Below are 71093 nucleotides of genomic sequence, written 5' to 3' on the forward strand. Positions count from 1 at the left end.
ACTTGCCCAAGGTCACACAAAAAGTCTGTGGTACAACAGGGACTTGAACTCAGGTCTCCAAGTCCTAGACCACTAGGCCATCCTTCTCCTGCCATGAGCAACTTTTCTGGCTACTGTTTCATGCAACATCACACGTCCTAAGATATTTACAAGGATCTAGAAGGCGCCGGCTCTAGGATGGGATTATACAAGGTGATTAGGGATGATTTTATTCCTTCTACCTGGTTTTATGAACACTGACACCAAGCATCCAAAAACCATGAGTCAGGGCCCCTCCAAAAAATGAGATTGGCTTAAAAATCAGGAGTTTTTTAGAAATAATAATTGGGGTTCTTCTGATTTGCCTTCTGATGAATGAAAGGGATGAAGGCTGATGGGGAGACAGAATGGGGGGTCTGAGGGTGGGAGGGAATGAACGGGGGACTGAGGCTGGTGGAGACTCAGTGGAGGACACATAGGACAGGGTCTGAAAATGAACTGAGAAGGGGGTAACGGATGACAGGGGAGGAATATTGGGATGACCCAGTACTGAGCCAAAGCCTCAGCATGAGGCGTAGATGGCCTCTCCAGTAGCCCCCTTTCAGATGAGGGCTTGTCTGCTTGTCATTAACGATCCCATGACATTTTTCACAAGACAAAGGGGGATATCCCTGGTGCCATGGCCAAATTCCAGCTGGAGATACTGCCTTCTGCCAGTGTCCTGTCCTAACAACAAATTCTTGTATCAATATCAGCCCCCTCCAACCTGCCCCCCATCTACCAGCATCCATGCCTCACCCCATGCCCGACTAGACCTCAGCTCCCAGGACCCAAGGGTGCTGGAACTAGGGCTGCTACCACACCCCCTGGCTTGAAGTGGTTTGCATTATATGCAGGGTTTACAGTTTGGTTCAATGGCTCTCAGTCAGCACCCCCACTATAAAAATTGTTCCAACACCCCTGCCAGGACCCAGTCTCTTTAAGGTGGTCGAACCTCTACCAGTAGGTCATTTTCCTCCATTTTCCTTTTTCTGCCTGTAATCACGCCCGTTTTTGCTGGACCTGCAATTGCGCTTTTGTCCCACGAGAGGCCAGTGGAAGGCTGAGGAACAGGGTGCGGCTGGTTCTCATCCCAGCCCTGACACATGCAGCCGTGATGGAAAGAGGGGACCTTCTCTAGTTCTGTTCCAGTGTGTTCACCATGGAAGACCCTGGAACAGCAGAGGGAGGGGAAGGTGGGAGGTAGTTGTGCCAATTAGGAGGAGCAAATCCCCCTCTTTCCCCGCCTTCCCCCCCCCAGGTTTTTACACTTGCTCAAAGTTCCATTGGCCATGGAGCCGGGGGAGGCCCTGGTCCAACCACTTTTTAGCCATGGTGCTGTAGTATCTCAGTACAGCTGCTGCCAGAGTAATCCAGAGCACTGCATTCAGTGGTCCCAATGCCACTGAAACGTCACCATCCACCTCTCCATACAGGTGGAGGGGGTCCAGGCCACACAGCAATGAGTGATCTTGCGACCTGGTGCATGGGCTGACAATGCCACTCAGATTTAGCCCAGCCACCCTCCATCCAGACAGAGTTGCAGCCAGGCCAAATGGCGCTCCGACCTTGTGGACGAAGAGTCTGGTCCTGGATGGCAAAGCATGGGGAAGTCTGCCAAGAACTCGACCCCTGGTGGCACTGGCTCATGTGCTTTGTGGGTAAGAGAGAGTGGAGACTCCCCAGCCAAAGGAAATCAAGGGACCCTGCATGGGAGGAGGGGGGACAAACGGGGACTGGAATGGGGTCCCCGCCAGGAGGTAGAGACTGGAATTTGCTCCCTCCTCTCAAGAAAGATCTGAATTGGTGTGACTGGTTGTGGGGGAGAATGGAGATAGGATGCTTTCCCTACTGAACAGAAGCCCTCTCAGGGTTTGGATCATATCATAGGCTGCATTTCCTTTGCTCCCTGCAGATTCAGAGACTTGTGATCAGAGATCAGTTCCAGCTGGAACATTCAAACCTGGATTTGTTATGCCCCGCACGTTCAGACGGGTTGGTATCTGGTGATCTGGCTTTGGTCCATGCTCAGCTTCAAAAACCTGGACATGTTCAGACAAGGCCTCTCTCCGGGCTGGTCTTCGCTGCAGTGTTAGCGCGAGGTAGAACTTGAGTGCTGCCCTTAACCCCATTCCTGTCCACACCTAAAAATCTCTAGCTCGAGTCAGGTGGTATATTAGACCCAAGCTAACCAGCCTGTTGGGGGTTAAAGCTCAAGTGCTGCTGATACTCCAGCTAGTCATGCAGTGGGGACGCAGCTACTCTCTGCTGCTAACTAAATACTCCGCCCAATGTATTTGCTCAGTCACCTCAGCCCGGCAGCCCTCATCCCCCCTCGCCCCGCCGTCCTTAGGGCCGAGCCTTGACTTACAGAGCTGGCCAACTAACAGCACACTCCCCTTTCACAATCTACAACATCAGTGGGCGCGAGGCCCCTAGCAGCAGCTTCGGGGGTGGCCCACCAAGCCCAGATGGATCATGGCTATGCTTCCACACCCATTTCTGCTCCATTTCCCTCTCTCACGGTAACATACTGGTTTGGTGTGAATAAGTGAGCAAGTGAGGCTTCCCTCCAGTGGCCAGCTGACTATTCCTCGGTGCCACAGCAAGCCTGCTCTCTTGTGGTTTTCTCATTTGGAGACTATCAATTATTACCTGGAGGCCCGGCTCAGATCCCAGGACAATGGGGCGGGGTTCCTACAGACACAGAGCAAGAGGCAGCCTCTGTCCCAGGGAATTTGTGATCTAGCACAATGGGGTGCTGGCTGGTCCATGCCTGGGCTCCCAGGCTGTGCAATAAAATGCATAGTGACCAAGTCAACACAATGAGATACGTTTTGTAGCATCCTTTGCCCAAGGGTCACAAAATGCTTGGAGCGACCTCGTCCCTATGCGAAAGGCCTGTCCCATGTCCCCGTCCAGTGCCTGCCACGCTGGCCATTGCCAGCAGCCCCCTTTCAAATAAGCTGGTGACACCTGACACCAACCTCAGGCTGCTGGCTGATCCCATATGTATCTCAGAGACCACCCGCCCCCAGCCAGTCATAGGCTGGTGTAAGCCACACCCACTCGGTGTGGCGCTCTCTCCCCCTCTAGTGGTCAGGAGGCCAGAGACAGAGGTGGATGAGCCTGCTACAGCCTGGCTAACGAGATGGGTGCTGGAGCTCACGTTGTAGAAGCTCAACCTTTTAGAAGCAAAGGTCCTAGATTCAGTTAAATCCCTACATGGGGGGTGCATGGCTCCTGCCCTCCTCACTCCAGATGGTGTGGAGAAAGTGCCTAGGGAAGTGTTATTTACCCCTTCCCATAACACAAGAACCAGGGGACACCCAATGAAATTAACAGGTAGCAGCTTTAAACAAACATAAGGAAGTACCTTTTCACACAACACACAGTCAACCTATGGAATTCATCGCCAGAGGATGTTGTGAAGGCCAAAAGTTGTGAAGGACAACTAGGTTCAAAAAAGAATTAGAGAAGTTCATGGAGGATAGATCCCTTCATGGCTATTAGCCAAGATGGTCAGGGACACAAACCCCATCCTCTGGGTGTCCCTAAACTGCTAACAGTCAAAAGCTGGAACTGGACAACAGGAGATGGATCACTCCAATAATTGCCCTGCTCTCTTCATTCCCTCTCAAGCATCTAGCACTGGCCAGTGTCAGGAGACAGGATAGATGGACCATGGGTCTGACCCAGTATGGCCATTCTCAGGCTCCAGTGAACCCACTCTGTTTGAGTCCTAGAACCAGCCACCCCCTGCATAGAGAGTCAAATCGTCAAATCCCCAGAGGCCAGGGAAGGGGAGGGGTGAGGTTGCGGATAGGGAGGAGTGGGCACCCTTTTCTGACGCACACTCCCACACCCAGCTCCCTGATGCCCTCCCATGCTGCCCCTTTCTTCTTCTAGGAAGACTCCATGCAGGACTGGACAACTAATAGGCTTGTGACATCACAGGTACCCAGGATGTGAACCCTGATTAGCCGAGAGGGGGAAGGGCTTGCCTGGATGAAATCAGAGTGTTTTGCTCTGCATCCAGTTCACTTCAATGCCTGTCAAAGAGTTGGAAGGAACAGGCTTTTGTTAAAGAATAATCCCCATCCCTACAATTACAGGCAGCAAGAACCGCCAACACACATCTCTGACTCTTCCAACGAGTCCTTCAGCAGCACAGTGAGAAAGAGCAGCCTTGTTATTCCTCATATAACCAAGTATGAAAGCATCTTTTCCCATCACAACAGCACAAAGCCATATTTTTCCCAAATGGGAGGGAAGGTCTCAGGGTTAGACAACTAGCCAGGGACCTGGGTTCACTTCCTGGCTCTGCCGAAGACTATGCGTGACCTGAGACAAGTTGCTTATCTCTATATGTCACAGTTCCCAGTCTGTAAAATGAAGATAAAGATCCTTCCTTTATTGGTCTTGTCTCTTACTATGCATGTGTACAGCGCCTGGCACACTGGGACGCTGTTCTTCGTTGGGCCTGCTGTCATCATTTATTTTCCCTTATTGAGGTTCTGACCTCCCAACACCACCACCAGGAAGAGGTGAGAAGAGAAAAGGCAAATCTATCCTGGCTCAATAAACCCCTTCCAAATATTTCCCTGTCCACAATTATTTCCAGCCACTTCAGTTAGGAAAGATGGTCCTTTATCAAGTATATATTTGTTTAAAAAATACATTCCGTATCATGCCAGAATTCCACTAGGGGGCAGTAAATGAGAGCATATAGCGGCCCGAAGGCACTGCAGATGGTTTTTGTCTTGTGCTGTGGACCGAACTCACTGTACCCAATACAAGCCAGTTCTCCCTGCGGTGAGAGAACTGACTTCATTCGACACACACACAGATTTTTGCAGCACAATCTGTATCGGGTGAAGGAGTCACATTTACGCTGGTACAAATAACAGGGCTTTAGGGATCAGGGTCGTTCCCCTGCTAAAGTGTGACTGGTCAATAACAAAGAGACCATGACACATTTTAAGCCTTTGGATGGAGAAAGGCCATCAATGTCTTTTGATGCTGGGGTCATTTTCCCTTTAGTCTCACCCGGCCAGGAATTGCCTCTTGGATGCATAGTGATTGGAGGATGGCTCGGGAAATTAGCGACAAAGGTCTTTCCTTGCCCGATTGCTGAGTCAAAGCCAACCCAGGGAAAGATTTCACTCTTTGCTGATGGATTGGCAGCCTGCGTGAAATGAGTTTGGTGGATCTCAGTCAGGATCCCAGTAAACCTGACATCCACATTGTTAGCATCTATTTTGCTGGCCTGTTGGCAGTCCCGGCAGATGGACTGAATGGGTTTGGAGATAAAACTCCTTCCTCTCCCCTCTAGAGGGCAGGGCTGAGTCACACGAGCTCTGTGGGAAGCTAGTATTGCTCTTGTCTAACCTGAGCTGTGGAATCACAAAGGGTTTTCAAACCAGCTCCTTTCACCTACCCTAAAACTACTCAAACAACAAAGGAACCCCCCACCCTCAAGTCTTAACTCATCCTTATGGGCCTGATCCATGGAGGTCAATGGAACGATCCTTATTCACTCCCAAGTGCTTTGGATCAGGCTCTGGTAGACCTTGGGTTTGCCAAACCTAGCCAATATTCTTTCCTCTCACTGCTGTGCCCCCTGGCCTGGCTTGTGCCTCCCCTGGCTGCGGCAGCAACTCCCCCAGGAAGCCAGTCTCCCCACGGAGCAACACTTGCCCAGTTTCAGCCCAGGGTAAAGATGTTTCACAGACCATGTTTGATCCCCGCAAGCCAGGAAATGCCGACAGCCTGCTAGCTCCGGCAGTGCCCCTCCACTGCAGCTGGGACACCACCCAGGCATATAATTATATCTAATTCCTCTCCTGCCACGGCTGCGTTAACAAAACCTACAGCCGCATACTGAAGGGGCAATTAATTGTCTTGCCCACGTAACCGTGGATACAAGATTGATACAGGTGGTGGATATCGATGGCAGTAGATCTGTGGCAGCTAGAGGAGGACGGCACAAGGGGCAGTTCTGGCAGCGTCGTAACTTTGCATCCGGGAACCAGGGTTTTAATCAAAACAGCAACTATCGAGAGACTCGTGGTGAAAAAACTCACAAGAGCTGGCAACGCTGGGGATAGCACCTGACAGGATCAGGGCCCAGGGTGCTGGGAAGTTGAACAGACACGTGGCAGAAAGAGGGTCCCTGCCCCAAAAATCTTACGCTCTAGGTGGATACATCAAGCCAGTGAGAGGAATGCAGGACAGCGGGGAGAGCACCCATAGCAGAGCCTTTACCCCACTGGGGAGCCCTGCAGATATTCTCCACCTGCGTCAGCAGGGACCCGTGCACAGGGCAAGTGTCCCACGGGCAGCAGAGATGTGACCTGCAGACTCAGCAGCTTTCTACCCTTGATCCGTTTCAGAGCTGGGCCCAAAGAGAGACTCCACCTCCAAGCTCCTGGTACTTTGGATCTCAAAGCACTTTATGCACAGTAAGGAGTGGAGCGTGGCAGCCCCTCATGGCAGGCAGGGAAGTACCATCCTCCCTGCTTGAGGGGGGAAACCGAGGCACACGAAGGGGCAGGGATGTACCCAAGGCTGAGCAGCAATTTAGTGACAGCTTGTAAGTAAATCTGGATGGGTGGAGGCAGGGCTGGGGTTTGGTCCTTACTGGACAGAGTCAGAGAGGTTTTGCAGGGGGCAGAGCGGGTGGGCCCAGGGAGGCCAGCGTGAAGCAGGCACTCAGTGGTGGGTGAAGTCAGGGGAGCAGCAATGAGGCATAGAGTGGTGTCTCCTCACAGCAGAGCCACGAGACGGGATCAGTCCACCTGGGCGCAGCCAAGCTCTCCCCAGTCCTGCTCCCTCCCCACCAGGGCTGGTAGGATCCTCCCCAGCATGCCGGAGGTCAATGTCGAGCCCTGCAGAGGAGCCTACAGAGGGGCTGTGGCTGCCCCAGAAGTGCTGGCTCTATGGGGACAGTTCTCCCAACCTGGACTCAGGCGATGGGGAGAGGAAAGGGACAAGTTTCGCTGAGCGTGGATCAATCCGCACCGTGCTTTTGCCCATGGCTCCTGTCACTCCGCTCTGCCTGCTGGGGTGGCAGAGATGATTCGAGGGAGCCAAGAGCAGGCAAACGAATGATACCATCCGACAGCGATGCTAACAGTGAGTGGCAGGTGGGTGTATACTGTAGTCAAAGGGACAGGCTAGGGGACCAGAGTGGAGCATGGGGAACTCCCTGGGTTCTATGCACTTCTCTGCCCTGGTCCTGTTGTGTGAGACCTTGGGCAAGTTACTTTGCCTTTCTGCGCCTCAGTTTCCCCATTCTCACTCCCCTCCCCACCGCCACAAGGAACTTACACAGATGACAACCCCAATTTTCAAAGGTGCTGATCCCCCACATCTCCAGCTGACGTTCATGGGAGTGGCGGGCACCTGGCAATGCCCCCCAACTCGCCTGCTGGGTGCACTGTAATCTTCAGGTGGAAGATGCTGGTGCAAAGGATCTGTAATCCTACCGAACGAATAGAACAGATGGGTGGGCTGCCCTGAACGCTGTCTAGGGGGTCAGCTCTGACTAAGTGTCTGCACCAAGTGGATGGAAACCATCACCCCCCTCGCCCCAGCCCCGGTCAGAGTTGGTGGATGTGAACAGAAGGGAGAGTCGGCCGTCTCCCGGGATCCCCTCAAGGCCGCCGGCTGACAATGGCCCAAGCCCAGCTTGGCGTTTTCTGCATTGCTGAGCTAGGAAACTGGATCTGGGGGCGAGACGGGACCAGCTCACTAGCCCATAACCCTAGGCAGAGCGAGGACACTCCCTGCCCCACAGAAGGATTCAAGAGGGGCTCAGACTCGCTCTCATCTAGAGTTACAGAGGAAATATCCTGGAGGCCAGTGACTGCACACGTTGTCATCAGCTCTGGCCCAGCACCGCACGACCAGGGCCCAGCCGCATAAGGGCCGCACGTGATGGAAAGGGCGTTACGGGGTGGCCAGGGCCACATACCCCGTGCACTACAGCATGTAGGAGGACATCTGTAGCCTGCATGGCACATGGACGCAGGTGTAGCAAGGGGGCTTGACAGCTGGTGAGTCAGGGATGCTCCTCATTAAGGTGGGGTCTAGCAACTGTAGGGGGTCGGCCACAGTGACAGGATCAGAAGGGTGAATTACAGTAACCAACAGAGGGTCAGGGCCAGGAAAAGACCACCCTTTTCCTCCATAACTGGCCGTATCGAAAGCCAGTGTGGTCTAGTGGGTGGGGCACAGGCCTGTGAGTTGAGAGACCTGGGTTCCATTCCCACCTCTGCCACTTACCTTGGGCAAGTCGCTCTCGCCACCCCTACCTGCCTCAGTTTCCCCATCTACAAAAATCAGAATACTGTAAAGATACTCGCCTCCCTATGTAAATTGCTTTGAGCAAGGGGGCTGATCAGAGGTAATTATTACATGTCAGCCCTTGTGCCTGTTCTGGCCAGAATGCAGGACGGCAAAAGCCGCCACAAGGTGACAAAAATATCTTTCCAAGGCTTAAAATGTCAAAGCTTTGGGGTTTGGATCAAATAATAATAATGGAATAAAGGGTGAGTGGATGCAGTACATACCTGCCAACACTATATGGCCACTAGAAGGGAGGAGACAGACATTATGGCAGCATTTGAATTTGCCTGACTAAAGAATCCAGTTTAATTATCCTGAGTGGCTGACACGTCCACCTAGTAACAACCTATGATTCAAGGACAGTCCTGGGGAGGGACGTTCGTGTGCGAGCGCCACGCGTGTAGATCTGCAACCAAAAAGAATCAGGAGGGCAAAAAAGTCACCATAACACAACAGAGCGTGAGCGCACGTTATATTGTAAGCCCTCCGGGGCAGAGACTTGGAGTGCTGTTCTTATGTGGGTGCCCAGCCCAATGGGGACCTGATCCTGAGTGACACTTTTGGGAGCTCCTGTGAGCCGCTATCCAATAACTGTGTGGCTCTCTTGGGGCACCGACACGTTGGCGAAGCTCAGACTACGTCGCTGCGTTTTCGACATTGAGGACAGAAGGAAAGGGGCCTCTGATCGCACCGAAAACAACTGGGGCCTGTCCGCAGTAGCAGACCAACCACTTCGAACACCAGGTGAAGGGGGCGTGCTGACCACCGCTCAACAATGGGTAATTTCTCTAGCTCGTGCAAAAATCCATTCTAAATAAGCGTCTCCAGGCATGCCATGCCACTTCTGTGCCTCAGTTTCCCCATGTGTTAAATGTGGATAACGCCACCTATCGCAACATGGCGATTGGGATACTCATTAGTACTTGAAAAGTGCTTTGAGATCCCCTGTGAAAGGCATTAAAGGAGACAGAATTATTACTGAGCTTGGAAATCCAGGCTTGCTGAGACTGAGCTGCTTAGAATTGAGGAAAGCCATGTAGCCTTGGGCCCAGGTGTCTAATCAGAAGGACTGCACCAAGATAAATAACAGAGTGATTGTACGCTTTATAAACACCCCTAGCCACTCCTTGCGTATAAACTGGGGGGGGGTGGGAAAGGCTGTCTGTGACACTTCTTTCCTTTGTTATAAAATGAGGCATAATGACAGTTATTGGCTTCTGTACGGGTACCGCCCCCAGCTGTGATCTCGTCAGATCTCATAAGCGTAAGCAATATTGGTGGGCTGAGTCAGGCTCAGCACTGAAATAAAAACCGATCGAGCAGCAGACAGTGGCTGAGAAGAGGTTACTCTTCCCTCTGAAAAATGATCGGACCAAGGGCCCCAGCGCGGTCACAGGGGATACAGCGAGACATCAAACCAAGGGCCTGACCGCAGAGGGGCTTTCCAAAACCACAAGCCTCCTTTTGCAAGAGTTATGGTGATATCCCCAGAATGGGGTCACATTCCAGTTTGGTTAAGAACAATATTCCCTCCCACTGTTTTTTCAGATGGATACAGCATACCTGTTCACTTCCTGTCCTGAACTGTTGTGTCCTGCTGTTAAACAGCTACCACGCTCCACTCCAGACTTGGCTGCATTTCAGTGGTAGGTTAAAGGGCCTCTCCGCCATCTACAAGATCATCCCTTAGATGAATGCAAGATTGTTAGGGTGATGAAACTGAGACTATATGGCAAAAGCGACAGTTACCAATACAGCATTTGTGGCACCTTAGAGACTAACAAATTTATTTGAGCATAAGCTTTCATGAGCTACAGCTCACTTAGCTCACGAAAGCTTATGCTTCAAATAAATTTGTTAGTCTCTAAGGTGCCACAAGTCCACGAATACAGACTAACACGGCTGCTATGCTGAAACCTGTCAATACCGCATTCGCTCAGCAAGCAGGTCCGTGATACCACCCCACGGCTGGGGTAGATTGAACTCCAACCTGACTCAGGGACATCACCCCTTTTTGGCTCCTAGCTGATCCCAGCTGGGGGTGGTGGATCCCTACGGCTCAGTACTTCGGTCAGAAGAGCAAACCTTTGGAACGGAGCCTGCTGCATCCTGTGCAAAGTACTCTTAAGTGTCCCAGGGCAGAAGCCCATTTCTCTTCTTCCTCTGTGTCATCGGGACTCCAGAAAGTTTCCCGGAACAAATGGAAAAATCTTTCCAGCCATGTGCAGCTTTGATTTGTTTCTGCTGTCTCCTCCTCCTCAGACTGGGTGATGGGAAAACAAGTGGCTCCAGTCCCTCATGGCTCTTCTCCGCCACACATGTACCTCGGGGGACGGGGGCTTAGCCCACACCAGTGAACCCCTTGTTTAAAAACAAAAAAATATATCCTGGACCCTGGTACGTCAGAAATGCTGAGCCATGATTCTACGCTCCCTTACACTGGGCCTGACTTGACAACAATACAGCTACTCCGGATTTATGCCAGCATGGGAGCAGAATCAGGCCCTGGACTTTAACTGGCCTGGCATTTTTGCCTCCCCCTGCATTTTCCTAGGCGCTGGGGCTGAGCAAACCCCAAGCACCAGGCCAATCTGGGCTGGGCTTTTACTCTGAAGCGAGGCTTGGCTCTAGCCTCGCCCCACCTGTTTTTAACTCCCCTTTGTGTTGCAAAGGGGGGGGGGGGGAAAGTAACGCAAAGTTGCTTTAAATTAGCAAACTCCTGCCACAGAGAATAACCCCGGCCTGCTGCTGGTGGTGGGTCTTGGCAGGGCCTGGAAACTGATGCAATCAGCTGTGATTAACAGAGGGGAGCGGCTGGGGATGACAGCACTCCCCCACCTGTGTTTGCCATTGTGTTCCTGTTAGCTGTTTGCAGGTGTTTGCTGGCGCCGGGCTGTCTGAGCTCCCGGCCCTGCTCCTTCCCCTCCACCCCGCCCCCTCCTGCTCTCTGGCTCGCCTCCAATTCCAAGTCCAGTCAGCGCCTCCCTCTCCCATTCACACGTCTGCAAACAAGCCCAGGGACGGGGAGCAAAGGCGGCCCCAGTAACACTTTCCAGCCCTGCTCCAAGCCCCATCAATTACGCTTGAAATGCAATCCGGGGCAAATTCCTGTTTTTAAGGGGAGGGGGACAAAAGGATTTTTTTTTTTTTTTTTGGGTACGGGGATCATCTCTGTGTTGCTCTGTTCAAAAGAGCTTTCAAACATTCACGAGCTGGAGAATTCTCTTTGAGCCCCTCAGGCCACACACCCACTGCCCCGAAAGGAACAAGTTTGGGGGGGCGCCCTCTTTCCGGGGCTCTGACTTTTCCCCTGTGTGTGGGTCGAGAGACGGGGTGTGCGGAAAGTTTGCCTGGCCTTAAATGGAGAGTATGATTCCCACACCAGAGTCTTAATCCACTGCCCCAAGATGTGGGCTCCCCCAAATATTTGAATGCTGGATTTAGGGTGAGCTGATGTCCCGATTTTATAGGGACAGTTCCGATATTTGGGGCGTTTTCTTATATAGGCTCCTATTCCCCTCCATCCCGTCCCAATTTTTCACACTTGCTGCCTGGTCACCCTATCTGGATTCTGATTTTATGGCTCGGACCCAGAAGTGTCTCTTAGGGTTTATTTCTCAATTCGAAGGGGATTTTTGAAAGCTCACATATGTTCCCTTTTAGCTGGGCTATCCTTCCCATGTGAGTCCCAATTCCAGATTGGTTAATAACATCCCCACAGTATTTTCAACTGAATATCCTCTATCAAGTTTCCTATCTTCAGTTTCCTGTCCTAAATTGTTGTGTAGCGCTGTTAAGCAGCCGCCTTGTGCCACCCCAGAGGTGACTGCACTTAATCCCCATGCAATTTGCTCTGTGGTGGGGGAACACACACTTTAAGGATTCCTGAGGGGTGTGCACAAGAGGGCCAAGCAGGAGCACGGGCTCCCTCAGAAATCGGCAGGGGCACAGAACTCCTCCAGCCCCAGGGCCTGGGCAAGGAGAATGACCTCCTCCGGCCCCAGGACCGTGGGGCAAAAGTAAGCTCGTTCAGCCCTGGGGCCACGGCAGGGACACAGAACGTCCCCCTCCAAAAGCCATAGGTGCTAGAATTGGGGGTGCTGCTGCATCCCCTGGCTCCAAGTGGTTTCTAGCACATAAGTGTTTACAGTCTGGTTCATTGGCTCTCAGCACCCCCACTATACACATTGTTCCAAAAGCACTCCAATTTTTATTCTTGGGTGTCCTGAATATTTCAGATCCTGGCTGCCCTGCATGGCATAAACAAGGACTCGCCTTCCCCAACCCCCAGCTTTGTGTGGCATCCTGTGCACTGTTGGTGGGCTAATGTTCTCCACCCCAGAGATGGCTGCATTTCAGTGGTGCATGTATATCATTTACAAAGCACGCTGGGATCCTTCAGGGTGCTACAGACATGGAAAGTGCTGTAAACTGGCAGAAGCTCACATGTAAAATAATAACCCTACTTTGCACTTCTGCAGCCTGCTCTTGCATTGGGCCTTTCAAATGAGGCTCTCAAAGTGCATTACAAATCATAATTCTCACAATGCGCCTGTGAGGTACGTGACTATTTTTTATAGATGGGGAAACTGAGGCACAAACAAGGGGGATGGAGTGACTTGCCTAAGGTCACCCAGTAAGCCAGGCCTAGTCTACACTTAAAATTTAGGTTGACCTAGCTGCATCACCCAGGGGTGCGACAAATCACCTGATCCTGAGCAATGGAGCTACAGTGACCTAACCCCTTGCTTAGACACAACTTCTGTTACCCAAGCTACTGTCACTTGGGGAAACGGTGTTCCTACACCGATGGAAAAAAAACGAGAACAGAATCTCCAAGGGCACCAGAGGAGGGCTGGGTTCCCTCTGGGTGCAGGGGTGGGAGGTAATAAATGCTCTTTTGTGCTCAATCTATCTAATGTCTAGATACTTGGGCCTGGACAGCCTACACTACACTTAACAATAAGTTGACCTGTGGGGCAGTGAAAAATCCACACCCCTGAGCACTGTAGCTAAGCCAACCTAACCTGCAGTGTAGACGTGGTGCCGGGTCCATTAGGAATGCCTCACCTGCATTGACAAGCGGATCAATAATCCCTCGCCGTTCACACTGGGTATGGCATCATTCCTGTTCCAAACAGAGAACATGTTCCACCCCTGAGGCAGCTGCACACTGGTAGAAGAACGGATTCCTTCGCAGGTGTCAGCAATGTTCCTCAATGCCTGGAGGCCTAACGATAGGAAGCTAAATCCACATTTTGGCCACCTAAGCAGTAGCCTGATCTTCTGAGGCATTGAGCACCCCCAAGTGCCATCAAAGTCACTCAGGAGCAGCAGTTGCTCAGGTCCTCAAACTCAGGCCTAGGGTGACCAGATGTCCCGATTTTATAGGGACAATCCTGATTTTTGGGTCTTTTTCTTATATAGACTCCTATTACCCCCCACCCCTTGTCCCGATTTTTCACATTTGCTGTCTGGTCACCCTACTCAGGCTTCTCATTTGGGTGCCCACAGGCAGGCACCTCCGCTTGACAGCAACGTCCCTAGCTAGCCAAGTGCTTTGGGAATCAGCCAGGGAGCATGCCCGCATGGCACAATCGCCGATGCCCCTTTCCCAGACAGCCTCGTGTGGCCAGTTACGAGGCTCTGCCAGCCTGGGACGAGAGGTTATTACCTGGGAATGTTTGCCAGCAGCTAACAAGGGGCAGAGATTGCCCTGGTTTCTTGCTAGCCTGTAGCCCCACTGCCACTGGCTCAGCAGAAATCTGTGGGTGCCAAGGCAGGGGCAGAACTGAGGCTTAGGTATTCAGCCCCGAGAAGTGCCCTGTGGGGCTGGTAGTGATGGACTCTTCCCCGCTCGCTCTAGACCAGGGAGCCCTGTGGCCACATGAGCTCCCACAGACCTGGCACCACGTGCTCTGTGGGAGGCTGTGGTGGACCCACTAGCCCCGTCCCTCCCTTTTTCAGTGCACAGGGAGAGTCCCCGTGGAGCAGTGTCCCACGGGGCACAGGGGGAGCGGGCTCCAGCCCCACCAATCCTGCCTCCTGCGGCAGAAACACACAGAGTCTGCTACCTACGTCCACGGCCCGCTACAGCCTTCGCCCCTCAGCAGTTGGGACCCTGCCTACCTGGCAGCACAGCCCTGTGTGCCAACCCCACAGTACCCTGTGCTCCACAGTGGGAGAGCCCGGTGCAGTCCTGTCTGGTTCCTCTCTGTCAGTCCTTGCTTAATGATTTCCAGCTGCGTTCCGATATCCTGCTAAACACCCGCCCTACTCCCCATTAGCCCTAAAAACCCCGACCTCTCCTCCCCTCCCAAGCTCTCTCTGGTACATTTCTGCCAGTCTGATTCATGCCTCAGGCATTCAGCAACTGTCCCTTCTGGTGCCTGCTCTCCGCTAACCTGGCCTGGAGGGCTCAGCCCCTAACACCAGGTTCCTGGTCTGGAAGCACTGGCTGCCCCATCTTTCTGGCCTGGGGTTGGGTGATGTGGCCCAGGAGGAGCGATTGCAGTGGAGGAAACACAGGGATTAAACAGTGGAAGTTTTGCTTCTTTTGTTCTTTGTGCTCACGCCTCTGGGATCTGCTTCTTCTCAGCCACTGTCCCTGGCTGGAATCTCCTCTCCTCTCTGTTTGGGAGGCAGCTGGGTCACGTCCTGCCTCGCCCTGCTGAGATAATGCCAGAAGAGGCTGACCTGGGGGGGCTGCAGGCTAGCAGGGAAAATCCAGCATGCCGGCCTGATGCGGATCCATCGGGTGTCACACTGCCCCGGCCTTGAATTGTGTGGGGAGGTAGTGTAACCCCAGCACCTGGAGGCTTGGCAGGATGGGGGAGAAGCAGCTTGATCAGCTAAGAGCTAGGGCTGAGCTGTGGCGATACTGGGGCAGGGCGAGGAATGGGTTAAAGTGGGCCTGGGTGGATCCTGCACGAGATGGGGACTCAAGAGACCTGGGGTTAGCGTCTGGCTCTGGCTCCCTGACTGACATTGGGCCAGATACTTAAACCACCCTGAGAGTAGCAGCCGTGTTAGTCTGTATTCGCAAAAAGAAAAGGAGTACTTGTGGCACCTTAGAGACTAACAAATTTATTAGAGCATAAGCTTTCGTGAGCTACAGAAGTGAGCTGTAGCTCACGAAAGCTTATGCTCTAATAAATTTGTTAGTCTCTAAGGTGCCACAAGTACTCCTTTTCTTTTTTTAAACCACCCTGTGTCTCAGGTCCCCAGTCTGGGGTAACAGCATACCTCGCCCTCCGAGGGGCGCAGTGAGGATCAAACCCGGTGATGAGGGCCTAGCCAGCGTCCGCTCTTGTACCGTAGATGTCAGGGCAGTTACATCAGCGAAAGGAGCAGCAGGCCTGGACAATATCATGGTGAGGTCTCTCTTCTTGGCTTCCCTTTCCCTCCTCTGCTCACCAGGGCTAGAGAGAACCACACGGACCTGCCATTTCTGTCTGCCCCTCCAGGGTAATTCACGCCTTGCGCCCCTTTTCCTGGATGCACCTGGAATTTGCCTTTCCAGCCAGGTGGCCGGCATGCAGGGAGGACACCCTGGGCGCCAGCTTCCAGGAGTGCCATTCTGCTGGGCCCCTGCGCCTCCAGGAATGCTGTACTGCCGGGCTTCTGCATTTTTGTTTGGGATGTTTTGCATCACTGATTGGCTGGTTTTTTTTGTTGGCCTTTGCTTGGCCACTGAGAGGCAGCACCAAAAATGTTTTCTGCTCGGGTTGGCAAACTGGCTAGACCGGCACCTGGCAGCTGGTTGGAAGGGAGCATTCCCACCGGCTGCCATCAATCACCCACTTAACCCACTGCCACTCCACACACTGTTTACACAGAGGTGCATGATCAGTTATTGCCCCAAAAAGATTGTTGCTTGTATTTCCTCCAACACATCACTCTGGCTTCTTGCTCTCAGGCCTGGTCATTTCTCCCACACTAGGCCAGCCTCCCCTTTGGGGGAGATACCTGGATACATTCCTCCCCCCTGTTTGTTTAGGGCTTGTCTACATGGGTAACTCAATCTAGACTAAGTAAAAGTGTGAATTTAAACCAAATTCATTAAACTGGATTTAGCCCCGTGTGGAATAAAGGGGGGCCTAAATTCGGCTTTCCAAACTGGAGGAATTATTCCAGAACAGAGTGTCCACATGGGGAGCTATTCCAGAATAGCTGTTCTGGAATAGGTTATGCCACAACTGCTGTGCCAGTCAGTTTACACACACAGATCAGCCCTTAGAGCTTAGGGGGTGTCCAGGAGAAGCTGAATTCCTTGTATTTATGGCAGGAGCAACATGGAAGCCAAGCCCACAGGAACAGGAGTCGAGAGGGAGAAGGGAAGCATTGAGGAATCTTAACATGCATTCCTTCGTAGCTTTCCTGTCTCTGTCCAGGCACTGTTCAGAGGAAGCTACTAGAATTCGGTGGCCATTCAGTAGCTAGTGTTATCAATGGAGACACAGCCAGATTCCATATCCCTTCCACCCCCAAAACTCCCACTGGCTTTAATATGAGATACGGGTGCACAGGGAATGCAGACCTGACCTTGCATTACTAGACTTCTCTGGATTTAATAGGAACTTCAGTTTGCTTCAACTCGGTCTTTTCTAGTGCAGTTATTCCCTCCCATCCTATATTCACACCTATCATTCTGAACCTTTCCATGCCAAGCTGCTAAGAACACCACCATGGGCCAGCAACACCAGTTCAATCCAATACCAGGCACTTGGTTCCTTGGATCTGGCCCAAGCAGTGTCAGACGGGCCTGAGAACAAGGGGGAAAAACCGATTTGACAGTGATCGTTGTGTTCCAGACACTATTGTTAATTGAATTACGGTGCCCCCTGGAAGTCCTGACAGGAATCAGGCCCCCTTGTGCTGGGCACGGTACAAGCACACAGTGAGATCCAGCCCCTGACCGGAAGACCTCACAGCCTAAACAGGCAAGAGAGAAGAGATGGAGTCCCAGGTTTGCGGCTGGAGAACTGAGGCCTAGAGACGCTCAGCGCCGGGCCCCAGAACTCAGGGAGCGTCTGGGGCAGAGCGGAGAGCTGAGCCCTTACCCACAAGGCTGCTGTTCCCCTAGCTGTAGCGGGAGGCTGCTGACCAGGCAGTTTGGAAATTAACCCCACGTTCCGTCACTCCCTCTGCAGGCCCAAAGTACTCGCCACCTGTGAGACACGAAGCTGCAAAACAAGCCAGGGGAAAGTGAAGCTGGGTCCAAGGTCCTGGGGCCAAGTCTGTTCTGTGGATCCTGCAACACCTGAGCATCCAAGCTTGAAATGGCTCCCCCACCCCATCGCCACTCACCTGCTCTGCTTGGTGCACTCCCTGACACCCCCCCCCCCAACTTAGCTGCTAGACCCAGCGCTGGTTTCCCTGGTGCTTTCAGGGAGAAGAGCCGTTGGCTGTGCCTTCCTGCAATAGCCGGGAAGAGGGGAATGTCCACCCCACAGAGCTACCTGCACGACAGGGACCCCCTCCTGACCAGCATGCCAGGGCCTGCGTCCTGCCGTTCCTTGCAGGCTCTTCTCCACCTAGGGTTTGTTGCTCACATTAATCACCCAAGCAGGGATTAGCTGTAGTCAAGATACTGGGGACTGGTGGCAGGGGATGCTCAGAATGCAGGTTTTTTCCTACCACAATTTGCCCCACTGCTCAGCTCTTGGAAACCTGGGGCCACAGTCGCTGCTGAATATAGCAGACCCCCGAGACACCAAGGAGCTCACTGCGCTATCAGTTGCAGGGGGTAGATTCAGACCTGGAATCTGCAGGCCCAGCTCTGCTGAGCTTGTTGCTGTTCTTTGAAGGGTTTGCTTCCTTCACGGGGATGTTCAAAAGTGACCAGTGCTTGGGGTGGGGGACACGGGGGGCTCTGAAACACCTCCAAGATGCCTGATTTTCAGAGGGCGGGAAAAATCAGGCCCCCTTGAAGGTATCTCGTGTCTGACACACAAAACTCAAGGCACCTTGAAATCACTAGTCCGTCTTGAGGAGACAGCTGCTTTCTCCGGTCTGTGCACCGCCCGTTTAGTTACAACAGTAAATAGTAGTTTGCATCTATCTGGACTGGCTGTTCAGACGGTCAGTTCTTGGGGTGAGGGCCTGTCTCCAACTCTGTGTTTGTACATCACCAAGCACAAAGGGGCCCCGGTCTTGGTTGGCTCTTAGGCAACTAGCATAACAAATACATTAATAACTACATGGGGCGCAGTTTGGACTCATGTCCTTGTGCACCACTCCAAAGAGCAAGATTGAACCCTTCTGGAACTCCTCTGAAGGCAATGGGGTGACGCTGGGGATAGATTTGAACCAAGATACCTAGGGGAATAAAGTGGAGGAGATCCTTGACATTCAGGTCAGATACATAGCAGCTTAGAGAGGCATGCAGGGGGGTTAGCAGCAGCAGCTCCCACCTTGCACATGACACAAACCAAACCTATGATGGCTATGATCATGAATTTCTTGTAGGCACCTTTGTCCGCCAGTGTGGTTAGGCCCTATCACCATGTGGCTCCGACTCCTCCATTCTGACTGGCTCCCGCGGTTCTCCAAATAAAAGAAAAAGTTGCCAGAGAAACTGAAATTCCAACATCTTCCCCTGCCCCATCCTCCATTCCCTTCCTAACCCCATCCCACGCCCTCTCCAGTGCTTTTAAGAAAGCAGTTACAGTGGTATTCAGTAACTCTCTACAAAAGGACAACCTGGGTCTCCGTACTGCTTCTCATGCAATAATTCCATAGCAGCCATGCTAACTTTATAGGTCAAAAGATTTTCCACCTGTTGGTGCCACAAACTCAAGGCTAGGATCTGAAATCCATCTGGGTTCTTCTTGTCTTTCACTTGGTCACTGGGGATGAAGACTCATCAGGGCAGTACTCAGGAGATGGCTGTGCTGATGCAGTAGATTAGACCCCCACCTCGCTCTCCTATAGCTGTATTAGCTCTGCAGGGATCACAGAGCAACCATTTACCGACATCATGGAAGATCAGCAGGTACGAGTCTGATTCTACTGAGGTATTGCTAGGACCTTGGCCACCATCCCAAGACACACAAGGCAGACATGCTATGTACATGACCATAACCTCATTCTAAAGGAGCCGGAGCAGTTTGGGCCAGTAACTTTGATCAGAATAAAGACAAGGGTGTAACACGGCTGCTACTCTGAAACCTGTCATTTCTCTAGTGCCTTCCATGGGCTTTACAACCATGACATTAACCCCCTCCCAGCCCTCTGTGCGCACAGTCAACATGAAGGTCCCTGGTTTACAGATGGGGGGAAACCTGCTGTATAGAGAGGTAATGGCAAAAAATTTTCAGCCTGAAGTCAGACACCTGAATCCAGATTCGGCCCCAATATGAGATGAGAACCCCAATGGGAGCTGCAGATCTTCAGCCCTTCCAGAGACCTGGCAGCTTCCTTTAGTGGCCTAATCTAACCACCAAATCTGACCTACACAATTTGCCCAAGGTCACACTACAAGTTCAGGGCAGAACTGGGACTAGAACCCAGGAATCCTGCTATAACCCACCAACAGAATAACCTAGCATTAGCTGAGAGCAGGTCTCTTTTGAAATACATCCCTTGTGACTTTGACATCACGCACAGCACAGGGAACAGTGCATCTTCCAGCCCCACCCCCCAGCCTTCCCCTTGTGACTCAGGCCAATAGCAACCAAGGCGTGGGAGGGAAAGATGCAGGGAAGTGGAGGTGCAGGGCAAGATGTATGTCAGAGCACGGTGATGCAAGAACACATGTTCTCGCATGTTGCTCACGGCAGGGAAATTCTGGGAATACTGGGTGATATACCCCCAAGGATGACCTTGGATCGGCTGCAGGATTTGTGCAAAACCCACCAGGATAGTCACTCACTCCTCCTAAAAAAGGCTCATGGCCATTCAGTAGGTGGCATTCTTCCCTCTGAGAAGTACTGAGCTATTCCCCAGCCCAGAGCTAGGGTTGTGGGAAGTACCATAGTATAGATGAGCCCTGTTACAGACAACAAATGAGCTCACTGCTCAGATGCTTTAGATTGGGCCCCTGTTTACTAAAGTTCTCCGGAGACTTTTGTGCTCTGGCCACATTCAAGCATCCTCATTTCGTTTTCCTCACAAAATGAAGGGGACTTTTTTGTTTGAAAACAATGAAAAGGCTGACTTAATGGGAGGTGACAATGCAAGTGAGAGTGTGTTTGGGAAACACATTGACAATGCAGGGATGAGCAAGTGTCATACTCCAGCCTGTCAATAAACCAGTACATTTTGTTCTCTACAAGAGTTTGTCTGTTCTTACTGCACCTCAAACCATTGGCCTGTCCTAATGCATCCCAGCAGAGTCTTCTGATGGTGGCATGAGCATAAGCCCAGCTTCCCAGGCCTTTGGAGTGTGTGTGTGGGGGGGGGCAGAGCAGAAAGGAAACACACAAGCAGATGTAGAGCGCTGGCTTCATTGACTGATCCAGGCCCGCCGCAGTTTTAGAGCATGTCGCTGCAGCCATGTTCCTACCTCGACAGAAGGGATTTTGCTACTGATGTTAATCCACCTCTCCGAGGGGCAGCAGGCAGATCAATGGAGGAATTCTTCTGTCCACCTAGCTGCATCTACACTGGGGATTAGGTCAACCTAACTACAACACACAGAGGGTTACATTTTTCACAGCCCTGAGCGACATAGCTAGATCTAATTTTTAAATATGGACCAAGCCTTACTCTGTCCCTGGTCTGATTGCAGGAAATCCATGCTGCCCACTGGAACCTAAAGTGATAATAAATCACTCACGAAGGAGCCCCTCACCACTATTCATTAGGGCTTATATTTATGCTTTCTCCAGGTTCCTGCCAGCCAGTATTTTTACACACCCACACCCACACCCCCCTTCCACTCATGCTTTCCTTCACTGGATGTTCCTGATAGTAAGCTCACTCTCTTCCCTAGAATGTGAGACAATGGTACGTGTCAATTTAAACGGCCTCTCCCGGAAAACAGAGCTTGTGTTACCAATCGTGAGGCCAAACTCATCCTTGATACCATAATACCCCTTTCCTCAGAGGATTGCAATGTGCTTTCCAGAGGGCAGTGTCATTCTACCCATTTTATAGAGGGGCAAACTGAGACAGAAAGGCACTTGGCCAGATGATTAGTGGCAAAGCGAAGGCTAGCTCCCAAGTCCAATCCCCTATCCACTGCATCACCCTGACTTCAGTGGAGTTACATGGGGGTGAGGGAATCACATTAAGTCCATACATGCACACGGCTCTGGTCAGGTAAGGAAAAGCAACATCTCCAGTTACACGCCCTAAATGGTTTGGTCTTATCTGAGAGACCAACTGTCTCCTGCTATGATTGATTCCACAGCTGCTAAGGCAGGCAAGCTGGTAACCCTTGACCTGGGTTAATTGAGGGTGAGAGGGGTGACTGACATCAGGGCATTCTCAGTAAGGGACCATCGACTCTGGAATTGGCTTCCACATTGAGCCAACACAACTATTATTTATATTACAGCAACCTCCAGAGACTCCAGCCAGGAGCAGGGCCTTACGGTGCTAGGTGCTGTACACACGGCTTGAGGCAGTCCCTGTCCCAGAGAGCTTAGTCTGAATACACAAGGCAGATAAAGCGCGGCAGCACGCACAGAGAGGTGCAGGGACCTGCCCACCATCAGGCAGATACCACCCTCTTAGGCTGGGGGGGACCCTTTAGCAGTGGGCAGGCTTCGCCCACCCACTTCCTGGATCCCAATAAGATCAGGCAGATACCAGGTGCCCTGGTTGCAGGGCCTTAAACCACTAGACTATGCTGCCAGTTTGCAACCTATAGGGCACTCTGTAAAAGTCTAACTTTCCCCCCAAGCTTTTGGGACATTTCCCAACAGAGAACTGGAGAAGGATCTGGAATTCATTTCACATACACCATGGAACAAGAGTAGTGGCCTTTGCTCATTACCAGTCAAGGCTGGGTTTCAACCACTGATTTAAAGGTGAAAGACTGTATAGCCTACATCCACCCCCGAGTCATATTGCCCTCTCCTCAGACCTGTGCCACTTTCTAACTGCATCCTCAACTCAAAACCTCCACCCCACTCCGTAAGGTCTCCATAGCCACTGCTAATCCCCCTAGACCTACCTTAGGAAGCCAGAAATGGCACCAAAACAGAACTCTCCAATCAGGAAGCAGAGGGAAACTAGAGGATTCCTTCTACCATGGGCTACTGGCACCAGAGGGAGATAGGAATACAGGTAGAGGAGATAGCTCTTTGGCTAGTCGATCAGGGACATGGGTGGTGGGGACCTAGGCAACCACACAGACTTCTGGCTAACCCAACTCCAATCAAGCATCTGGGTTCATGCCCTCTCAGATAGGCCAGTCACCCACCTTTGAGCAATGAGATACAAGGCTACACCCACAGCTGTTTATGCATTCAAATGACTGCACAGCTGGCATCTGTTGAGAGGATCCATACCTGAGCTGATTTACAAGGTAGGCTCCAGGTTATTTCTGCTCAAGGCCAATGGAAAAGTGTAGATCACAGGAGGATAATTCTGAGGTTTTGGATAATTTAGTAAAAGGGACATGTTATCCATGGATTAGAGCAGTGTATTCAAGACCAAACCGCTGGGTTCTTCTATTCATAGCTATGGAAGGGGATCTAGGGTTGAGAGCAGGTGAGATTTAAAGCCAGGATTCCTGGGTTCTGTTCACAGCTACGGGAGAGTCTATTAAGTGGTTAAGAACTCCTGGGTTCTCTAGCCAGTTCTGTCCTTTGCACCATGACCTCGGGTAAGTGACTTTACAGAGATGTTAACTTATGCACCCTATTACTGGCCTTGCCTCAGAAGTAAGATCTTGAGGAAAAAAGTGACTGCGGTATCATTAGTTTCAGAGTAGCAGCCGTGTTAGTCTGTATTCGCAAAAAGAAAAGGAGTACTTGTGGCACCTTAGAGACTAACAAATTTATTAGAGCATAAGCTTTCGTGAGCTACAGCTCCGATGAAGTGAGCTGTAGCTCACGAAAGCTTATGCTCTAATAAATTTGTTAGTCTCTAAGGTGCCACAAGTACTCCTTTTCTTTTTGCGGTATCATTAGGTACCTTACTAATTCAAACAACTATCACCTCCATTTTGGTTGGAAGCAGCCTGTGACGATCCAGAAACTATTGAGATTTCCAGCATGCAACCCATAATTAAGCTTGTATCTCACTGACTTGAAAAGGCTAGGGTATTCTACCAGCCTGCTGTATCTTCAGGAATAAGATCTGGAGGGCCCGAGCAACCTGCAGCAACCCTACAAACTGCTTAGCCCAATTAGACAGTTGCAGAGCACTAGTGACCACTCATTTCTATGCAGGATGAAGTATTAAACACCCCCATAGAGGAACTCCGGCCTTCCTAGAGAAGGGTGAGATCAAAGCAGTCAAGACAACACCTCTATACCTCAAAGCACTAGAACTTCCCTCCTCCTCAGGATGGTTCACATGTTAGAATGGCAGCCCTTATCTCCCCCCAGCCAGGTCACAAGCAAAAACAACCTGCAGCAGATAGTCCTTGTGACATGGTAATTAGGCCTTTTTGTTAAGCACTCTGTCAAGGGACCTGGAACTATACACACCTATTAGAGCGTATTCATCCCAGTTTCAGCACTAGGGAACTTGGTTCATTTTGTCTGATGACTGCTGGGAGATCATAGCACAACACCAGCAGCCAATCTGCCTAGTGCTCATCAACCAGAGGTGTAACAAATCTACTATCCCTCTTGAAAAAGAAAAGGAGTACTGGTGGCACCTTAGACTAACAAATTTATTAGAGCATTGGTGGAAAAAACAGAGGAGAAATATATAAATCTCTCCTCTGTTTTTTCCACCAAATGCATCCGATGAAGTGAGCTGTAGCTCACGAAAGCTTATGCTCTAATAAATTTGTTAGTCTCTAAGGTGCCACCAGTACTCCTTTTCTTTTTTGCGAATACAGACTAACACGGCTGCTACTCTGTATCCCTCTTGAGGCTTTCATTAGCTTCCCATAACCTACAGCTTGGGACAGCAGTCAAGCCCTGTTCTTCCTGTTATGATTCTTCAGATTGCTGAGCCTGGCCTTTGTGGGATCACAACTGTTGCAGAGGAAAGGCGGCAGAAAACCTGGAGGTTGGTGGAGGAAGCTAGCTGGAACAGGGCAAGCTGAAGGAGTAAAGGCCGAACAACTTTAGTAAGGGGAGGAAAAAAAAGTAGGGTTTCTAGTAGAAACCCATCCATCATCTGAGCCTTTAATTGTAGTTTTACCCCCAGCCCTCATTTACCTACATGCTGTGCAATATAGCACTAAAAGTTCTGTTTAGACAAAACAGGACTGGCACTTTAAAAAAAAACCACAAAACAAAAACGCTTGCTCAGTTAGCTTCTTTTGCATACCCAGGCAGGACTGTCTGCAATACCATTATGGGTCCATAAGCCATTTCAAGGCCTTTTCTGTGACACTGTTAATACCATCAACCATTATGCTACTGAGACCAGAAGTGGGGGAACCTAAACACCCACAGAATAAAGGCAGTAGGAAATACTCTTGTCCATGGTTACCTTATGCCCCAAATCACCATCAACTCAAGATTTGGCATGGCCCTCACACTGATCTTTAAGATCAGCCTGACCCCCTAACAGTCCTGTTCTGCAAGAGAGGTTAAAGTTAAAAAAAAAAATAGTAAATTTTACTAAGTAACAAAGTTGATCCTTACTAGGATACATGATTTGATATTTTAATCCATAATAGTACTATTAGAAAATTATGAACTGCAAATTCAACTTGATTCAAATAATATAGCTCATCTTGTGTCATTCCTCTCATGGACAACGTGAAGTGGGTAGAACTCAATATAGATTGATCTTATTGCAATTGCTTTTTATAAAGTTATTTTGCTCCCCAAAATGGTTTCACATTCCAAGGAATGTTGCATCCAATGAAGTGAGCTGTAACTCATGAAAGCTTATGCTCAAATAAATTTGTTAGTCTAAGTTGCCATAAGTACTCCTTTTCTTTTTGTGAATAGAGACTAACAGCTGCTATTCTGAAACCTTCCAAGGAAGGTAACACTGATGTGACTTTCAGAATTTTAGGGGAAGAGAAGGACTAGTCAAAAAACAAACTTAATTTTATTATGTAAAAACTTTTAACTTTTATAAAAAGTTTATAAAGCAAGTACAATGCATGATCGCAGAAATTCACCTTCCTGCAAAAAAGGTACAAACATTATACTCTATTATAGAGTTCAACAATAAACATGGGGCCACAGCCCCAGAACAACTCATTTTTGAAATTCTTGTTGGTATTACCCCCTACCCAGCCCCCTGTAAGGATTTTTTTTTTTTAAAATCACACTATAATCCAAAAATATACATACAACTGCATCTCTGCAAGTCTTTTTAAAGCATGTTGTGCTCTCATTTATAGCCAGCCATGTTTTAAAGATATCTATATAATGACTGGGGAGCCAGTCTAGCACACTTGGGATTTTGCGAACACAAAACACTGATCTTACAGTGCAGATGATGCTCAAGGAGTCAGGACTTCCCAGCTTTTCTTGCCCTTGTGCAATGAGGCGGTTAAATTCAAATATTCAAGAGTTCAGATCCATTTCTGAATGGGGGATGGAGAGAGCAGAACCAAAAGTCTTTCCTGGCCTGTTGAGATTTATTTTCAGGCAAGAAGCAGAGTGGGAAGCAGAAACAGTACTAAAAAACCAGCCAAGCATCCAATGCCTTGTGCCACATGTTCCACAGACACAATATCTGGAAGATAAAGGCTGAGGTCCCTCCATTATTGGATTCATGGGGTTGAAGTCTGATCCTTTCCAAGTCAAGGTCTCTCTTCACCTCCCTTGGAGAGAGCCAAGTGTTATGATCCCACACCTGCAGTCTGAATAGGGGTAGAGGGGAGGGGGATGAGAGAGAGAGAGACATGTCAGTTATTCAGAGCAGATCAGAGGCAGGTCTGCACTAGACATCCTGGCGCCAGAGAGAGGAAACTTCTATTTACCTCCAGCTGATAAGGAATCAGGAACCAACACTCAGGCTGGATGTTTGCTAATTGGCACCAAAAGGGGAAAAAAAAAAAAAGACAAGCCCTTCTGTTTCTAACTCTACAGATGGAGCTAAAATTACACAGATTAGAAGGGAGGGACACATGCTTGGCGGTGCCTTCCTGCCTGAAAACATGGCCCCCCCCCCTTTAAAAAAAAAAAAAAAAGCCTCTTGATTCTACCCATTTCAACAGGGCTGTAGAAGCAGCTGCAGAGTTCGCTATAAGAAGAAGGACATTGTCACAAGAATGACTCCATTTGCAGGAGCTGGAAAGAGGCTGAACTGCCGGCACAAGTAGTGACAATGGCTACAGATCTCATTCCACTACAGTTGCTGCTTAAAAAAAAAAACCCACAACCTCAATCAACCGCAAGGGAAGAGACGCCAGAGATGCCCAGCGCCAAGCAGCGTAGATTGCACGAAGGGGGAGGGGGGGCAATTTAAAATCCTCCCTCCCTGGTTAGTTTCGAGCCACTCACGCGAATTCCCGGGGACGGAGAAGTGGGCTGGGGATGCAAACTGACAGGGAAGCGCGTGGTCCAAGTCTTACCTGGTGGTGGTGGGGGGGGGGAAGACATTAATGGCACAAATGTCTCTCGTCTTTCGAGCACAGTTCAGAGGCGAGTTCAGAGGCCTGCAAAGAGGAGAAGGGAAGTAAGCAAAGTGGGGGGAGGACCTGGGGGGGGGGATTTTTCTCCCCTGGGGGAAAAAGGGCAGCTGCCCCGCACGCTGATTCCTGCCTGCACAGGGCACCACCCGCCTGGGGGAAAAGGTGCCCCCCGGTGTAGTGACAATGTTACCGTGAAGAGTCACAAGCCGGGGCCCCGTCCTTACCTTCAGGGAGAGGAGAGAGGTGTCGGCGGACGGGTCCTGGCCCTTCGCCTGCTCCTCCAGCACGATCTGCAGGTCGAGGATGTAGTCGATGACGTGCTGCAGGATCTCCACCTGGCTCAGCTTCGTGCCCTGCGGGATGCCCGGCACCAGCTCGCGCAGCTTGGAGTAGCAATCGTTCATGTCGTAGAGCAGGCTCATGGGCTCCTCCAGCGCCGGGCTCTTGCTGGGGCTGCCCCGGGCGATGGCCAGGCTCTGGTCCGACAGGCAGCACACGGCTTCGTAGCAGCTCCTGACGGACCGCACCGGGCTAATGGCTTTCATGGTCACCGGGCTGGGCTGGCGGACGCCTGGCAGCACTGGGCTGGTGTCTCGGGAAGGCAGATCCTCCTCCTCCTCCTCCTCCTGCCCCCCTCCCCCGCCGCCCCCGGCTGGCTGCTTGCACGCACGTCTCTCCCGCAGTGCAATCCCGGCGTGCGAGCCACTACTCCTCCGTGCAACGAGCTGCCAGCGCCTCGCCCCCCTCTGGCCTTTTATACGCCAGCCGCTCCGCTCCGGCCCCGCCCCTTCCTATGCAAACGAGCCGCACCGCCCCCCCCGTGGCGGCCGCCGGGGGAAATGTTGCATTGAGCGCTTACAAGCGGGTTGAATGGCGAAGCGGGCTCCCATTGGCTTCGCCTGACACCGGAGAGCAGAGGGCAGGGAAGGAACGAGGAAGCTCTGCTTGCAAACGGGCGGGCCTAGCTATCCAACCCCCCCCCCCCCCCCCCCCGCGCGCGCGCGCGCCCCTTTGGCTTTTTAAAACTCAAGTAAAAGGAATGAAAATTGCAAATCGAGCTCTTCTCCCTTGCCTCGTTTTTCTCTCCCGGCCCCTTTAAAAAAAAAAAAAAAAAAAAAAAGCTCTGGCTGGAAAAGACAAACCCCGCTTTCAAAGCGCGTGTTTGCAAAGCCCAGTTCCAGGGTGCAGCCCCTCCACCTTCAGCACCCACCAGAGCCATAAATCCCCTCGCAGCAGCGAATTTTTGTCTTTTTTTTTTAAGGGGTGGTTTGGTTTTTTCAGGGGGATCTTGTAAGGAATTAGTGGCGCCTTGTTCCTCAATTTGCTGCGCATATGACCTCCAGACTTTCTGCCGTCAGGAATTATCTTGTGACCAGAAAAAAAAAAAAAAAAAAAGGAATTGCGGTAAAGCTGAGGTTACCGTGGAGAAACCAGATTTGGGTCAGCAACTCTTTGACAGCGGAAACATTGTATGGGGGGGAGGAATATATATAAGTATGGGTTTATTTTAGTTTGAAACAACAGGAACAGGGTAAAAAAACTCAGTCGACATGGTTGTATCAGTTTAACTAAAAGGACAAAACTTTATGGGTGGGTCCAACTTTTGGGGTGTAGACAAGACCCAGTTCGCTTGGGGCCTTATCCCACTCACATTTGGGTGTAAATCCAGAGTAACTGTGAGAGTCGAATGAGGCCCTAAAAAACAGTTTTGGTGGAAGGTGGGGCAGAGGCTGAGGAGAGGGTATAAAAAGTTCTCTTTATATTTTAACTTGATTTTAAAAATCAATCTCAAATGGGCTGTGTGATATAATTTATTGATCCCAAGCCTGGAGATTTTTCCAAGGGCCAGCTTTTTATTTTGGAATGTGTTTTGATTATTTGTGATTGGCAACTGCTATGGAAATAATACTTTATGGCCCATGACAATGGGGTATGCCATTTAATTTTCCCCCTAGCCCATTACTGGTTTCCCAAATCCCTTGCTTAGTATTTCTGTTAATACAACTTCTTAAACTGTATTATTTCAGGGGCTGTGGGGGAGGCCAGGGCACCTGGAGTAAATTATGCCTGCCCACAAGTACAATTTACTCCAGATCTGCCTAAATCCTAGGTTGTGTGTGTGTGTTTTTCCAACAAAACAAAACATACTGTATTTTTTTGGCTTTTCTCTCTTCTGCTTTCACATTTAGCTAAGTTTGGGAAAAAAATCACTTCCCCAACCCCCTTGGGTATATAACTCTAATCATGATCAATTTCCATGTTTTTAAGCAGTCTGCATGTCACAATGGGTTTTTTAGATATATATTTATTGGGGGGGGTTGTTTAGTGTAATGGAAAAGCTAGTTAAATTATTCATTCCTTCAAGACCTTAGATTGCACATTACTAAATCTTTATAAGAAGTAGTTATTTTTTGGTAACCCCACTATTTTCTTCTCCTCCCTCGCCCTCCTGTAGTCCTCTGACCCTGCCAATCCTCACTCCTTTATAGGGAGACTCCCTAATTTTGGATGAATTTTAAGGCCTTTAAAAAAAAACCCCTCTCTCCCTGAGGAAATAAATTGCAATGAGATATTTGCAATCCCCGCTCCAAGTTTGTTGGGAAACCTCCTTCATTCAAATGGTGGCAGCTGGCGAATAAACCTGAACTCGATGGGACAGCGGGTTTTCGTTTGTTTTGAAAGAAAAATAATAAATCTTTAACCTATTTTTCAGAATCTGGGGGATTGGCCTGGACTGTCCAGACTTTTTTTTTCCAATTTTTTTTTAAATGTTCAGTTTTGAAATTTTCTTAGCACTCATGCAAGTCACCATCAGCCCTAAAACCTCCCAGAATTTGTTTCCCAGCCCTGCCCCCCAGCCCTGCGCTTTTTTTTTTCCATTCACCCCCCCTCCCACAAAACATTCCATCTTTAACCCTATTTTTGCCTCGTTCCAGGAACTGAGCGATTGCACTGGAATATCCCCAAAGCTGATTTTTCAAATAACTTTTTTTTTTTTTTTTTTTTTGGTGGCAAAGATTCTCTGTGTGCAACATGTTTGGCTGTTTGGACAGGCAGCCCCGGAGCATCCCTGAACTTTCTGTTCCCACTCTTGCTCCCTACCCCCCTCTCTCCACTCCTCCCCCCCCCGTCCTCCTTGCATTTTTTATTTTTATGAAAGGATGTCATTAAGGCTTTTGTTTGAACTGTTTTTGTTTAAGAACTTTTCTCACAATCCTATTTTTTGTTGAGGAATCTGCTCCCTTTGCCCAGCTGTGTCCCTCTCCCTCCAGCTGTGTTGATCTAACTCTCCGCTCCAGACAGCCTGGCGCCAGCCTTGCGAACGTCATGCATTCACACAGGGATGCGTGGCCAAGGCAACCTTTCCGCCGCCATAGCCACCGAACTGGAACCTCACAGCCCAGCCAATGAGAAGCCGGGGAGGCGCTTTAACGTTCGAAGGGGCGTGGCCTCGCTGGGGGACTGGAACCTTGAGCAGCAAAATTAGCTTAGATTCTGGGAACGTGCAAACATTTCTGCACGAGGCTGTTGCTCCCCCCCCCCTTTTTTTAAAAAAAAAAACAAAAACAAAAAAACTACAATTTGGTGGGGCTGGATCATTTCTGGCCTTTTTCTGGGAACTGATTCCCATTGCAAGCCAAGAATCAGAATATTATTATCACTTACAGTTTAGGCCAGTGGGGGAGTTATAAAGTCCGGTTTTTTGGCTCAGAGCAGTATTCACCCTGCCCGCCACCCCCAAAAGCGCTGGAGTGGTGATTTCATGTTGAGAATGGCCCACACTGTATGTGTTTTATTAACAAAAATTGGTTGTTTTAGAACCGCGCTACGCCTTGAGACCGAACTTTTCAGAACAAGTCCCATAAAGCTCACAACACGGACTGGTGTTCGCCTCCTAGGCTCTTTGATTCACCTGGATTCATTTGTAAAGGGGGAAAGTCAGCAAACAGCCATCATCCCCTCCCAGACTCTCTCTTCTCCAGCTCGAAATATTCACTAACTCCTCAGCCAGGCAATGTACCCCATCCTCAACCCTTCCCTGAAGTCCCTTTTACTGGTTATTTGTTGCTACATCTATTGTAATTTGCATCAGTTCTGCAACGCTGAGGATTTTTCCAAGGCTTCTCTCTAGGAATTTCTTAAATCAATTGCTGCCAAATGAGCCCCTGAGAAATTCTGTTAAGATCAAACCTTTGAAAACAGAACAAAAAAACAGAGGTGGCAGGATACGAAAGAGTAAGACTTCTGGCTCCCAGAATGTGGTATTTTGGGGTGGGAGAATGGAAGTGAGGATAGGACTGATGATTGGAAGACTGGGATGGGAGTTGCATTTAGTTTATCATACCAACCTAACCTCAAGCTGTTGGACAGGGACTCGGGCTTTGGGGGGTTTTCTCAGGGCTCCGGCATCTTCAGGATTCCTGGCAGCGCTGCATCCATGAAAGTGATTGAGAACAGAAGAGAGGAGGAGGAGGAACAGAATATATGCCCAAGGAAATTACAAAGAAGACAGTTCTTCCACAGTGGTCATCTGGATTCACTTTCTGGACAAGGGCTGGATCAAATCTTGTTCCAAATCTTTTGCGACCTTCACTTCTGTCCCCTTATTCACAATCAAAACAAGAGCTAGGAAAAAGAACACCTGGCCAGGCAAACTCACTAGAGCTCTGATTCAGGAAGGCATTTAAGCACATGCTTAACTTCACATTTGTGCTTATGTCCAATTTACTTTTTGTTTCTAATTGTCTGTGCTTGTGGGTCTGGGACAAATTTATTAAAATCAATGGATAATTTTAAAAGGCAGAGTTAAAATTAGAGCAGCTGGTTAAGAAATAAGCGGTGGTTTCTTAAAGATGTTGTGGAATTTTCTTGTCAATGGGACCCCCTTCCCATCTGACCCTAAGCAAAACAACTGGCATGCAATATGTTGGGGGGGGGGAAAAGAAAGGAGGAACAACATATGGAGCTAGGCTCACATGCCACACTGGTAGGTTTGGCTGCATCTACACAAGCAACATTTGGTAATTATGCCCACATGTTAAGGTCCCGATTCAGCGAAGCATTTATGCATGTGCTTAAGCCCATCCCTATTCAGCATAGCACATAAGCACATGGCCTGTTGAAATCAATAGGATTGAAGCACATGCCTAAATGCCCATGGTCAGAGAGCAAATTAGTAGCGGAGCAGGGCATGGAGCCCAGGTAGTCTGAGACCCAGCCCTCTGCTGTTACCAGATAATGCTACCCCTGTAAATAAGTTGACATCACTTAGGATATCTGGCAGGACAGCCTACTCCTTCCTCTAACTATAGGGCGACATGAAGAAACTATCAATTAAAAAGTTTCCGTTAGCCCTGTCGACTATCTTCAACTACTGTGTTTTTTAACCAAAATTGTTCTTAGATTCTTTAGAATCTTTCAGCCCAACTGAAGGAGCTTAAATTCCAGGCTTCTCAACCAGTTGCTCCAAAAACATGACCAACTCCAGCGGGCCGGTGCTGCATGGGTGCTTCCCCTACAATGCTCATCTTACTGGCAGATCAGTCTATGGGAACTTTTCCCATTGTTGGATCAAGCCTTAAGAGAAGCATCTCTTTTGCTTTTTTTTGCCAAGGGGGACTTAGTTCATATTTAGACCCGGTTGCTTCTTGCAGCCTTTGTTTGGAGAATCAGATTGAAGGAGTAAGCCTGGAGCAGCGCTTGGGGAGTGATTATTCTTCGCTCGCTGGCTAACGATTTGTATGGGATATCTCCAAGTCCACCCAGACCAGGCTCCATGTGGTGTGATAGCTGCTGCAATAACCAGTCTTGCGGATACAGGGCACAAAGAAATGGATTTTTCTCTCAGCTGCCTGGGTGTAAATCTGGAGTAACTCCACACTGTGTAACTAACAGCAGGACGCTGTACAATACAGCTGGTGCAGCATTAGGCAGCTTCATAGATATAGCTCAGTAGTGTTTCCAGAGTAAGCCAGACACCTCCCTTCATGTTCTCTACCCATTATTTTAAATGATTAAAACATGGGAGGGAGATAGAGAAAAGTCACAGCAGACTTTATTAAAGATGGAGGGAGCTGGACTAGATGACCTCTCGAGGTCCCTTCCAGCCCTGCATTGCTAGGATAGCATAGGCAGCTACCAGGTTAGATTGTAAGTTGTTTCGCGCAGGGACCATCTTTTTGGTCTGTGTTTGTACAGCACCTAGCGCACTAGGGCCCTGGTCCATGGTGCAGGCTTCGAGGCTCTGCTGCAGCACAAGTAATAACAATAGTGATGGTTCCACTCCCAGGAACAAGTGGCAGTTGAACATCAAAGGGTTTTGAGTCTGCATTAGCACCCGTCACTCTGGATGTTTAAGTTAACTATATGAACCATTTAAAAGCTACATTAAACTAGAGATCCAGTGAGAGCAGCCTTCACCAGGAGGTTTGTAAAATATCTTCACAATTAACTAAAGGAAATGAAGCTTTTCAAATACAATGTCTGACTAACCTGTAGGACTCACTGAGACTATAGGCAAGAAGACCATCACCCACACTAGGATAAATATGTATAAGGGGTATAAACGCTCAGATGTTAGGGCATAAGCCAACCCTAACCGGCATTATGAAGGAATTACCCCTATAGGATGAAGGTTGCAAAATTGTCTATGTGGATTTCTCACCTTCCTCTAAAGCATCTGGTACCAGCCACTGTTAGTGGTAGGATATTGATTTGGATGGGCTATTGATCCACTGGGAATTCTTATGTTCCTAGGTCCACTCCTGTGGCTAGTAGCCCAAGGTACAGGGACAGTCATAACAATGGGAGATATTTGTGAGGGCTGGAATGGAAAGTCCGACATACATTTCAGAGCCTACAGCAAGGTTTGGTTCAGGTTCCGTTCAAGAGATGAGCCAGAGATTGCAGGGAGAAGGAGACTTCTTATGTTTCTAAACCTGTTTGTCTTCCCCAAAGCAGCTTTGCCTAATGGTTAAAGCACAGGATGCCAAGTTGAGAATAGTTCTGTTTCTACCACTGACTGGCTGCATGACCCCGGCTGTGTCACTACACATTCATGTGCCTCAGTTTCCCCCCAGGGATAACAACACTGGCCTAACTCCTAGGGTTGCTATGAGTCTTAATTCACAAAGATTCACAGTCAACCTGTGGAACTCCTTGCCAGAGGATATTGTGAAGGCCAAGGCTATAACAGGGTTCAAAAAGGAACTAGATAAATTCATGGAGGATAGGTCCATCAACGACTATTAGCCAGGATGGGCAAAGATGGTGTCCCTAGTCTCTGTGTCAGAAGGTGGGAATGAGCGATATGGGATAGATCATTTGATGATTATCTGTTCTGTTCATTCCTTCTGAAACACCTGGCATTGGCCACTGTCGGAAGACAGGATACCGGTCTAGATGGACCTTTGGTCTGATCCAGTATGGCCATTCCCATGTTCTAATATTAGCGTGCATGGAAAATGCTCTAGGCAAGCAAAGTATTGCGACCACAACAAATATCCTTCAAATGACAAACTCCAACATTACCTAGAGATTCCAACCAAGATTGTGGCCCCATTGTGCTAGGTGCTGTGAGAGACAGTCCCTACCCCAAAGAGCTTACAATCTAAATAGACAAGACAGCCAAATGGGTTTGTCTAAGATCACACTGCAGGCCAGTGGACCAGTTGGGAGCAGACCCCAGGTCTCCTGAGAGCTAGACTGGAGTCCTATCCATTCAACCACAGTTGCCTCTCATAGGAGACGCATACACCAAAGAAGCCACATAATGCTTCTTTCACTTCCTGCTTCCTCCCTAGAGATACATTGGAATGAAACAGCAAAGGTTGCCCTTGCCTGATGGCAGCCTGCCCTTGGCTTGGTTTGGCAAGTGCCCCCACCCCCCACGGTTCCTTTTTCGAACAATCGGGAAATGTTGGGCCCGATTCGCTGCATGTTTACACTGGCGTATCCCTCCTGGCCTCAGTGGAGTCCCTCCCGGCTTGCCCCTGTGTGAGTGAGGCCCTGTCTCTCCCTCTTGGTGATTTACGATCCTACCTTAAACCCTTCCTGCTTTGCTGTCATCACCTCTGTCAGCAGCCCCGATGCTTTGCCCCACTCAGCTTCTTTGTCATCAGACAACATGTGGACCTTGCAAGAAGCCAACAAACAGATGAGATAAAAGATAACCCGGTTTGAATAAAGAGCGCTGATGCCTGTTAGTAGCCAGTGTCCCCTCTGCAACCTGCTGCAGTGTAAACACTCTCTGGCACCAGGCAGGATTTGCCTGTCCCTGGATGGCTCAGGTGGCTGGTAACAGGGTCAGCCTTTCACCTTGAGGTCACCACTCGGAATCTGGCTCAGGTTAGCAGTGATGGAAACTGGGCTCAGGTGACCTGTGTGGAATGGGTTGGGGTGGAGGGGGAGATCTAGTTTCCAGCAGATCAGGCCGTGTGCCACACAAGCTGGCACCACTCCTGGTTGTGGCCAGAGGACTGAATGGGCATCCATCCAGAGCTACCTCTGATGCCTTAGGAGTGGTCCATTTGGGGAGTAGCAGCAGCTTCGGTCTCTTGACTTTTCAAAGGACACAGAAGAGCCTCCTCTGCATCTGGGCTCACCTGTTCCCATACACATCAACCCACCACCCTGCCCCCAGGGTCTGTGTCACCCCCTTACTGGGAAAGCCAGACCAGCCTGTGGCAATGCAAAGGTGGTCCCTAGCAAGCAGATTGTTTGGACAGAGGACTAACCCCCAGCAGAGACCACCCCAAGCACCCCCAACCTACAGGAATGCTGCACCCCGAGCAGAATTGGAGGTGCAGACGATCCAGGGCCACGGGGCCCGCTTCTCTTCTTATTTACACCAGGGTGAGCGAGAGCAGATTCAGGTCCATTGGCTAAAATGGGGTGACTCCTGAATTAACTAGGGTGAGCAATACAAGACTCAGACCCACACCGTGTGTGTGTGTGTGGGGGGGGGGGAACGACTCAGGACCTGATGTAGGTATGCAGGCTCCTAACTTCCATTAATTTCAATTAGCTCCTTTTTAGACAGGGTTGCATCTTGCCGCCTTTGTTTGGAGAATACGGTTGTTTACGGGTGAAGGAGTATGCCCGGAACAGCACTTGGGGAGTGAGTATTCTTAGCTCGCTGCTGGCTAATGATTTGCACAAAGTCCACCCAGACCAGGCTCCATTTGGTGAGTGCTGACCAGTCTTGCGGATACAGGACACAGAGGAATGCATTCCTCTCTCAGCTGCCTTGGTGTAAATCTGGAGTAACTCCACCCTGTGTAGCTGACGGCAGGATCTGGCTCAGGGATGCTGTACAAAACAGCCCGCAGAGCTCATCCCATCCCATCCCATCTCCAAAGGAAGCCAGACACCTCCCTTCATCCTCTCTACAAATGATTGTAGATGATCTGGACTCGTCTCCCTTGTCTGTACAGCCCTAGCAGAATGGGAGCCTGGCCCTGGCTTGAAGCTTCCTTTCGAAAAGAGGCAGGCTGGCCTAGTGGAAAGGATACTGGACTGGGACTCAGGAGGCCTGGGTTCAATCTGTTGCTCTTTTGCTGGCTGAGCTTGGGCAAGTCACTTCACTGGAAGTCAGTTGCCTAATAGTGTAACACTGTTACAAGACAAGCAAACATCATTCAGGGATGTATAAGCAAGACACGAGAAGTAATTCTTCTGCTCTACTCTGTGTGATCAGGCCTCAGCTGGAATATTGTGTCCAGTTCTGGGCGCCACATTTCAGGAAAGATGTGGACAAATTGGAGAAAATCCAGAGAAGACCAACAAAAATGATTAAAGGTCTAGAAAACATGACCTGTGAAGGAAGATTGAAAAAGTTGGGCTTGATTAGTGTGGAGAAGAGAAGACTGAGAGGGGACATGGTCACAGTTTTTGAGTACATAAAAAGCTGTTACAAGGAAGAAGGAGAAAATTTGTTCTCGTTAACCTCCAAGGACAGGACAAGAAGCAATGGACTTAAATTGCAGCAAGGAAGGTATAGCTTGGACATTAGGAAAAACTTCCTGTCAGGGTGGTGAAGCACTGGAATAAATTGCCTAGGGAAGTTGTGGAATCTTCGTCATTGGAGATTTTTAAGAGCAGGTTAGACAAACACGTGTCAGGGATGGTCTAGATAATATTTAGTCCTGCCTTGAATGCAGGGGACCGGACTAGATGACCTCTCGAGGTCTCTTCCAGTCCTACGATTCTATACCTTTGTGGATCTGGGCCTAAGTGTTTTACAGGAAAGCTGGGGGACAAAGGGTAAACTCCTCATGGCAGGGTTTTTGGAGAACGCCTGTCCTTTGGTGCACGTTGGTGCATTCCAAAGGCAAATAACATGGGCCCAATCCTCCAGGCCAGACCCCTATTCACTGGCCACATTAACCTCACAGGGAAAGTGTTTGCATGAGTAAGGGGAGTCCTTCTGGGAGTAAGTGTCACAGGCGCTGTCCCTTTGCTCTTTAGAAGTGTCTTCATCAGCCAGGGATGGTCTCCAGAGGGGGACGAAATGCAGCAGGTGCACGGAAATCCTCTCATCTCCCCTCCCCCCTTTCCCTCAAACACCTTCTGGTGGGGTGAAGCTGAGAAGGGGACCCAGTGATAGTGGAGGGATCAAAGTCACAGCAGACTCCTATTTCTCAGTTCTAGGAACTCAGTATGGAATAACGAAGATGCAGAAGTCTGCACTAGGTGGCCTAAGAAGGTTCCTTCCAGCTACCAGCTTAGCTTGTAGGTTCTATGGGGCAAGGACCATCTCCTTGTTCTCTGCTTGTGCAGCACCTAGCACCATGGGGTCCTGGCCCAGTGCAGCAGCTACTAGATGTTACTGCAGTACAAACAACAGTCTTGATCCCAGGAACGAGTGACAGGCAGGATCTGATCAGTCAGGTGGCCCCAGCCTTTTGACTATGGATTGTTATTTTATCATTGGAGGTTCCTAGGAGATAGTGGGGGGAAAAGCCCTGTGCATTCTCATGCTGCCCAAACCTGGGACCTGCGCAGGATCACTCCTCATGGTCTTCTCCAGACCTTTGCCTGGTCTTGCGTCAAATGACAGCTGATTTTTAACCTGGATGTCTGTTATGCGCCATCTGAGACACCCTGTTTCCCCCGGTGGCCAGGAATCCAGAAGCAACCGGGATCAAGGGCCTGACTAATTTAAGAGATCACCTTTCTCATGGGGTCTATAAAGCCAGGGGACCTTGTCCCCAGCAGGTGAACTGGCACTTGCTCTACCAGACCAGCCACTCTCTGTCTGCAGCCATGAAAACCCAGCCCGGACTCTGCTTCTTTCCTCTGTTGAATTCCATGAATCGTCGCCCTCAGTAAAATCCTAGGGGAGAATCCCAGGGAAGCAGTGGAACGGGGACAGCATTGGGATCCAGCGCTAGGGACAATAAAACCAGGAGGACAGAACAGGTCCATAGCTAGAGAAAACCAGACAACTGTGTACTTCATCCCGGAGCCAGTTCTGCTCCTATTGGTTCAATGGCAAAGCTCCCAGTTACTAGGTGCGTTACTGGAGCCTCTAGCAGTTCCAGCCAAGATCTCAGTCCAGAACTAGGTTCTGTCACATAGTGACACAGTCTCTGCTCCAAAGAGCATCCAGTCTATAGAACCTCGAGAGGGTGGAAGAGGAAACTGAGGCACAGAGCAGTCATGTGACTTGCCCAAGGTCACTTTCAGATCTGGGACTAGAATGCAGATCTCCTGACTCCCAGTAGGCCCCAGCTCACTAGACCACACAGGCTCCCTGTGTTAGAGGTTTTCCTCTCCGTTAATGAAATCCAGTCGCCTTTTCTCATGCTGCCAGCTCACGTGCACCTTACTCCCAGCTTAGATGCTGCAGAAATGCTGACGGATCAAGTAGCAACGCACAATGTGAGGCAGTTTGGTGCCTTTGACGCGGCAGCATCCTGTCCCACCTCGCAGCCTGTGCAAGCAAAGACAAGCATGCTCCCCATGGAATGGCTTACCGCCCAGGCCTTTCTCCACCTCCAGCGTCTATGGGCCAGATCGGACAGGCATACACAACTCCCCTTGGAATCAGGGCCATCCTCGGGAGCACTGCTCCTCGGGAGAGTGCCGGAGGCAGCATCTTGCTGGCCAATGCAGAGGGGTGCCGGAGTAATAGCCCTGCCCATTCCATACCATTCTGGAGCAGTCCAGAGATGGTGGCATGCAAGGGGAGGACTACTGGGATTGGCCAAAACCTGTCCCTGTGCTATCATCCGTTAGTAAAAGGTGATTTGCAAAGCACAAAGGGGAAAAAGGGTCTGTGCCCAGTTGTGCTTCTTTATAGAGGCCGGAAGGGTTCAAAGAAGGTCCTGCTGGTTTGCACTAGAGAGGCAAATCTGGACTCTTCTCTTCTTGCCGATGGGCTGGAGAATGAATAGGAATGCACTACTGCAAACAGGATAGAGACTGGACAATGGAGGGGAGTTTTAGTCCCATTGTTTCAAAAGATGTTTTAGTCCCATTGTTTCAAAAGATGTTTTGTTTGAATACCTGCCTGGCAAACACCAGGAAAACACTAGGGAGAAAGGCACTCTATGGGAAAGACTCTTCACACACACATCCTCAGCAGAGGGCTGGGAAAACTTCCACTCCAGTTGGCCAGTCCTCCAGCAAAAATAGGGCAGACCTGCTCAGTTCCATTATGTCTTGGCAGCCCACCCTGTGCCACAATCGCCTTGCAACCTCCTGTTTTCCATTGCTGCCTGCAGTCACCCCTAGGCAGCAAGGCCAGCTCAGGGGTTCACAAACTATGAATCAGGCCTCCGACAATCATGAGATTGGCTTAAACATCATGAGATTTTTTTTTAAAACAATAAAAAAAATTGGTTTTTTTTTTTAATTTACTTTCTGGTATTTCAAACTGTAGGGGGTCACATTCTCAGGCTTCTCTCCACAGTTATAAGAGCTAAAATCTGACTTTTCTTTTAACTGGAAAGGGAGAGTATCACATGACCCCCAGAAGCTGGGGCTTTAAGAAAAACACCAAACGGCACAGGACTCATGATAAAACTGAGTTACGTTAGCCAACATCTTTCCATCCCCTTTGTCTGCTTATTCGCCTGTCACATTTTGTCTAATGTAAATTCTCTGGGGCAGTCTTTTTATTCTGTGTTTGTACCGCACCTAGCACAGTGGGACCCTGGTGCGTGACTGGGGCTCTGAGGTGCTACCGTAATACACCTAATAAATACCAATAATGATACACAGTGCTTAGTACATTTGGTACCCTGGTCCATGACTGGGGCTCCTAGAATACACGTAGCAATATTAATGTACAGCACCTACCACATTTGGGTCCTAGTCCATGACTGGAGCTCCTCGGTGCTGTGAAACAGAAATAAAATAATAACAATAATCTGACTGTACAGCACCAAACACAGTGATCCCTAACTACGGGCCCTAGATGCTACCGCAACAGACATAATCCGTAGTAAAAAGAACTGAATCTCATTTTGTTATTTGTACCTGCATTTCTCATCTCTCCAGGGCCCTGTCAAGCACTTGCATTTGTAACTCCTTGCCATTTGGCATCATCTGTAGCTTTCAGTAAAGCCACGTTTCCCAGGCTTTGGAAATCCAAGAGTCGCTTCAGGAAAATGAAAGCAATTACACCCTCTTTCAGCCCTGCTACCTGGTGTTAAAGGCCTCCCTAATATGAGTAGTCACTCACAGCAGAATACACAGGTTTTCGTCATACAACACTCCCTTCTCCTTGCTTGCATGCTTAAAGTAATTAACAATGTTGACATTTAAAGTATCGTTAAAGGCAATTCACACCATACCTTTCAGGCTCTCTGCAAACACAGGCAGAAATAGCTTGCATGGATAACACATGCTTCACATTTTCAAGGCTTTCTTCACAGCCATGAGAGCTACAGACTTCCTCAAAAAAAAATTAAGAATAAAGCTGAGGTTGGTGAACAATTGAGATGTCTGTCCACAACCCGCTTCCCAGCAACTCCTTTGCACCTTCCTCCCCAGAGGATATAGGCACACTTTGGGAAACACTGCATCAAGGTGTTGTTTAACCTCTCTTCCAAATCCTGACTGAAGATGATAAACACGACAGGACCCCACGCCAATTCCTGTGCTACCTCCTAGATACCTCTCTACAGTTTGACACCTTGCCATTTATCATTGTCCTTTGCTTATAGTCATTCAGCCAGGTTTCAGTCTTGGCAACAGTGTTCCCATCCAAGCGCATCTGAATTCATTGCAAGAGTAAGATTTGGTGGGAGACAGGATCAAAGGACAGAGTAAAATCCAGATATGTCCCATCTGCTGCATTCTCCTCATCTACAAGTTTCACAGATCTGTCCAAGAAAGGCAATCAGCTTTGCCTGGCAAGTTTTGTTCAAGATATGCTCTGCCGCTGGCCGGTTAACGTCACTTTAACCACTCTGTGCCTCAGTTTCCCCTTCTGTAAAATGAGGCTAACGATATGGAGCTCCTTTCTAAAGCACTTTGAGATCTACTGATTTAAAAAAAACAAAAAAAACACAAAAAACACTTCATAAGAGCCAAGTAATATTATTTTAATAATGTCAGGCTGGCGGTTCTACTATCCAGGAGGGACAAATGATTCGTGATTTGGGAATCCTTAATTTTTAGGTGCCCAACATAAGACGCCTTTAAAGGGGGCCTCATTTTTCAGCATGTCTCAAGTTGTCTTCCCCTCACAAAAGAAGATAAGACTCCCAAAAGCATTAGCCCCTTTAGAAAACCTTGGCCTAGTGTAGGGTGACCAGATGTCCCGTTTTGGGGGATTTTTTCTTTGTAGACGCCCATTACCCCCCACTCCCTGTCCCATTTTTTCACAGTTGCTATCTGGTCACCCTACCTAGATGCATAGTGTTCTTTTACTTGTCCTAATATTTGTTCCATTGTTTTCCTAATGACAGAAGCTGCATTTACAGGAGATAATTGCCAGGAGCACTCTTCTTCCCTCTTCAGAAGATTGGTACCATATACACTTTTCTCAAATCTACTTCCCACGTCATAACGAGCTGTCAGAGATTCCATGTGTCCATTCGCTGACTACCATGACACCTATCTATAGACGCCATACAAGCTAGCTAAGAAGTAAACAAATGTGCCCTTACTTTCTGTTTCTTGACAGCTATATTTCTTACGATGACTCTCGCTTGTGACAACTCATAATGACCTCCTTTTTGCTCCCTTCCCCTCTGCCTCTCTACCTAGGAGGGATTCAAGAGCAAGAGTTAGAGAAAAAGTAGAACAGATCACATCAAAGGTTGGTCTGTCTATAAAAATGCATATACGCTATCCCAGAAGGCTCTTAGATAGATATGTACAAACAACAGGATCCTTAGTATCTGAGCACATCACAGTCTTCAGCATGTTTATTGTCACCCCTGTGAGTAGGGCCAGGCTGCTATCCTCATTGTACAAATGGGAAGCAGAGGGACAGAGAGGCTAAGCGACTTGCCCATGGTCACACGGGAAGTCTGGTGTAGCAGTGAATGTAACCTAGTCTCCCAAGTGTTGGGCTAGTCCCCTAAGCACTCAACCATCCTTCCTCACTAGCTGACTGTCTCATTGTCAGCTAGCAGTTGCTCTGGGTGCATGCCACCCCATTGGTGTGTGCAGCCCTGTGTCTGGAAATGCATTCATGTAAGGATGTGTTGGCATGCATCTGTGTGTGTGTGTTTGCGGGTGTGTGTTTGCGTATATGTTCACACAAGCGCACCGCTCTATGCAAGCGGCACTTGTTCCGTGTGCAGCTGTGTTCTTGACCACATGCATTTGCATGGGCATGAGTACGAACAGGGCTACATGGATGTATGTGTATTTGTGCATGAACCTCTGTGCAGGTCACACGTGTTCATTAACTAGCTCTCAGTCTAGATGCCCTGCTGTGTGTGCATATGTGTCTTTGGTGTGTGTGCACATTTGTGGAGGGATGTTTGTGTATATTTATGTGCCTGCATCCCCTCTGTATTCACAGGCATGTGCACGTATAATTGACTCTGTGACAGCTGGCATTGGAGTTTGAAACAGACCCACACTGCTGAAAACAAGAATCTAGACTGTTTGAACAAAGGGAGCAGCTCCTCGAGCTGATAGCTGTAGTAGACTCTTATCTTTTTGGGTGAACTAATTACTAGCCAGCATGTGGGGACAGAAGCCCACACTCTCTGAGGAGTGAGCTCAGCATAAAAACACTACGGCCCCGTGGCTAGCCCTTACAGTTAAGAATCAGAGACTTGGCTTCTGTTCCCAGCTCTGCTGCGTGACCTTGGGCAAAGTCCCTTCCCTTCCCCAGGCCTCAGATCCTCTTTTTACAAGTGGGAACAAGAATCCTTCCTGTTTGCCACCCTTTGCCTATTTAGATTGTCAGCGCTTTAGGGCAGGCACAGTCCCTCGCTGTATGTACGTACAGCGCCTAGCGCAGCGGGGATCCTGAGCTCAACCAAGGTGCCCTGCTGCTACTGCGAGGCCACGCTGTGCCCCTGCTGTCTGGGTGCCTACGTGTGGGGTGTTTCTGCATTTCCTCCTCTGCCACAGGATCTTCTTGCTGTTTCCAAAGCAAGGGGTTAACAGCTCTAATCCAACAGGGTTTTTCCCTCCCCTCCCCAATCCCCCTTCCCCTCCTTCTCTGCACAGAAATGCTGTCCCCCCCAGATTCCGACATCATCCCTGCTGTGCTTGCAAGCTGAACCCAGGTGCTGGGGCCAGGCCATTGAAAACAATACCAGAAGCACTTGCAAATGGGTGGGAGAGTTGGAGGCCTGGCGTCAGCTTGTCTGCCTCTCTCCTCTCGCCCTCCCTCCCTTGCTCTCTGCTTTCTGTGCAGCTGCAGGACACACAATCAAGCTATCAACATTCACCATGCATAATTAGCAATCAGGACCCTCGGCTCCTTTCACAGCGGCTTTGCTCCCTCGCCCCCCCCAACAAAAGAGGCTTTATTTTGTAACAACAGATTAAAGACCAGAGTGAAAAATAGCGTCTCCAGTCATTGGGTAGGGAGTGTGTGTGAGGGGGGCACACAGGGAAAATCACGAGTGGCTTTGGAGCCTTTGGCTGCCTGTGTGTGGGAAAGAGGAAGGAATGCAGTTTGTAACCATACTGCCGGAGCCGTGCATGGGGTGAGGCCGGGGGGGAGAAGCCGGGCTGCTCCGCTTGATGCCTAGGGCACCACTGCGGGAGCAGACGGGGCACCCCGATTTGCAGAGGGGATGCGTGCAGGTCGTGGAGGATCCCAGTCCCGGGACGGGTTGGTGCCTGCAGAGGGCAACCTGAGGTGCAGGCACACGGGAGGGAAATCCGTTAGCAAGGCCCAAAATAGAACAGCACAGGGTGCGCCGACCTTTCCTGAGGCAGGGCCCCGCGCGGGAACCTCTGCTCTCCCCCACCCGTCACCTCCGCCCCAACCCGGGCAACCCTCGGCCACAGAGAACCCGTTGCTGGGGAGCCACCTGTGGAGAGTCGGGGGCTGCTGCAGCCCCTCCATCGCAAACAAAGGCTGAGGGTATATCTGAGACCAGGACGGCCCCTTCCTTTGAAAGGGCTACACCACTGCAGTGTTGCCACCAACTCTTGTGATTTTGCCGTGAGTCTCGTGATAATTATTGGTTTCCATAAAGCCCCAGCTCCTGGAGTCAAGTGAATATGGGAGGATTTCAGCCTTCATTCTTAAAGAAAAATGAAGTTTCTAGCTCTTGTGGCTGGGGAGAAAGCTCCAACCTGTGACCCCGATGTGCCTTAAAGGCTCAAAAAGCAGAAGGCAAATAAAAAGAGTACTACATCTATTATTTTTACATAATCTCATGATTTTAAAGCCAATCCCGTGATTTTTGGCGAGCCTGACTCATGATCTTGAGCATTTGGGGTTGGCAATGCTGCACCAGGATGCACTGGTGGTTGTGCATGGGATGAGCCGGCAGATGGACTCTGGTGCTTCGGGATCTTTGGGTGTGAACGGGGCTGTGTCAGTGTATTATTACAGCGGAATAAGGGGAGCACAGGAACCCCAGTTCTGCTTTAACCAGAGTGCCACCAACCAACTCCTGAGAAAGGCAGCCCTAGAGAGGGATGGGATAGGTTTCAGCAGCACAAGGATGACTGCTGAATAGAGAGCTCCTCCCACTGTGGGTGGCAGACCTTACTAGTGCCTGGGTGAGGGCCCCATTCATGGGACCCCAGCAGTTCCATCTCCCTGCTGTGCAAGGCCTTGCAGGATCAAGGCCTGAGTGGTTGAATGAGAGACAGAGAGAAAGTGGGATAATCCCCCTCACGGCTGGTTATTGAATCTGCAGTCCTGGGCTGCCCTCCATGCTCCTACTGGAAATTCCCTACGTAGAGGTCTTGTAGTGGCAGGTGATTCTCACCTTTGACCCTATAGACACAGGGAGGAAAAAAACACTCTGGCCAGGGGTTGGATTGGGCTGACTTGCATGAGCTTGGCGAGTCACCACTTTTTGCTTCAGGCACCGCATTTCAGCTTTCGTTAACAAGAAGTCTCTAGCTGTTATGGTTGCAAAGAAAGCCTCCACCCTGTGAATCCGGTGCAAAGAGGCAGTGATATCTGCTTGGGTCTGTGGTGTGAACCGCCCCAGTTTAGCCGCGTTCACTCTGAATGCTAATGATGACCACTTAATGCTATTTTGTCAAAAAGTGTGAGATAATCATACTGCAAAGAGCTGCGCAATCTGCTGTGGGCGGCACCTCGCCTCGGCATGCTGCATAGGTGGGGTTTGGCACAGGGCAGCAGCTTTTTACCGTTTGTGACCTTCTGCTGGCTGCTCCATGAAACAAGTTTCAGTCTCCTTTCTAGGGTACAGATTTGTCCCTTTTTTGAACAGCTCCATCACAACGGACCTCTTGGTGGCACAAGGTCAACTACTAACCTGGCCTCTCACCCCTTGCAGTGATAGATCAAGGACAGGGAAGGGGTAAACGGCAGCAGAGAGAAAATCTAATCTGGGAGAGAAGAAACGGAGGGGGGGCTGTACCAACCCAAACACCCCAGTTATCCTCTGCAGTGAGGGTGCGAATGTGTATGCATGCTGCCCTCTACTGGATGGAATTGGAGCCACTCAACTGTGTGTCATAGACTCACAGCTACTAAGAGAGATTTAGCTCCAGTGGCAGGGTCTTTGCTTTAGGAGCATGGGAAGAGGGGTGTGCAATTCTGGTGGGGCCATGGTTTGTTTGTTGTTGTTTAATTTTTTAAAATAGGAATCCAGATTCTGAACTCTCCTAAAGATCAGGGTGCTCGGAACCAGGGAGGGCCTCACCCATTTCTTTAGGCAAGATCCACACCCTGTATGTTAATTGTTTGGTTTTTCAAACGTGATTAGAACAAGCAACAAGTCTCAGTACTGTCGTCGGCCTGAGAAACCACGCAGGTGTCCCTCGCCCATGGCAAAGCCAGCGGGGGGCGGGGGGGAGGATTACCAAGAGGGTGAGAGCCAGCGGAGAACGTATGCGCCACGCTTCGCTGACCTGCTGCTAATTTTCATAAATTCTTGTGGCTTAGGCCCACAGTAACTCAGCGTCTGATCCTGACAGGTCTTGAGTCCCTGCAGTTCCCATTGCCTTCTCTGCAGTTCCAGGGACTCAGCACCCTCTCCCTGTTTTACTAGAACTTCTATCAATATAGCCTAAGATGTAATATACGATCATAGGAATTTGAGAGAGGAAGCTAAATACAGGTGTACGACTGGCCTCTCTTTCCAACCTGCACTATGGAGCTGTTATTGAGCTTCCATGACTTAAGCAGCGACGGAGCAGAGTAGGCACCGGACAGAATCAGGACCCCCAGGTTATTGGCTGTGCTGCTAACTTGCTCCGTGCCTCAGTTTACCCCATCTATTATTCCTTTCTTTAGGGAGGTACGTACAACGTGCACACTGCTTGCCAGACACTAAGAAGGATGGTCCTTGCTCACAATGAAAGGACACATTATATTGTAACAGCTAGAGGGTCCCCAACCAGGAACAGGGCCCTGTTGCACTAGGAACTGCACACATATACAATAAAAGACAGTCCCTGCTCCAAAGGGGGTGGAACTGGGACTGTTGGTTCTTGTTCTCCTCTCTAAAGTGCTTGGAGGTCTCTGGATGAAGAATGCTGAATGTGGCAGTGTTATCCAGTGGGGAGGGCACTGGTCTAGGAGCTAGCGCTTTGGTCTTAGCACCGTGTGACCTTGGGCAAGTCACTGCCCTTCTCTGTGCCTCAGTTTCCCCTTCCCCCCTTGGTCTGCCTGGCCGACTTAGATTGTAAGCGCTTTGGGGCAGGCTGTCTCAGAGTTTGTGTGTACAGTACCTGGGGTCTGCTCTCCGCTGGAGCCTCCAAGTGCTACACCATAGGACAGTTATTTCATTAGCTCGATTCCTACATTCGGGGGCAGTTGGAGTATGGAGGGTTGTTACCACAGCTGAAAAGGAAGTAAAGGTTTTATAACAAATCCTGGGCATCCTGAAAACCAAAACCAAAAGGCCAAGGAGAGGAGAGAGCAGGATGTGAAAGGGCATCAACTTGGGGATGGCTGGCGCCACGGGAGTGATTCACAGCGTCCTCTGAGGAGCCTGCATCTCAAGGCCTCAATGCGCTTGCTGGGATCTTCAGGTCCGAACGCAAACCCAATGAAAAGCCGCCGTTACCAATGTGCAGCAGGAGGCATCAGGGATCATATCCGTGTGCGTGGAGAAAGTTCTCTCTGCAAACCTTTTCTCTCTCTAGCCAGGCTTTGCAGAAGATCAGAGGGCGGGGCCGGGGGGGGGGGGGAGACAGAGTGAAAGCGATAAGCAAATGTTAGCAGCTGGTGGCCAAATTTTCCCAGAGTCCGTTGTTGGGACTCCCTGACAGCTGCTTCCTGCAGCCGGCTATCTCACGCGCTCATCTTGGAGGATGTGGTACCAGCAGCCCAGAGTCTCTGCCTTCTAAACGCTCCGTTTCCTGCACCGGGACGCTGGCCTGCGCCTCCTTTCTCACGACCTGCCTGACGGACAGCTGGACTGCTTGGGCCCACCACATCGAAGCGGCCTAAAAAGAGACAACCAGGGACTCCCAGCTCCTTCCTGAGATCCTCCTTTTGTCATCTTCCTGAGTGGCCGCCCAAAGAGAAAAATCGCCGTATTTAGCCTTGATCTCCCAGGACTGGGGCTGCTGTTTATCACACAATAACCACAGGCTCCCATTAGAACACAGGCGAGGTACCTTTTCATATATTCGCCCCCTGGCTGATTAATATCCATTCCTTTGGGAGCTTAATGCGGGGCATTTCCTTACCAATTTCCTCTACTGTCACATGATGCTCACATCTTGTTTGTTATTGTAGGGTTGCTCACAGGCACTCAGTTGCACACCCTGGTTTGTTAGTGTCGGGGTGGTTGATGAGTGACTGAGTGCAGTATTGTAGGGCTGCACGCACACCGGTTTGTTACGGTAGGGTGCAGCAAATTGATTTGCTCTGCAGGGCTGAGCACATCCTGGTTTATTATTGTAGGGTTGCTTGTCAACCCTCCCTGGTTCACACAGGTTTTGGTATCTTACAACGGATGGAGCTCAGACCGTCCCATCTTCGGTAACTCAGGTGTCAGCAAAATCAGCTCCGTGCAAGGCCAAGAGAAAGGAGCCAGCCAGACATCTCACTGGGCAAGACAAGCAAAGACGAGTTGCCCCCAGTTTGATGCCAGTTGCCACCTGCTCTCAGAGATTGGACACCATTGCTACAGGCAGAGGAAGCTTCGGATGGGAACAGTTGAGCAGCCTGCTGGGGGGGTGAGGGGGAAACGTCCAGTCTGAGGGCTATCCTCCTGGCTTAGAGGTCAACAACTAAGCCGTGGCTTGGAGATGGGACCCTTGCTGCCCTGGCGGGAGAAAAGCAGCTGCAATCACAAGCCATATGAGCTTGTGCCCTTCATCACCCAGCCAAGCAAAGGTAGCCTGAGTACCAAGAGATGTCATGCTGACCTAGAGCCTGGCACGGAGGGCTTTCCACTTCCATTACCCTCCCATTGACTTAACAGGAGCCCGGGACCTTCACTCCCCTTTCAAGGTATGGAAGCTGCAGTGCAGTACAGAAGAAATCTTAGACTATCAGGGTCGGAAGGGACCTCAGGAGGTCATCGAGTCCAAGCCCCTGCTCAAAGCAGGGGCTATCCCCAGTTTTTGCCCCAGATCCCTAAATGGCCCCCTCAAGGATTGAGCTCACAACCCTGGGTTTAGCAGGCCAATGCTCAAACCATTGAGTTATCCCTCCCCCCAGATCAGAACCACAGATCAGAGAGCCAGGAGACCTGGATTCTATCACTAGGACACTGAGCAAGCCCCTTCATCGCTCTGTGCCTCAGTTTTCCCCATTATGCAATGGGGATAATACCAACAGGAGAGGGGCTGCGGTGGGAGGCAAATGCACTAGTGTATACAAAGTGCTCGGAGATTCCCCCCCCCCAGCATGGAAAGGGCAGAAATTGCAGGTGAGGTTATCTAAGGGGAAGGCCAAACAGAATCCTAGATGCAACCTTGAAGAAAATTTTGTGTTCTGCTGCCCACACCTATCTCTGTTGTGCTTTGTCACTCAGGCACCGGGATCGGAGGGGGGAGGAAGCTATGGAGACGCTCCCTGAATGCTTACATGGAGGAAGGCATGGCACGAACAAAGTGACTTGGAAAAAGACTCACCGTCCCTCCTGCCAAGGCCCAGCATTGCAAGCAACTGCACCCACTTCCGTCTTCGGCTGGTGCTCTCCAGCCAGGCCACTCTCCAGTTCTGCCCCCATCCATGGCGCCCAGTGTCCCAAACCAATAATGTCCAACAAACGGGAGATCTTCTTCCCTACCCGGGCTCTTCTGCAGTTTGACTCTCCCAAAGGCCAAGCCAAACCACAGGACAAACTCCACCCCACCTTCCTGGGCCCAGTCCCCTGCAGAGTCTTCTCCACTCCCCTTACACAACAGCACCTGCCATAGGGTGACCAGACATACTGATTTTATAGGACAGTCCTGATTTTGGGGTCTTTTTCTTATATAGGCTCTTATTACCCCCTACTCCCTGTCCTGATTTTTCACATTCGCTGTCTGGTCACCCTAACCTCCCAGGGCTTCCTCTCTGGCCATTCAAGGGTCACTGGCCCTCCAGAATTCTTCCCTATGATCCTCCCCTTGCCTGCCTCCCTCCCTCCAGACCAAATCTTTAGCCTCATCTCCCTGGGGCCAGGGCTGTCTAGGCCTTTCCAAGGGCCTGCCTCTGAGGCTACCCTTTCCCCACAGGACCAGCCACTCCCTCCAGCTGCTTTCCCCCTAACTGAGCTCTCCCAGCCTTTTGGGGCCATCGCCCATCTCCTCTCCAGCTGAGTCTAATAATTGCCCCACACCATCTAACCGCCAGCTGATCAGGATCAGCAAGGAGGGTAGCTGATCTGTGGCAGAAGAGGCTGGTTTTCCTTAAAGGGCCAGCCAACCCATTGAAATGGTCCCATGATCAATGTTCTGTGCAGACAGTACTGCTCCGGGGCAGAAGTCAGACAGTTCCTATGCTCGGCGTGTCCTGCTGCTGTCTCCATGCGGCAATGTGCTGCGTCGTCACTGGGCCACCCCACTCGCACCCTGTCTTGGTGCTAGCTCATGGCAGCTAGCACGTGAGTGCAGCCACGCAAGTGTGTGAGCACAGAAAGGCCAGGCCAGGTGAGATTTGGGAAAGTAAGTCAGCGAGCAGGAGGAAAACAGACGAAGGGCAATGGGCAAGCAGCCTCCAAACACTCAGCACCAGACCTTCTGCACGGTCAAGTGATTTGCCTAATGCCTGTGCCCCGGTGTCTGTGGACTTGGGAGCACACGAGTGGGTTTGCATGCAGATGATTGTGCGTGTGCATGTATGTGTGCAACTGTGCTTGTGCATGTATGTGTGCAATTGTTTGTGCTTGTGTGTGGGAGTGCATGTGTATTTATGGGAAGTATCTGAGTGAGCATTTGCAGTTGTTAGCTTGGGTGGGTGCATGCATCCATATGTGTTCATATGTTTACGGACATGAGTTTGTTTGTGTTTCCAGGGACGTCGATGTGCAGGAACCAATGTGTGTGGGGGGGAGGGAAGGAGGAGAGAATGCATGGGACTATAAATGTGTGTTTGCATGTGTAACTGTTGGTGTATGATGAGCGTGTTTGTATGTCTGCATGTGCATGCAAGGATATTTGTGCCTGTCTAAGCAAGTGGTTTTCTGCATGTGCTTTTGCAGGCCTACAGGAAGGGTTGTGATCATGTATGTGGGTGTGTTTGTGTGTAGGCACACACATTACTTGTAACTATCTCCATGTGTTCGTGCAGGCTTGTCTCTCTGTGTTAGTGCACTTGGATTTGCGTGTGTGTGTCTGTGTGCATTCACGCACGTGTGTGTACATACTGATGTGCACGAATGCACAGGTGTGGGTTGTGTGTGTTTGTGCATGTTTCTGTGTGCGTTTGTACGTGTGTCTAAGTGTGTGCATCTGTGTGAGTGCATGAAGGAGGGGAGATGCTTCAATCTGCTGTTAACCAGGCCTTTCTGTGCTTATTTATTTCTGACATGGGTTTCATTGTGAGGAGAATGAGAACATACAGTGCACCCTGCAGGTGTGTGTGTCTCTTTGCCTCAGCGAGTCTATTTCCAGCTCCTGACCCAAGGTCACACACAGGTGCTGGGCTACTGGTGACTCAGAGGAAAGAAGCCGCCGGGTTGATGGCTCTGGCAGCACACACCTCTGCAACAGAAGCATGTTCTCCCTCCTACAATATCCTGTCAGGGGCCAGCGCACGTGGACAGTCACTCAAGAGGGCAGCAGCCCCCTTACAGCGCAGGGTGGGGGCAAATAAGAGCACGATGCATGTGGGTGAGACCCACCGGTGATGTGCTGACAAAGACAAGCTCTCACTGCTGCCGCACGGGCAGAGCGAGCTGGGCTCTGCGTGGTCTCACGCAGCCCAGGCCAGGTTAGCAGCCAGGTTCTACCTCGGGTGCACTGCCAGCGGGCAGCTACATGAGATACAGCAGTGCTACTTAGCGCTTGTCCGGTGCTTTCGTTAACATCCGCAATGTGCTCTGAGATCCCCATGTGGATAGCACGAGACGAGAGCAAAGTATCACAGAGCGAGAGCCCTGCAAATCCACTTTAAATCCCTGGATCATTTTTGCGGGTCATGAATCAGCTGTGACGCGGATACAGATTTGGTATCCATGCAGGGCTCTACACACAATGAGGTGCACTGAAAACACTGCTGAGAAGAGAGATTCGGTAGCTTTCAAGCAGCCATCTGGGGTGGGCAGGTAGGTTATAATCCTACTTTACAAATGGGGAAACTGAGGCACGGGGCAGTGACATGATCCCCTCAAGGTCATCAGAGGAGCCAGAGTGAGAATCAGGAGCTTCCGGCTCCAAAGTGCCAGACTCAGCGTAACAATCAAAGCTTAGGTTTCCTACACCCACCGGAAGGCCCATTCCACACTAGTGCGGGTTGGCAGGCATAGCCACACCAGTAGCCGGCCTTCCCAGCGTAAGCCCTTTTTTGCTGGTACTGCCTAGGCCTGGAAGGGGCAATGGAGTCCCATTCATAAATGTACCAAGCGGCATCTTCAAACTCTGTCTTACAACTGCGATTCCTTTGCCAGCCGAGAAACGTTGTGAAACCGACCGACACGCTTTAGTAAGCAATGTTCCTAGCAAAAAGAAAAGGAGGACTTGTGGCACCTTAGAGACTAACAAATTTATTTGAGCATAAGCTTTCGTGAGCTACAGCTCAATTTGAGCATAAGCTTTCGAGAGCTACAGCTCAATGCATCCAATGAAGTGAGCTGTAGCTCACGAAAGCTTATGCTCAAATAAATTTGTTCGTCTCTAAGGTGCCACAAGTCCTCCCTTTCTTTTTGCGAATACAGACTAACACGGCTGCTACTCTGAAAAATGTTCCTAGCACAGCCCTGGCCCAAATCGGCAGCATGAGACAGCTTGGTGGGTCTTGCTCTTGAACCAAAGCCAATCCTTGAACTGACTGGGCCAGATATGAAGTCAGTGGCATTCCAGCCGAGATGAACTTGACCTGATGGGACTGTCACTACAGCCAGCCACACGAGAGCTCCCAAGACTCAGGAACCCAGCGCCAGGCACAGTTGTGCAATGGAAGGAACCCCATGCGCCGTCCAGTAGAGGGTGGTATGGCGCGCACACAAGCCCCCTCCATCACACATTTTTCTGGCCCTTTGCAAAAAATACACAAGAGCAAACCCGGCGCCTGAAAATATAACACGACGAATGGCGGAAACAACCTCTTTGCAGCGGGATTGCAAGACACGTTTTTCCTATACGTTCGCCAGAGCTCCTCCCCCGCCCAAATCCTGCGTGAGCTATTACTGCTCAGGAATAGTAGCCTCTGCTCCTCTGCCGGTGGAAAAACAGTCTATCTCAGCATTTATCAGCCTCTAATAACCTACTTTATTTTTAGATAAGGTGAAAGCCAATAATCTGCCATCTCGAGAGCATTTTCCATTCACATCTGCATTTGTACAATTTGGTTTCCTGTGGTGGTTAAGGCACTTTTTCAAACTAACCTGAATTGTTGTTTCTTTCACTCGTCAAAAAGCCCTTAAAATACATAGATTGCTATAAATAAGAACACGGAGAGAGACAGCGACCTCAGTCGCTTTTTCCGGACCCCGAAAAAAAGCAGAAGGCCTTCAAAGGCGACCCCTCTTTCTCAGAACGCATCAGATAATGGAGACGACGGCTGGGAAATGAGTATTTTGGATTTGTAGGCAGGGAGGTGCCTAGAAACGAAGTGAAAGGCATCAAGGCCTTTGACTAGGACCTAGACACAAAGTGAGGATGGTCTTTGATGGGTTTGGAAAACAGGGCCCCGTGGCACTGTGTTTTTTTAAACCAGACATGTGCTTGTAGCCATATGTTTCTGGCCACTTTGCAAAGCTATGGCTGCATCGCAGGTCCATTCCACAGCTGGAGACACTGAGGCACTGAGTGATTAAAGTGACTCAGTCGGGACTGGCCCCTCCTGGCGCCCAGCCCTATGCTTTGTCCACAGTGTCTCCTGTTAGAAGTGTCATTTGTGCTAGTGAAAGGCACCAGCTTGTCCCTGCAGCCCTGTCCTCATCCAGGTTCAGCTCAGACAGAGACATTCATCACACACACACACAAACATACACAGCCCTGACAATGCCCCTTAGCACTGACCCGGGGCAGGGGCACCCCTAGGGCTGAAAGGACACTTCAGGATCCATGGCCCATTCAGTTCTGAGCGGCCCTGCTGAGGAGGTGAGATCTCCAGTCCATCGGGGACCAGCAAACAAGTGTCACACCAGCCTCTACTCAGTGGTGCTGAGGGGATTCACACAAGAGCCTGGTCTGGAGCTGAACCAACCACCTAGATTCGGGCAGGGCCCCAAGCGTGGCTGCAAAGCCCATGCAGCCTGGCACCCCCCCATCCCCAATCCCTCCACCCCATGCATAGCTGCCCAGCCAGCAGCCTCTGCAGCAAGCTGCCAACCCGCCGCCCAGCTTCCTCTCTGACACAAAGTTTCCATTCACCAAGAGCAGGTGACAGGTGAAGGCAATCGTACGGCACGGCAGTGGGTGGGGTGTCGTTCCGGTCAAGCTGTCTCTCTGCAGGGCCATGCCCATGAGAACTCCCAGCTTGCACAGGGGGCTGGGGGGCGGAGATTGTGTGTGTGTGATATGGGGGGGACAGACTGGGATATTGGGCCATTACAGATACTCCTCCTCCCCTGGGTAAATCACTTCCTGCATCCATAGTGTCCTGACCCCAGTACAGTCTCCTCACCCCAAACCCATCATCCCCCACCGCCCCAGTACAGTCTCCCTTGTTGCTAAGTGTGCAGTGCTTGGGAGCCCGGCCCTCCCGCCCCACACCATGCCCTTCCCCTCTGGCACACTCAGTCCCCGAATGCCCCGTTCCGTGGCAGTGCTAGCTCCCAAGTGACCCACCGCCCCTGCTCCATCTGGCACCATGACTCAGGCCCAGCTGCCGCCCCGAGGGGAGTCGGGCAAGGGCTGGAATCACGCGTGCCCGCCTCTTTCCATCAGCACCCTGCCAGATTTGCCCATTTCAATTGCACCTCTCCCTACCCCGGTGGACACAGCCTTCCTCCGCCCCAGAGCCAGTCTCCCTGAGGCACGCCCTGTCCGCCCCTGGGGAGCAGCCTATGAAATATGCTGTGTTTGTAACCGCTCAGGGCCAGGTCCTCAGCTCCATGGATTTCAGCTAACACCCGCTGAGGATCTGGCCGCGCAAGTGTATCTGCTCTTGTAAGCCTCCTCACCCACCAGTGCCCTTGTCTGCGCGGCACTGTGCACATCAGAGCTGCCCCATTGCCATTGCTGAGGAAGAGGATGAAGAGAAAGGGCAGAAGTAGCCTCACAAACTGGACCAGGAATCAGGCCACCTGGAGTCTATTTCTGGCTCCGCCACTGGCGTGCTGCATGACCTTGGCCACGTCTCTACTCCTCTGTGCGACTGAGGAATGGTCCCCACCCAGCCTTGCAGAGTGCTGGGAGATCTGCAGGTGGAAAATGGGAGCCTCACGCCAAAGCTCCGGCAAGGCCCCCATGTTGGCCTCCGCACACTGGCAGGATGGCTCCTTGGTGCCTGCAAGTCGGAGCGTCGTACTGGAGATGATCAGCAGGACTGGCCCAAGAAGGTGCATGCAACCAGGATGGCGAGGGCTCCTGTAGGCAGCGGTAGGTAATGTCCAGGCAGGGAACAGCAAACGGGCAAATGGCAAGATAAACCACTGGGGGATCATGGGAAGCAGTGGAGGGACACTGATGGACATAAACTGAATAGCCAGGCAGACCACCCTCAGGACCTAGCTTGAGTCTGAGCCGGGTGGCGGCTGACCTGCCAGGAGGCTGCGGCCCTTTTGGATTCGCCGTGGTGATGACGCCGGATGACCGGAGGACTAGCCTGTTGTGTCCTGGCGCCAATCTGCACCCCTGACTCTAGCAATGCTAACAGGGAGGCGGTTTAGGGTTTGGACGGGGATGGGAGGTGATTTAACAGGAGCAATTCTAAGGGAAACAAGCCCCTAACAAGAGCTAGGCTAGGGCAAGCACCCTGCCCCGATGGCTCTGCAGCCTGCCCCAGACGAGGCAAAGCCTAGGGCAGCCTTTCAGAGCTGGGAGGGGAAGGAAGCCCATCACAGAGCACAGAGGTGCAGGCGGGAAGAAGTATGCAGCCGCAAATCATCATGCGCTATAATAAAGTTAACCCAGACGTGCCCTACCCAGGTGCTCTGGAGGGCCCAGAGCTCAATGATTTGATCTTAGCAAGACATAGATTTTGTGGGGAGCTTTGGGCTCCTGCTCCACCAGGGGCCCGGTTCTCCTCTCACCCACAGCGGCGCCATCCCGCTGACTCTCACAGGCGGTTGCTGATGTACACCAGGCTCTGGAAGCGGGAAAGTGATCTTAGGCGCAAGGTGGGCGGGGGGGGGGCCGCCCAGAGTGCAGGCGTGACGCTGGGCATGGGGGAAGGGGCCACAGAGGGATGAGAGCCGAGGTGTAGGGGGGTGAGATTCTGCAGGTCCTTTGAGTCACGCACAGATGCCTCTTTGCCTGTCCAGAGCTGGAGTCTGAAGGTGCCTCACAAGGCCTGGCCTGTGATTTTCTTTGGGTTAGGGCAAGTGGGGCTAGCAGAGGGAGGGAGTGACGTGTGTGAGACCTCAGCCAGACTGCAAAGGGGGGAAGCATGGGGAGGTCTATTATCAGCCAAATAATCAACCCCCAGCATACACAGGCACCACACAGTGGGGATAATCCCCAGGTGAAATGGGCTTTTAATGAGCTGGTAAGGAGCAAACACAGATGACTCGTCAATGGACAATCAGGGCTGGTGAGAAACCCCACTGTCTGAGGAGCCCTGCTTGCCCAGGGATTGTTTAATGCACCGGGTTAAGCACAATGGGCCATCGCTTTCCAGCGGTTCATTGCTATTCACCCCGCCGTGCCTGGCAGGGGAGATTTACCCGGCAGGACAAGTCTAACGAGGGGCTGGGGATGCAGATGTGAGCACAACTGGCCACAGGCATCCGGCTCTTGCAGGCGTGGAAGAAGCCTGGAAATAAAGAGGCCAAAGGCTCTGAAGCGCCTCTCGCTAGCATCACGCCAGCAATTTCAAATGGCATCACCCCTGCCTGACACTGGCGAGAGCAGCCTCAGCCCCAGAGTGTTCTCGTGTCACTTCTCTTCCAACAGGGCCAAGAGGTGTCAGCCGAAGATCAGGGCCCAGCTGCGCTAGGCGCTGCACAGACACAGCCTCAGAGGAGACAGAGCAAAGGAGTATCCTCCTCCTCTTGTATAGATGGGGAACTGAATCACAGTGAGATGGAGCCACTTTCCCGGAGTCACACGGGACCTGAGCCAGGAGCTGGTGTAAGATTTCATAGATTCATAGACACTAAAACCAGAAGCCCATTGTGCTAGACAGCCTAACCTCCTGTCTAGCACAGGCCAGAGAATTTCCCCCAGAAGCTGGACTAGAGAGCTTGCCTTGTAGAAAGAGATCTAAGCTCGTTTTAAAGACTCCACGTAGGGGCGCGTCTGTCCCCCACCTCTCCTAGTTAACGGTTCCAACGTTTCATTACCCTCACTGCTAGGAAACTGCATGTTCATTTCGAGGCTGAATTCAGCTAACTTCAATGTCCCGCCGTTGGATCATGTTCTGCCTTTGTCTGCAAAACTGAGACCCCCCTGCTCTCAGCTTTCTTTTTCATGTGTAAGTACCTAGGACGCTATTATTTATATGATAGTAGCCACTGGAGATCCCAGCTGAGACCAGGGCCTCCTTGTGCCGTACATAGCGAGAGATAGCCCCTGCCTGGTAGATCTTACAATCTAAATAGACAAAGGGGAAGGGGGGGAATAGAGGTACAGCCCTGTGCCTGCCTAAAATAATAAGTTTCAGAGTGGTAGCCATGTTAGTCTGTATCAGCAAAAAGAATTTAGTCTCTAAGGTGCCACAAGTACTCCTCGTTTTTTTAAAATAATAAGGAAACTGTTCCTGTTAACAAGCCTGGGAAAGAGAGAATAGCAGAAAGAATGTAGCTAGATAGCTCAATAGATAGATGGCCATCATCTCATCTCCCTTCACATCCCTCCTGGGCCCTCTCCTTACCTGGGATGCCTTTAAAACCCCGGACAGCAAGGAGTTGTGCTGGGACAGCTGCATCTCCTGCTCTTCGTAACTAACTCACTGGTTTCTTGGTCTCCTCCGTCGGTCCGTGTCCACCGGTCGTCTCTCATCCTATCGTTAGTTGGGAAGCTCTTTGAGAGTCTTTTGGTTCTGTGTTTGTACAGCACCTTGCACAGTGGGGCCCTGATCCCTGATGGGGGCCCTTTAGCACTGCTGCAATATCAATAAAACATCATAGATCAATAGACAGAAAGATAGATTCCTTACCCCAAAAAATATGGGCCTGATTTTCAAGGTACTTTACACTGGTCTGGTAGGCTAAAGAGGCATTAGTGTTAGTGGAAATTAGATAGATAGACAAACAGACAGACAGACTTAATTCATAAGAACCCAATTAGGATGCTATAGTTAAAAAAAATGCTTGAAAAGGGGGAAAATGTGGAGTTCTGGTTCCACGACCGATCTCACTCTGACTCCATATTCCCCACCAGGGTCTGTGAGTGTGTTTGACTCAGTGTCTGTGTGTGTGTGACTGTGATACTGGGTGTACAAGTAGGGACGTGTACATGTCTCTGTATAGAGATGTGCGTACAGTACTACTGTCTGTATAGGCGTGTGTGTTACTATTTGTTTGACGGCGTGTATTACTGTGTGTATAGGGCTGGGTGTGGGTGTGTCTGTTTGGATATCTGTGTATTTTGTTGTCCATCTGTATTACACTGGGAAGGGGTGTGTGCCCGTATTACTGTTTGCACGGAGATGTGCTTGTGTGTGTCTATGTTACTGTCCGTTTTTCCACCGGTGTGGCTCGTGGGGTGGGGTGTGAATACAGAATACATGGTCCTCTGTATTTGTGCTCTTAATGCAAACAACCCTTTGCCAGACTCTCGCCTGACACCCACACAGCCCCCGGAGCCCATTACTCCAGCCCTGACCACATTCCTGGCCTGCAGCCCCCTCTGCTCCTCCTGACTCTCGCTGAAAAGTAAGACCACTGCTCACACCAAATTCTGCAGGGGTTTTGGATGGGGCAAAAGGGGAATGTTCAGGCTGAGAGCCAACAAGTTCTTGGGTCAGAATCTGAAGCCCCTGGTTCTGGAGCGGAAAAGCACCTCCCCCCCCGCCCGCAGCCCTGTGGTCCCACGGTGCCGAGGGATATTGTGAAGCGCTCACCTTGCCATGTGATGTCACTCACGGGTGAACCCTCCGCCAATAATCAACTGAACGGGGTGGGAGGGGGGCCGGCGGGAATCAAGCCCCAACTTTGTGTTTGACAGCGATGGAAACGAATGGGCTGGGATTGCGCTGAGCCGGCTGGGAAAGGCTTTGCCGACAAGAGAGGGGAGTTGAGAACTTCCACCTGGAAATGAAGAACCCAGCTGGCCCTGACATTCCGGCATCCGCCTGACTCCAGCAAGTCTGCCCTGCCATCTGGAACACGTATCAAAGACAGCAGAGGCTCCCGCCGGAATGTCGCCCTCCGAGAGGGTCTGTGCCAGGCTCCGCTTGCAAACGGTCTCCCACCCCCCACCCTGACCCTGCCACAATAGCCCCTCCCCGCCTCATCAGAGCGGCTTCCCCCTTTCGCCCCCACAGCCGAACCGGCCCAGAGCTGCAGCCTCACTCGGGTTGGAAGAGCTCCTTGGAGCTGGGAATATGGGGAGGCCCTTTGCGCTCATGCCAAGGCCCCCCAGGGGGATTGTGTGTGGAGGGGTCACCATGCTGCCAGCCCTGATGCTTCTGGGAACCCCCGTCACAGTCTGGGCCCCAGAGCAGCTGCCCCCAGGCATGGCTCCGTCACCTACAAAAATCTCTGTTGAATAAACGAGCATGTGGGATTAGTGCAGAGATGGGGACACGTGGTTAACTCTGGTTTTATTTCCTGAGCTGCACAGTGTCAATCTCAAAAGCACTTTAAAAGGAAGTCACTATCATTAGGGCCTTTTTTACTGATGGGGAAACTGAGGCACAGAGCAGGTCAGTGACTTGCCCTAGGTCACCCGGCAGGTTACTAGGGAAACTGAGAACAGAAGCCAGATCTCCTGAGTCACAATCTAGAGCTCTATCTGGTAGGCCATGAGAATACACAGAACAGCAACTGTCTGGAGTGTTTGCATCAGCCGTGTGCTGGGGCTGTACCAGCTCTTTGCCCACTGATATTCCCTGGAGCAGATAACAGCATTCCCCTCGCCTGCACGCCCCCTCCATTTCACTGTTCGCTACAGGTCAATATTCTAGCAAATGATGCAGGAATTTTCACGGAAGCAGCAAGTTTGAAGCAACTAGTAGAGAACATCTGCGGAGAGTGGATTTTTTTTTAACCTCGTAAATCACAGAAATCATAGAAATGTAGGGCGGCAAGGGACCACAAGGGGCCATCTCATCCATGAGAGCATTTGAACTGGAAACCCAATCCTAAGAATTATGCTCATCCACTCCCAGGACAGAAATGATACTGTGAGGCCTGCATGTCTAAACAACACAACAGGAATACTGAGCGATTGCGAATGCACCCCAGACTGGGAATCGCCATTACACTTTCTCCTAATTTCAAGGACGAGAGGCCACAGGATGAAACTGAAAGGCAGCACATTTAAAAATGAACCAGGAAAGTGGTTTATTTTGTACACAGTGCATATGTAGCCTGTGGAACTCACTGCCACAAGGTCTCGTTGAAGCCGAGAATTTAGCAGGAGTCACGAAAGGATCGGGCATTTCTATGGACAAATGGGAAAATTCAATTGCGTTTGATCGGATGGAAACATATGTGAGATAAAAGGCTCATTGCTTCAAGGCATGAACCAACCACTCAGTGACGGACATCAGGAAAAGTTCCCCAGGGGCAAGTTATTATATTATTGTTATTTGTATTACCAGCACATCCAGGCATGGACCGGGACCCCACTGTTGTGTGTACAGCACCTCGCACATAGTCCATTGCTGTCCACACTGGGGTTCTTGCTCCTTGCTTTGAAGTGGCTGGTCCTGGCCACTGTCTGAGTCAGGAGACTGGATTCAGTCTGGGGCTGCTAGTCTGACTCAGTGTCAAATGATCCCATTGTTCCTAATCATTTTCCAAAAGTGCTTGGCAAATCATTATGAGGGACAAATAAATTGTAAGGCTCCATGGACAGAAAAGGATTCCAGCAAGGACATCGTTAGCTGGGATGTCTTCATGCAGCTCTATGCTACTTACACCGGGAGGGTGTTTTCCTGGAGAAGGGAGGCTGGTCTTGCGGTGATGCCCTGGGCTGGGACCCAGGAGACGCCGATTCAAAAATTTCCTTTGGGATTCTGGGCAAGTCTCTGTGCCAAGGTTCCCCATCTGTAAAAGGGGGAGAATAATTGTGATTTGTTTGAATTGTGGTAGCCCCTAGGAGCCCTAGTCATTGTGCTAGGCGCTGTACAGACACAACAAAAAGACATTCCCTGCCTGAAAGAACTTCCACTCTAAAGTAATACCTCCTGTCTATTGAGACTCTTCTGAGGCAGGGACCATCTCTCATTATGTGACTATGCAGCACATGATCTGGGTTGGGTATCTCAGCATTACAACAGTATTTTTCTTTCCCTGCCCTCTAGGCATCAGCAGAGTGGCCTATTTCCGTGCACCTGGGCAAGCAGCTAAAAGGTGTGTCGTTCACCAGGTGCTGGCTGAGCGGAGATTATTGACAGGCAAAGCATCGGAGCAGGAAAGGAATGGAGAAGTGGAACATGGGCCAGCCCTGCAGCTGCTCCTCTCCTGGAGGGACGCCGAGATGTCAGTTTGCTTGTTTTAGTTCTTGGTTTTTAACATAAGAACGGCCAGACTGGGTCAGACCAAAAGTCCATCTAGCCCAGTATCCTGTCTTCCAACAGTGGTCAGTGTCAGGTGCCCCAGAGGGAATGAACAGAACAGTGATCATCAAGTGATCCATCCCGTCGCCCATTCCCAGCTTCTGGCAAACAGGGACACCAGCCCTGCTAATAGATATTGATGGACCTATCCTCCATGAACTTATCTTGTTCTTTTTTGAACCCTCTTATAGTCTTGACCTTCACAACACCCGCTGGCAAGGAGTTCCACATGTTGACCGTGCGTTTTGTGTGTGTTAGTTCCCCCTTTGGGTTATGCAGCCGGAGCCATCAGGAGTGAGGCCCTGGGAGCGATGGGTTGGGAAGGAGGCCAACCATGGGAGTGGCAGAGAGGGACACAGACTGAGAGCACCGGGGCCCTGGGCTGAATTCATTCTGGTCCTCCCTGGTTCACTATACCAAGAGCGGCTTGTGCTACGCCCAACCACACAGACCTTTCACTGGGCACCAAGACGGAGAGACCAGGATGGCAGCTTCCACCGGCTGACTCACTCACTCTGGCTGGCAGCCATCCCAGGCTCAGAGCTTGATCCAACTTCCATTGGAGTCAGTGGAAAGATTCCTTGGAACTCAGGTTGGGCCCCTGGAGAACATACCTGTATGGATGGGTACTACCATCACCTTGTGTGGGGATGCTCTTGGAGCCTACAGGTCAACAGAGGTCGGGTGGGCAGTTCTGGGCCGGGGCAGCCCCCCATGTGCTGTGGGAAGTGGGGCTGGACATTCAGTACATAACACACTTCAATCTCAGTCAGCCCTGAGCCAACGAGGCACAACCAGTGCCAGGCCCTCAGAAATCATGAGCCAGGCCCTCAAAAGTCATGAGAATTTACACAGCAAGTTCTATTTCTTTGCCTCCTGGCACTGGAGCCATTAGAGGTCACATTTTCAAGCTTTTCTCAAAGCTTACTGCAAAGACTAGAAGCTTAGCTTGTTTGACAATGAAAGCAGAGATTCTCAGGGTTTCATGTGACTCTGGGAGCTGAGGATTTAAGGAAAAGCCCCAGATACCACGAGATCTGTGGTAAAATCATGGTACTAAGGGGGTGCTGCTGGAAAGTAGGAGAGGAAAAACTGAACTGTCCTGATCGCTTGTGGGTGGTCCCAGTGCACTTTTCACAGGAGCAAGAGCCAGTGTTGCTAGCTTCACACCTTCAAAACTCATGAGTCAGGCCCCAAAAATGTCACAAGTCTGGCTTAAAAATAATATTTTTTGAAAAAAGTCATATTTGGAGTTCTTTTTAATTTTCTCCTAGTTTTGAACCTTTGGGTTGCACTTGTTTCAAGCTTTTCTCTGCAACCAGGAGGGCTAGAAACTTGCCTTTTCTTGTCAACGAAAGCTGAGATTCTCAGACTCTCTCTGGAGTCCAGGAGCTGGGGCTTTCAAAAATACACCGAAAATTACGACTCATGGTAAAACTAATGCAAGTTGGCAACACTGCAAGACTGTTACCCAAAGCAGGTAGGCCTCATTCCACTCTGGGTAATTGCATTCCACCTCCCAAAATTTCTCCCCGCAATGGCACTTGGATTCTGCTTCACTTCCTGTCCTAAACTGTTGCATAGCATTACTATGCGCTGATAAACAACGGCTGCTTTCCACCTCAGAGGTGGCTGCATTTCTGTAGTTGGTGAGCAGCTCCTTTCATATCCTTTAACCTACCTCACAGGGTTCTGAGATGAAAGCACTTGGAGATCTTTGGATTCTGGGGCTGGGGCCTGGCTTAAATGAGACTTCTGGGGGTTGCACGGGGGGATGGATTTAATCTGGGTGTGGCAATGTGTCAACAGCTCTCAAGATTTTATCACAAGTTTTATGACATTTGGTTTTGGTTTGTTTCTCAAAACCAGGCTGGGAGTCACGTGAGTAGGGGACAAGCTCAGCTTTTATTTATTTAAAATAAAAAAATGCTTTTTCCCAGTCCTTGTGGCTGCAGAGAAAAGCTTGAAAACATGGCCCCAGTGCACCCTCAAGACTGAACAAAAAGAACCGCCAATAATATTTAAAAAAAACAAAAAAAGAAATCTCATGATTTGTAAAACAATCTCATGATTTTTCAGGGCCTGAATACTTGGAGCTGGTCCTACAGCTCAGTTCCCCCCACCCCCTACCCCCAAAAATCTCCACCCAGCAACAGAACGAGATTCAAATCATTTTCTGAAACGTCTGATTGTCAAACCTCCCCCTCCCACCTCTTTTTGCTCTCTGGTGTTTTTGACTCTACCTCTAAAAACAAGCCGTGAATTTCATGCAGCTGCAGCCCCAGGTGTTTGGAGAGAGAGAGCACGGGGCAGGAAATGGGGTTGCCAGTTTTCTCGCTCTCATCTTTTTATTTAAGAAGGCAGCTTCACTTTCTAAAAGAGGTGCTGGCCACAGTTTGAGGCGCAATCTCAGGGAAGGCGTTTTTTTTGGGCAGGGTGCAGGGCTAGGAAAGGCAGTGGGAGGGTCCTCTCTCATCCTCCAGCCTCCTCACACCTCTCAGAGAAGTCCCCAAGGCAGCCTTGGGGATGGGGGCGGGGGTCATTGCTGAAAAGGTCCATCAGCCTGCACCCTCAAAGAGACGTGAGCTGAAGAATGCAGGGCTTCAGCCTGCGATCGTCGAGCGTCACGCGTGGCCCTATGGGCCTGCCTGCCCATGCATCTATCCCTATGTGCATTGGCCAATCAGCGTCCCTAGTCCTGCCTCTGCAGGCAAACCAGGGAGTGTATGCACCGGCCCTGAATGCGCCTGTAACTGCACAGACTCCTGTGAACACATGCACGTAGGCCTCCCAACGAGCCTGGGAACAGACCTTTGCCTGGAACGCCCCTGTGCTGGGTGCGTGAGTTTGCCCTGCGGGTTGTGGCTCTCCCTGTGACTGTATTCGCACCTCTGTGGATGCATGCAGCTGTGAGTGCTGGTGCAGGAGGGGGGCCCTGCGAACATGGCTGTAGCTCAGGACAGGCAGCCAGCCCAGTGTGTCCGAAATGCCCTAGTCTCTCTCGGAGACTCCGTGAGTCAGCTGATCCCTAGATCCCTCTGCCAGCTGGATGTAAGCAGGTCCCAAGCTGAGCCATATCAGAGGCGAGGCTGCTGCCCTGAGACTGGCACAGTCTGGTGCATGGGAAACAGAAAGGGTTGGCGGCCAAGGATCTGAGATGTGGGAAAAAAGGGTAAGTCTACACTGCAAAATCGCCAAACCATGGCAGCGAGTCTCAGAGCCCTGGGCAATTGACTTGGGTTCATGGGGCTCATGCTACGGGGCTAAAAATAGCCATGTCAACATTCCCGCTGCAGGGGGAGCCCCAGCTCTGAGACCCCCCCCCAGTTTACAGATGGGGAACTAAGGTACTGAGAAGCCAAGGGCCTGATTTTTAAAAGGTCTTTTGGAACCCGTTGATTTCAATGGGAATTAGACACCTCGCGACCTTTACAAATCAGGCCCACAGGCGCTGGCTTATGGTCACGCAGGAAGTCAGTGTCGGAGCAGGGGACTGAGCTGGGTCTCTGTCCTAGCCATGGACCCATCCTTCCAGAGTCAGGATCCTGTTCCTTCACTCCCGCGAGGGACCAAGAGCTCACCCTGAAACATACCGGAGCCAAAGGGAGGCCAGCAGGACAAAGCAAGTTGGGGGAGCTGGGGGGGATATCTCCTCATCCATGCCACCAGCTGCAAGAATGCAGGGGGAGCCCCCCTCCCTGACTCTCAGTCCCTCCCCAGGCTCAGCTGGCACTGCCCACCTCATGATCTGAAAGCTACTTTCCCGCTTTCACTCCCTCCCCCCTGCTTTCTCTTTTTCTTGATTTTCATTTCTTTTTCCAGCGAAGTTCTGACCTAGACCTGGCTGAAAACCTGTGACAGTGTTTAAAGTGCCAGGGGGAGTCCCCCCATCTCCCACCATTTCCTAATAGAGAAGTATCATCACTGCCCACACATCTGCCATTAGCCAGGATGCTAAGCTGCCAGCCATCTCGCTGGTCTGGCCACAGCTCCAGGGATCACTCAGGGGGAACTTTCTTCCATCACCCACTGCTGCATACCTAGGCTCCCCTCACCGTGGTATCTGGGCACCTCACAAGCAGGGCAGAACCCCTGCAGCAGGGTCAGGCTGATCCCCATTTTCCACAGGGGAACTGAGGCCCGGAGAGATTGAGGGGCAAATATTCCAAAGAGCTCAGGGCCAGACTTTCAAAAAGGGCCCAGCTGCCAGCGGCGACACTTACCGCCAGGTTTGCAAAGGAGGCCGACACGCAGAGTGGTCAGCCCCTCGCAAAAGCTGGCCCTTCCTTAGGCCAGCCAGTATGAGCTGAACATCTGACCCACTCTGATGTGCCCAAGGTCACTCAGGGTGCCGGGATTTAAAACTGAGTCCTACTCTGGAGCCTTACCCGCACAACCGTCTGGCACCACAACTGTCATTCCCCTTGCACCCTATCTCGCTGCACTCACTTTGCTTCCAGCACTCCTGCACCCTAATGTCAGGCTTTGACTCAAGGCTTTGCTCTGGAGTCAGATGCTCTAACCAAAGCAAGCAGCTGTGGGGACTCTGCTTTCGGCAGCAAGGACTGTCTCTTATTATGTATATGTACAGTGAGGCCCCAATGCTCCTAGGGCTTCCTAGAATAGAAAGAATGAATAATAAAGAAATGCTGAATGAACTCCGGCTGCATTTGCTCAGCCCTAGAAACCCACCACCATCTCCTGCGCATTGACTTCATCACAGGGATATAGAGAGAGAGATGGTGATGGAGAGTGAGAGAACTGATGAATGAGGAAGATAATAAGATGAGAGGGCTGGTGAATGACGGAGAGCGAGCGAGGGCGCTGGTGCAGAGGGGAGCGAAGGGAAGTGGTGAACTTTTAAAGTGTTTGAAATGACAATAGCGAGATTGCGAGCTATATTAGCAAATCTGTATAAATAGCCACAGAGGTGGGGTGGAGCCAGGCTGATAAGCAGGGCTGATGGGAGGGGCTCGCTGCACCACAAACAGGTGTTTGGGGGGCAGGGAGGGTTCTTGAGCCTCATGTTCCAAAGGCCTATCACGCAAAAATGGTCCTTCAGCCTGGGCTCGGGACGGACTAGCCTACTCCAGGCTGGTCTATACAGAAAACTGACATCGGCCCAGCAGCGTCTTTCAGGGGGGTGAAAATCCACACCCCGAGGAGACACAGTTATGCCGACCTGAGCCCTCGTGTAGACAGCGCTAGGCTGAGGAAAGAATCTTAAGCTACTCCCTCTCGGGGAGGTGAATTAACTACCCCTCCCGTGACTGTGACTGTCGTGAGCATCTACGCTACAGCTGTGCCCCTGTAGCGATTTCAGGGTAGACATTCCCTCAGGGTGAGCTGCGAGGACACTGCAAGCCCTAGTGCTTGGGGATATTCTCCATGCAAGCAAAGGGAGGTATGGGGGCTGGGGTGGGGGCAGGGCTGGGCAGAGCTTTCCCAGTTGGCCAACATGAGGAGGGCTCTGCACTGGGCTCCCACACTAGGGTGAGCAGATGTCCCGATTTTATAGGGAGAGTCCTGATATCTGGGGCTTTTTCTCATATAGACTCCTATTACCCCCTACCGACTGTCCCAATTTTTCACATTTGCCATTTGGTCACCCTATCCCACACCCAGCTGCCTGGGTGCTGGGGAGAGAAAGGGGGACTCACCCCCCACCCCGGGTGCAAAGGGAAGGTAGTAACTCCCCTCACACTGCTCGTCAGTGACCCCAAAAGGCGATGGAGGGAACTGCACCCACCAGGTGGCTCGGATGCAAGGAGGTAAAAATAAATAAATAAATGGAGAAGTAAATCCTGGGAGAGGATCCGAGGCCAGGCTGGTTTGAAAGGGCCATTTTGTACCGGTCTCTTCCAGTTAGCGGGGCTGTGAGGCCGGCGCCTGGCACACAGGTGCTTTCTATTTCTAGCTGGATGCCCAGATGCAGCTCCTCCATCAGGTTTCGGAGATAGAGGCAGAGAGAGAAATATGCAACCCGCCCACTGCTCTTTACAGGTGTGAGAGCGCATCGCCTGCCAGGAGCCTGCTACCTTTAGCTAGCGAGTGGGTCGGCCTGGTGTCAGAGCTGGAGCAGCTGCTGAAAGGCCGCACACTGAAACAGGAGGCTGGCACCTGCTGGGCCTGAAGCTGGCACAATGGGACCTAGTGTGTGAAGCCCCTTGCACCCTGGGCTCCTCTTGCTCACCCTGGTTCAACATTAGCGGGGCTGGAGAAGCGGGCCCAGCATCCCCAGAGAGCCTGGGATCAGCAGGAGTGAGGACTGCAGGATCGGGCCCTATGCAGTGTATGACACAGACACAACCCGCAATGGAGCAAACTTGCCCTCTCTGTGACATGAAGCCCCTTTTGCTATTATATTTCTATAGCTCCCAGCAGGATGTGAGCATCTCCCAAACATCACTGAATTTACCTTCACAGCTCCCCAGTGAGGGAAGGGAAGATTACTACCTCATTTTACATGGGGGAAACTGAGGCACACAGATTTTTTTTTTGGTTGAGACAGAGACTCATCCGCAGGGAGTCTGGGACAGGGTAACAAACAGGATCCATGTCTGAGTGCCCATCCAATGCCTGACCCATGAGACCAGCCCTTCTCTCACCTTGGAAACCTGTTATGATTTTCCTTGTGATAACACTGCTTGGTGCTTTCACATTTCCTTTCCTCTGAAGATCTCAAAGCGCTTGACAAGTGTTTATGCAGTAAATCCCAGAGCACTACTCCGAGGGGAGACTTGAACACAGAGCGCAGAAATGTCTTGCCCAGGTCAGGCAACAAGTCAGTGGCGGAGTTTCGAGAAGAACCCATGAGTCCTGCTTCCCACCATATGCTTCAACCCTTAAACTAGTCTTCCCTCTATTACCCTCATCAGCCCTTACATTTAAGCCAAGGGTTGAGTGATGGTGGGAGGAGCCAGGGGCTTTTCCTGCGCGGGGCTAAGCACGCTACAATAACACGACCTTCCTCTCAAAGAGTGGCTCAGTCATCATCGATCTACAGTACTAATATGGCCCCCGGCAGGTAATAACGGAGCCCCTCTCACTCTAACATCTTTATCCCCATGAAGTCAGGATGTACTACTATCCCCATGGTAGATGGGAAACTGAGGCCTGAAGAGGCTAAGGGATGTGCCCAGGATCACACACAATGTTTGAAGCAGAGCAGGAATAGAAGCCAGGTCTCCCCCAGCCCAAGCCAATACTCTCACCACGGGACCAGCCAACTTCCCTTCCACAGGCAGTGAATTTAGTGTATTAGTGCAAGGTGCTGGATCAGCAACCCTAAGGAGCAATGTCCTGAATTTACTCCCAGGACAGGTATGGCGAGGGAACAGCCATACAAGCATCCACCACCCTTAGGGGAGCTCGTTCTCCAGCCATATTCACCTCTGGGCTGGGATCCACAACACGGATTGAGGCCCATTGACCACCTAAGGAATACCTAGTCCTTGAGCTGGCCCTCAGCCCTGGGGTGAATTCCCCCCCCCCCGGATGGCTGTTTATGACCGTTCCTCGTATAACACTGGTCAGAAACACGCATTGCCGCCTCAACCGTCACTGATCCAGAAAAACCAGACGCCCAGTGATCCATGGTTATTGTATTCTCTTACAGTAAATGGAGTGTTCAGTGGAATCTTAATTGCAAAGCTGCTTGGAAACCTGCCCATTCCGCTTTAACCAGACCTCTGCTGCCCCCTCTTCCAAGCCACGGCTGCTGCAAGTAATGGCACGAGACACACAGATATGCACACAAACGTGCATGCACACACACAGATAGTGCTGGCCAGAGGAGGGTGGGGGGCTTCTGCTCAAGGGACCAGGACTCTTAGCCTTTTGAAGGCAAGTCTTGTGAGGAGAGTGGCAGCAGATTTCATCCCCCTAGCCACTTTACTACTGGTGCACCCCACCTGCTTTTTTAGAGGTGGATCCAGCGTTTGCGTCGGCGAGGGGCTCAAATCAGCGCCCCCTTCGTTAACTGGGGCCCTGAGCAAAAAGAACGAAGGTGCTGAAAGGCTAACGCAGCAGGGTCAAGGGATTAGAAGGAGGGAGGGGAAACTGGACCTGGTGTCCTGACCCAGGATCCTCCAGGGCCTGCCCCTGTTAACTCGGAGCCCAGCAGAAGAGCAGGGGTGCTGCCCCCTAGGGATCGCAGTAAATATGCCTGATGGCAGGTATGGGACACCAGCCACAGGGGCCCAGGTGGAGACCTGCCTTTCGTCAAGTCCAAAGAAAACACGCGATGCCCACAATACACATGCAGACTCCAGTTTTCCCAGGGCGGGCTGAGGCCTGTGACCTGCTCCGTCAACTCTTTCTGTTGCATTAGCTTCCCCCAGAACTTCTGATGCCTCGGAGTTGGGACTGAGGGAAATGGGTAAGAGAAAGATGCACAAGCCGTTCTGGATGGACCAAAGGCCAGGCTCAGCAAGGGGGTAATACTAAACAGTGCTCTGGTCTCTGACAGCATCCTGCACCTGAGGATCTCAAAGCACCGTATCATCACTGATCTTCTTATTTATTATGTGTATTCGCACAGCACCTAGGAGTCCAGCGATGGCCCCACACCTCATGTGTAAGGTGTTGTGCAGACACAGGACAAAAAAGGTGGCACCTGCCCCAAAGAGCATGATTTGATTAGCTAGCCCCACCTGCCCTCTAGGGAAAGGTATAACTAGTTACCCCAGATCACCCGTTGCCCTGCCCCCATGCAATCCCAGCACAGTGTGAGTGTGAAGCAGGTGCAAATCACAGCCGCTCTGTGTTGTGACTGACCCTCTTTGCTCCAGTGTCAATTACAATGCAAGGCAGAAGAACGGAGAATCAGGGTCTCTAGATTTTGCATCCTTCGCTGGGCTTGTCTACACTACGCGGCCTATCGCAGTATAACTCCAGCACCAGGGCTCTGCCAGTGTAATGCATAGTGTAGATGCAACCTACCCCGCCAGAAGGGGTTTTCCTGTCGCTGGAGGAACTCCTCCTCCTCGTGTGACGGTAACTAGGTCACCAGATGCATTCTTCCAT

The 71093-nt window shown here is 50.8% G+C and overlaps 1 protein-coding gene and 1 long non-coding RNA gene across 3 annotated transcripts; one reads left to right on the forward strand and one right to left on the reverse strand.

The window, feature by feature from the left end:
* Nucleotides 1–25490: 25490 nt before the first annotated feature.
* ID3 (inhibitor of DNA binding 3, HLH protein) lies at nucleotides 25491–27665 on the reverse strand. 2 transcript variants are annotated; one of them, XM_043506145.1, is made up of 3 exons: nucleotides 27271–27665; nucleotides 26996–27070; nucleotides 25491–26275 (listed from the first exon to the last, which is right to left on the reverse strand). In XM_043506145.1, the coding sequence occupies exons 1-2, from the start codon at nucleotides 27589–27591 to the stop codon at nucleotides 27014–27016; spliced, it is 378 nt and encodes a 125-aa protein (XP_043362080.1). In that variant the 5' UTR covers nucleotides 27592–27665; the 3' UTR covers nucleotides 25491–26275; nucleotides 26996–27013. The 2 variants fall into 2 exon arrangements, with proteins under 2 accessions (XP_043362080.1, XP_038233537.1); XM_038377609.2 differs by having other exon boundaries at nucleotides 25491–26272; nucleotides 26987–27070.
* A 29129-nt stretch (nucleotides 27666–56794) lies between these two features.
* On the forward strand, nucleotides 56795–66724 carry LOC122458285. Its single transcript, XR_006278264.1, has 2 exons — nucleotides 56795–57812; nucleotides 61812–66724. It is a non-coding gene; the product is annotated as an uncharacterized LOC122458285 (long non-coding RNA).
* Nucleotides 66725–71093: the final 4369 nt, after the last annotated feature.

Source organism: Dermochelys coriacea, chromosome 19 (genome assembly GCF_009764565.3).
Source record: "Dermochelys coriacea isolate rDerCor1 chromosome 19, rDerCor1.pri.v4, whole genome shotgun sequence".
Lineage (NCBI taxonomy): Eukaryota > Metazoa > Chordata > Testudines > Dermochelyidae > Dermochelys > Dermochelys coriacea.

Excerpts from the sequence above, each read along its gene's own strand:
- ID3 (XM_043506145.1), bottom strand. The coding sequence starts at position 27,591 with ATGAAAGCCATTAGCCCGGTGCGGTCCGTCAGGAGCTGCTACGAAGCC. Across the intron at positions 27,071-27,270 it reads CCTCTCTCCTCTCCCTGAAG|GCCTCTGAACTCGCCTCTGA; the intron begins GTAAGGACGGGG and ends TCCTCTTTGCAG.